Source organism: Salmo trutta, chromosome 17, assembly GCF_901001165.1.
Source record: "Salmo trutta chromosome 17, fSalTru1.1, whole genome shotgun sequence".
NCBI lineage: Eukaryota > Metazoa > Chordata > Actinopteri > Salmoniformes > Salmonidae > Salmo > Salmo trutta.
The window spans coordinates 22,060,476-22,130,832 of NC_042973.1; the positions used below are offsets into that span (position 1 = coordinate 22,060,476).

The 70,357-nt window shown below is 43.0% G+C and overlaps 1 protein-coding gene across 1 annotated transcript; it reads right to left on the reverse strand.

Moving 5' to 3' along the window:
* Window positions 1–35,922: 35,922 nt before the first annotated feature.
* LOC115151845 (large neutral amino acids transporter small subunit 1) lies at window positions 35,923–60,545 on the reverse strand. The gene is made up of 10 exons (XM_029696135.1): window positions 59,558–60,545; window positions 56,149–56,274; window positions 45,747–45,852; window positions 44,252–44,296; window positions 43,171–43,294; window positions 42,853–42,956; window positions 42,463–42,559; window positions 42,085–42,234; window positions 36,934–37,111; window positions 35,923–36,822 (listed from the first exon to the last, which is right to left on the reverse strand). The coding sequence occupies exons 1-10, from the start codon at window positions 60,117–60,119 to the stop codon at window positions 36,767–36,769; spliced, it is 1,548 nt and encodes a 515-aa protein (XP_029551995.1). The 5' UTR covers window positions 60,120–60,545; the 3' UTR covers window positions 35,923–36,766.
* Window positions 60,546–70,357: the final 9,812 nt, after the last annotated feature.

Consider the following 70,357-nt stretch of genomic DNA (forward strand, 5'->3'; position numbering starts at 1 on the left):
TACCAGACTGTAGCACCTGCCAATTCTGCCCACTGGGTGTTCCTCAGAGGAAATGTTGTGCTGGAGTTTACATACAGGAGAGGAGGAGAGAAATAACAAAATATGAAACGCCTCTCAGTCTCAGTCAGTTCCAGTTCAACCCCAGATCTCAGGAAGACTCCTGGTGCACTGGGACTGGAACTGAGACTGGCCTCCTCCTCTGTCTCCACTTCAAACCAGCCCAACAACAGAGATCAACAACAGGCTGTAACAAATCCTAGTAAACAGACAATGTTTGATCCCCAGAGCACCCTCTGTTTGTGTTGACACAGGGAAGTGAAAATCAGAGCAACTCTTTCTGCCCCTCACACCTGTGACAATCCCCTTCCTGCAGAGTCAATATTGGGTGGCTATTGTTGAACGCTATCTCATTTCCCCCTCACGTGCAGCAGGCAACGTTTCACCAGCAAGCTCACAGTGTGGGAAAGAGCTTGATCCTACCATTGTTTCCTCCCTCTCAACTGTCTTTGTGTTGTTGGGTTATGGAGAAGACAGTCCAATCAACTGATCAATGCAGGTCCCCACTCAATATACAGCTCTGAGAAAGGGTGTTATAACAATCAATTAAAGAGAGATTATCAGTATGGACACACTGTATAGTGCATACATGGACTAACCTCTATTACACTTCAATGAATTCACTCTATGCACTCTAATGAGAAATGCTTCAATGTCTTCTTTGCTCTCTTTGCTAATGTAACCCTCTCACCAGGCTCAAATATGACTCTCACAATATTAACTTATGCAGAGTATCTCAGCAGCATGGGATGTTAGGTGAGAAGGACATCTCCAATAAGAATTCCTATTGTAAACTATCTAGGGTTATGACAATAGGATATTAACTTCAGATGAAATGATTATAGGTTTCTGTTATTGAATCAGGATAAACCATCCCATGCATTAAATTAAATTGAAACAATCAATGACTCCACCAAGGCAATATACATAACGTTCCATATGTGTATTAAAACATTTTCAAACACAAATACATTTTCAGACACATCAAAAGAAATAAAAAATAATAAACCCCAATGAGTCGTGCACAACCCGTGTCCAAATTATTTCAAGTTTGCTTAAATAAATCGTTGGCGCGTGTTGGAGCTCAAAAAAATGACAACACCCAAAAATATCCTGAAGCACCTCACGTTGTGGTTACTCACTGCTTGGTAGATATTCCCTCAGCGAAGTATGACAGTTCCATGCAGGTTTCCTCACAAAGTCCAAGGCAAGCACAGCTACCCATGCAGACAGTACTCCTTAGCCGTAACCGATATCCCATGGGAACTCGTTAAGCTTCCCAAGCAATTATCTCCCAGTGTCACACGATGCTAGGCTAACCTCAATGCTGGCAAATACCTCCACGACGAGACGGTAGCTTCAGTCTTTACTAAGTTTTAACAAAATTATAACTTTTATAAAATAAAATATGTATTTCCCTTCATGTCTTAGTAGGTATGGATTTTGTTCTAGTTCTGTCGTCTTTTATAATTTTTCTTCACCAACCGTCTTAAGGTAAAACGTCCATCCTTTCATCAATGTCTTTTCCCAGGCCTCCCGTTAACCAGGTCAACTCCCATTGGCCACAACTTAACAAGCGACCTTATTGGTCAAAACTTACACTTCAAAGTAAAACAAACTATTCACTTATACATTAAATAAATATTTCTTCAAAAGCATAATGCATTAACAACATTACAGTTTAGGAGCAATTCAATCATCTTTTAAATATATAACCAATTAATTATAACAAATAAACTCAATACCTGGTTCAAACAAGGGTATTACACTAACCTGTGTGACTGGCATTGGCATGTCATAATTGCATGCAACATATTTAATCCAGTTTATCAAATTTTCTAGAAATATTAAGAATGCAAACTCATTGCTCCGATGTCACGTGAATGCTTAGCAAGATAACCTGCACTTGTAGGCCACATTTGCTTGAATGCAATACACATACACACTCATATTTTGGGCAATTTCTCTCTTACAGGCTTAGCATCATGTTCATCGTCACTTCAATGTGTGACAATGGTGGAGAGACCCTTGGTCAGTAGGGGCAGAGAGACAACTAGGGCCTGGATTTGAAATGTGGCGACAACCCCCAATGCCATGCTTTAGATTTCCAAGTATCTTCAAGATTGTGAATACATGGATCAACTTGATGCCTGCAAAACTCCACCATGTCATTTCCAACAAACCCATTACACTGGGTACACTGTCTTATTATACATTAAGTGTGGCAAAAGCCAATGTGGCCATCCTCTGAACATTCACACCAAAATCCATCAATGCCTAGTCATATAAGACATCCAGAGTATTGATTGTAAAGCCTGAAGCATCAAACACAACAGTATACTGCCCTACCAAGTAAGGGGCGGCATGGAAGAGCACCAGTAAGCCAGTGACTCAGCCCCTGTAATAGGGTTAGAGGCAGAGAATCCCAGTGGAGAGAGGGGAATTGGCCAGGCAGAGACAGTATGGGCGGTTCGTTGCTCCAGTGCCTTTCCGTTCACCTTCACACTCCCGGGCCAGACTACACTCAATCATAGGGCCTACTGAAGAGATGAGTCTTCAATAAAGACTTAAAGGTTGAGACCGAGTCTACGTCTCTCACATGGGTTGGCAGACCATTCCATAAAAATGGAGCTCTATAGGAGAAAGCCCTGCCTCCAGCTGTTTGCTTAGAAATTCTAGGGACAATAAGGAGGCCTACGTCTTGTGACCGTACCGTACGTGTAGGTGTGTACGGCAGGACCAAATTGGAAAGATAGGTAGGAGCAAGCCCATGTAATGCTTTGTAGGTTAGCAGTAAAACCTTGAAATCAGCCCTTGCCTTAACAGGAAGCCAGTGTAGAGAGGCTAGCGCTGGAGTAATATTATACAATTTTTGGGTTCAAGTCAAGATTCTAGCCGCCGTGTTTAGCACTAACTGAAGTTTATTTAGTGCTTTATCTGGGTAACCGGAAAGTAGAGCATTGCAGTAGTCTAACCTAGAAGTGACAAAAGCATGGATACATTTTTCTGCATCATTTTTGGACAGAAAGTCTCTGATTTTTGCAATGTTACGTCGATGGAAAAAAAATGTCCTTGAAACAGTCTTGATATGTTCGTCAAAAGGGGTCCAGAGTAACGCCGAGGTCCTTCACAGTTTTATTTGAGACGACTGTACAACCATCAAGATTAATTGTCAGATTCAACAGAAAATCTCTTTGTTTCTTTGGACCTAGAACAAGCATCTCTGTTTTGTCCGAGTTTAAAAGTAGAACATTTGCAGCCATCTACTTCCTTATGTCTGAAACACAGGCTTCCAGGGAGGGCAGTTTTGGGGCTTCACCATGTTTCATCGAAATGTACAGCTGTGTGTCATCCACATAGCAGTGAAAGTTAACATTATGTTTCCGAATGACCTCACCAAGAGGTAAAATATATAGTGAAAACAATAGTGGTCCTAAAACGGAGCCTTGAGGAACACCGATATTTACAGTTGATTTATCAAAAGACAAACCATCCACAGAGTCAAACTGATATCTTTCCGACAGATAAGATCTAAACCAGGCCAGAACTTGTCCGTGTAGACCAATTTGGGTTTCCAATCTCTCCAAAAGAATGTGGTGATCGATGGTATCAAAAGCAGCACAAATCAATCAAATGTATTTATATAGCCCTTCTTACATCAGCTGATATCTCAAAGTGCTGTACAGATACCCAGCCTAAAACCCCAAACAGCAAGCAATGCAGGTGTACAAGCACGGTGGCTAGGAAAAACTCCCTAGACAGGCCAAAACCTAGGAAGAAACCTAGAGAGGAACCAGGCTATGAGGGGTGGCCAGTCCTCTTCTGGCTGTGCTGGGTGGAGATTTTAACAGAACATGGCCAAGATGTTCAAATGTTCATAAATGACCAGCATGGTCAAATAATAATAATCACAGTAGTTGTTGAGGGTGCAACAGGTCAGCATTTTAGGAGTAAATGTCAGTTGGCTTTTCATAGCGATCACTGAGAGTATCTCTACTGCTCCTGCTGTCTCTAGAGAGTTGAAAACAGCAGGTCTGGGACAGGTAGCACGTCCGGTGAACCGGTCAGGGTTCCATAGCCGCAGGCAGAACAGTTGAAACTGGAGCAGCAGCACGGCCAGGTAGACTGGGGACAGCAATGAGTCATCATGCCAGGTAGTCCTGAGGCATGGTCCTAGGGCTCAGGTTCTGAGAGCGAGAGCGAGAGCGAGAGAAAGAGAGAGAGAAAATAAAAGACTTAAATTCACACAGGACACCGGATAAGACAGGAGAAATACTCCAGATATAACTGACTGACCCTAGCCCCCCGACACAAACTACTGCAGCATAAATACTGAAGGCTGAGACAGGAGGGGTCAGGAGACACTGTGGCCCCATCCGATGATATACCCGGACAGGGCCAAACAGGCAGGATATAACACCACACACTTTGCCAAAACACAGCCGCCACACCATTAGAGGAATATCTTCAACCATCAACTTAACATCCTGAGACAAGGCGAGTATAGCCCACAAAGATCCAGTGGAGAGAAGGGAATCGGCCAGGCAGAGACAGCAAGGGTGGTTTGTTGCTCCAATGCCTTTCCGTTCACTGTCACACTCCCGGGCCAGACTACACTCAATCATAGGACCTACTGAAGATATGAGATCAAACAGGACACCAGTAAAGACTGTGCTACCCTATCCCGGACCTGTTGTTTCAACCCTCTCTCACCCTCTCTCTCTCACTCTCTCTCTCTATCTCTACCGCACCTGCTGTCTTGACCTCTGAATGCTCGGTTATGAAAAGCCAACTGACATTTACTCCTGAGGTACTGACCTGATGCACCATCTATAACCAGTCTTCAATAAACACTTAAAGGTTGAGACCGAGTCTACGTCTCTCACATTGGTAGGCAGACCATTCCATAAAAATTGAGCTCTATAGGAGAAAGCACTGCCTCCAGCTGTTTGCTTAGAAATTCTAGGGACAGTACGTCTTATGACCGTAGCGTACGTGTAGGTATGTACGGCAGGACCCAATTGGAAAGATAGGTAGGAGCAAGCCCATGTAATGTCTAGGAGCACATGAGTACAGATGCAGAGCCTTGGTCTGACACCATCAAAAGGTCACTTATCACCTTCACAAGTGGAGTCTCAGTGCTATGATGGGGTCTAAAACCAGACTGGAGAGTTTCGTATACGTTGTTTGTTTACAGGAAGGCAGTGAGTTGCTGCGGAACAGCTTTTTCAAAAAGATTTGAGAGGAATGGGAGATTCGATACAGGCCGATAGTTTTTCATATTTTCTGGGTCAAGGTTTGGCTTTTTCAAGAGAGGCAGTTACTGCCTTCTTGCTTGGTACACCCACTGGAATACATTTCCATTATATATATTTTTTTACAAAACTTGTGTTCATAGATCTGTGTGTGGATGTCAGTGTTATATAGTTTCACACTTGAATCAGCAAACAACAATAAATAATAGAAAGGTAAACTGTAGTAACTGCAGCCCAAAGCTCAGTGAAACCAAGGTAAACGGCAGTAACTGAAGTGAGGGATGGCAGTTACTGCTTTTCTCCTTGGTTTCACTGTAACCTTTTGTCCAAAACAACACAGTGGAGGCAGGATATTTCTCCACTTGATAAAGCATGTATTTAAATGATCAAAAATGTCAATAACATTTTTTTTTACCAAAATGTGCAGTTACTGCTATTTTGCTTTGTAGGGCAGTATACACCACCCATGATTAATCTGTTACGGTTTAATTGCAAGAAAATAGAATCCCCTCTACTGAATTTCCAAAGATTCCAGAGCACTAAACAACTATTTTAATGCACAATGCTCCATTTACAACACATCTCTTGTCTTTTAAGTGAACTACATAATGGTTTATCATCTTTATTAGATTTCTTTATTAGATTCTTTATTAGATTTCTGGCCCCCCGTGGGAATCAAACCCACAACCCTGGCGTTGCACACACCATGCTCTACCAACTGAGCCACTATGAGAATAAAAAGGTTCAGAACTTTTGTGAAACATCACAGCACAGTTGAAAAATATATGTCAACTAGACATCAAAACGGGATGGTTTTCAGAGATAGATGGGAGGGGTTGAGTGGAGCTGAAGGCTGAGACTAAAATTAACAAGATAACTAATGTAAAATATACTGTGTCCATAAAAAGTATATGGATTCAGAACTTTTGTGAAACAGCACTGTTGAAAAATATATAGCAAATAGAAATTGAAACTGGATAGTCTTCAGTTAGATGGGAGGGGTTGAGGGTAGCTGGAGGATGGGACAAAAAACAAACAAAGGATAACTATTGTAAAATATACTGTGTCCGTAAAATGTATATTGTATGTATAAGCTGGAAGTAGAAGCCTAAGTGTTGTTGTTCATTAGTTTACTCCAATTAGGGGAGGGGTGGTAGGGTTAGGGGAAAATAATAAAGGAAAATATATTCACAAAAACAATATGTGTATTATATACAGTTGAAGTCTGAAATTTACATACACTTAGGTTGGAGTGATTAAAACTTGTTTTTCAACCCCTCCACAAATGTCTTGTTAACAAACTATAGTCGGTTAGGATATCTACTTCGTGCATGACACGTAATTTTCCCAACAATTGTTTACAGACAGATTATTTCACTGTATTACAATTCCAGTGGGTCAGAAGTTTACATACACTATGTTGACTGTGCCTTTAAACAGCTTGGAAAATTCCATAAAATGATGTCATGGCTTTAGAACCTTCTGATAGGCTAATTGACATCATTTGAGTCAATTGGAGGTGTACCTGTGGATGTATTTCAAGGCCTACCTTCAAACTCAGTGCGTCTTTGCTTGACATCATGGGAAAATCAAAAGAAATCAACCAAGACCTCAGATTTCTTTTTTTGGAGACCTCCACAAGTCTGGTTCATCCTTGGGAGCAATTTCCAAACGCCTGAATGTACCACATTCATCTGTACAAACAATAGTACGCAAGTATAAACACCACTCAGCCATCATACCACTCAGGAAGGAGATGTCTCCTAGAGATGAATGTACCTTGGTGCGAAAAGTGCAAATCAATCCCAGAACAACAGCAAAGGACCTTGTGAAGATGCTGGAGGAAACAGGTACAAAAGTATCTATATCCACAGTAAAACAAGTCCTATATCGACATAACCTGAAAGGCCGCTCAGCAAGGAAGAAGCCACTGCTCCAAAACTGCCATTAAAAAAAGCCAGACTACGATTTGCAACTGCACATGGGGACAAAGATTGTACTTTTTGGAGAAATGTCCTCTGGTCTGATGAAACAAAAATAGAACTGTTTGGTCATAATGACCATCGTTATGTTTGGAGGAAAAGGGGGGATGCTTACAAGCCGAAGAACACCATCCCAACCGTGAAGCACGGGGGTGGCAGCATCATGTTGTGGGGGTGCTTTGCTGCAGGAGGGACTGGTGCACTTCACAAAATAGATGGCATCATGACGGGAAAATTATGTGGATATATTGAAGCAAATTCAAGACATCAGTCAGTAAGTTAAAGCTTCGTCGACCTCCTCAAACGCGCGCGCTTTTTCAGTTCTGCCCACACAGTGGTAGGCCACACAAGGCTGAGACCTGCTGAACTGTATCAGACAACTTTTTTGCTATTGTACCTAACATTTTAAACATTTTAACAGTTTACAACAAAGGAGTTTTTTTTACCGGGAACGTGTCTCCGGTAAAACATGTACTTTGCCATGATTGTCAGTTATGTAGCTGCTCTACTGATAATCTCAGTGCGTCCTTGCTGGGATGACACAAATCTACTGCCGGAGAATATCAACACCAAACACATTGGTTCACCGTTCCACGGGAGCGGACAGTACACAGCATACCATAATGTTCTGAATAATGGCCAAGTCTACCTCGCTCCCTATTCCACTGAACCGCTTAGGCGTAACAAACACAAGTCCAACATATATCGGAAACTGTTAAACTACCTGTTCACGGGGATGTGCAACTCAATCCTGGGCCTAACATCACCGAGCCAGCGATACTCCACGGAGTGGAAAGCAGTGGATGGCCTCGTCCACTGATCGTTGCCGCTGTGGAAGTGGGTGAGTGGTATGGTCCCATGGTTTCTCTCGACTTACCCGGCTCCAGGATAGATTTTGACTCTTCAAACATACCCAAGCCGCTATATGCAATCCCTGACTTTGCTTCTGGTACGCAAGCTGTTTTAATTAGTTCTCTGCATCCAGTGCAAGCGGGAGGGATTGTTAATTTCGCTACCGAACTGCCCCTAATCAAAACAAAACAAAACGGCCTAAACCCAGTCGTCAGAAAACACAGAATGTAACTTTTTTCAATGTGTCAATAACTCTCGAGTCATCTGGGACCCACGAGCTAAGCCCAAGGGACTACTAGGGGGGCACATGAACATTCATAGTGTCATTCCAAAAAGTTATCAAATTCAACATCTACTCACAGACTCCAACCTTGACTTCCTCTGCCTCTCAGAGACATGGCTCCATAAAAACTCTCCATATGCTGCTTTGATTGTGCCTGGCTACAATGTTTTCAGGAGAGACAGGATTGAAGGAAGAGGAGGGGGTCTGATGATTTACATTAAAGAACATATCCGATGTAAACAAATTGAGTGGTCATGTGATAATGAACTAGAATGTATTGGCCTGAACGTTACACTGTCTCCCCAAATGTCTTTTACCCTTATTGGAATGTATAGACCACCTTCCACCAAAAGTGTGTTTTTTGATCAGTTTAATAACATGCTTAGTTAAGGAATGTGATTTTGGGAAAGAGGTCATCTTAATGGGAGATTTTAATATTAATTATGAAGACAAGGCTTGTAGGAAAACCCTCAAACGGATCACTAATACCTTTGACCTTACACAGCTCGTTAAAGGGCCAACCAGGGTGACTTGTTGCTCTAAAACACAGATTGATTTGGTGTTCAGTAATAAACCAGAGAGAGTGACTAAATCATTCAATATGGTTACTGGGCTGTCTGATCATAATTTGACACTTATAGCCAGAAAGTTGTCTAAGAGCAGGTTTAAGCTCTCTACTGTTAGAAAGCCGGATCAACTAAGAATACCTAAGAGTGAATTAAACTATTTTGAAAACGCAATTAATGGAATTAACTGGAATGATCTCTTGTCCTATACAGACGTGGAAGCTGATAGTGAGGTTTTTCTATCCACAATCCAGGCTACAATAAATGGTTTCCTAAAGAAAATCAAATCCAAACCTGGCCAAAAAGGCACTCTTCCTTGGCTAAATGGAGAAATCTGGAAATTGATGAAATAACGAGATTATGCTCTAAAAACAGCCCTAAAATCCAAATTAGAGCATGACAGATGTAGGTTTACCATGTTGAGAAATAAGGTGATGAAAGAAATCAGACAGGCCAAGGCAAAATGTTTTATTAACATAATTGGTGAGGCAAAGGGAAATTCTAAACTGATCTGGGAGAATCTAAAAAAGTTAACAGGGAAAGACCATAGTAAAACTGCAAAAAGACTAGAAATCATGGTGAATAACAATCTAACACAGGATGCAGTCGAAATAGCAATAGCCTTCAATTCCTACTTTATTGACTCTGTCAGGGTACTGACACAGAACCCTCCACTGGTTTCTTGGGCTCAGTGCTAGTGCATGACGCTCAACCTGTCTTCATCATAAGGGAGATTTCTGAGTCAAAGGTGAACAAGGTGATTAGCTCACTAAAGAAGTCTAAATCCAAAGATGTGTTTGGGCTGGACTCTACCTTTCTTAAAAACTACAAGGAGTCACTCATTGGCCCCATTACTAAGGTCACCAACACATCTATTGGTCTGGGGGCGTTTCCAAGGGTATGGAAGTCGGCCATAATAACGGCCATCTTTAAATTGGGCGGCCCTGCTGACGTGAGTAACTACAGGCCCATTAGTATACTACCTGTGGTGTCGAAGGTTGTTGAAAAGTGTATAGCAGAACAACTGATTGCCCACCTCAACAACAGCCCCTTCACATTACACTCCATGCAGTTTGGCTTCAGAGCGAAACACTCCACAGAATCGGCCAACTGCTTTCTTCTGGAAAATGTGAAGTCCAAGATGGACAAAGGGGGCGTTGTTGGGGCTGTGTTTCTGGACCTAAGGAAGGCTTTCGATACTGTTAACCATGAGATTCTCATCACAAAATTGTCCAAGTTCAACTTTTCCCCCGATGCCTTGAGATGGATGAAATCATACCTTGAAGGCAGAACTCAGTGTGTCAGAGTGAGCAATGAGCTGTCGCCCACTCTTAGCTATGATGTGGGCGTGCCCCAAGGGTCAATACTGGGGCCCCTCTTGTTCAGCCTGTACATTAATGATCTGCCTTCCGTCTGCACTGGGTCTGAAGTTCAAATGTATGCAGATGATACAGTGATATATGTGCATGCAAAGAGCAAACAACAAGCTGCACAAGAACTCACTACTGTAATGGTCCAGGTTACAAAGTGGCTCAGTGACTCGTGTTTGCATCTCAATGTGAAAAAAACTGTTTGCATGTTCTTCACAAAGAGGGCAACAGATGCTACTGAGCCAGATGTCTATGTGTCAGGGGAGAAGCTCCAGGTGGTATCTGATTTTAAGTACCTTGGAATCATACTTGATTCCAACCTCTCTTTTAAAAAGCATGTGAAAAAGGTAATTCAAATAACCAAATTCAACCTAGCTAATTTCCGATTTATACGAAATTGTTTGACCACAGAGGTAGCAAGACTGTACTTCAAATCGATGATACTCCCCCACTTAACATACTGCTTGACTAGTTGGACCCAAGCTTGCTATACAACATTAAAACCTATTCAGTCTGTCTACAAACAGGCTCTCAAAGTGCTCGATAGGAAGCCCAATAGCCATCATCACTGTTACATCCTCAGAAAGCATGAGCTCCTGAGTTGGGAAAATCTCAAAAAGTTATACAGCTGCACCATCGAGAGCATCCTGACTGGTTGCATCATCACCTGGTATGGCAACAGCTCGGCCTCTGACTGTAAGGCACTACAGAGCGTCTGCTAAATGACTTAAATGTAAATGTACAGAGGGTAGTGCGTCCGGCCCAGTACCATCCAGGACCTCTACACCAGGCGGTGTCAGAGAAAGGCCCTAAAAATTTCCAAAGACTCCAGCCACCCTAGTCATAGACTGTTATCTCTGCTACCGCACAGCAAGCGGTACCGGAGCGCCAAGACAAGGTCCAAAAGGCTTCTTAATAACAGCGACTACTCCTAAGCCATAAGACTGCTGAGTAGGGTAGCTAATCGAATGGCCACCCAGACTATTTGCATTGACCTCTCCCTTTTTTTTACACTGTTGCTACTCGCTGTTTATTAAATCAAATCAAAGTTTGTCACGTGTGCCGAATCCAACAGGTGTAGATCTTAGTGAAATGCTTACTTACAGGCTCTAACCAATAGTGCGAAAGAAAAGGTGTGTGTGTGTGTGTGAAGGTAAGTAAAGAAATAAAACAACAGTAAAAAGACATTTGAAAATAACAGTAGCAAGGCTATATACAGACACCGGTTAGTCAGGCTTATTGAGGTAGTATGTACATGTAGGTATGGTTAAAGTGACTATGCATATATGATGAACAGAGAGTAGCAGTAGCGTAAAAGAGGGGTTGGGGGGGGGCACACAATGCAAATAGTCCGGGTAACCATTTGGTTACCTGTTCAGGAGTCTCATGGCTTGGGTGTAAAAACTGTTAAGAAGCCTTTTTGACCTTGACTTGGCACTCCGGTACTGCTTGCCATGCGGTAGTAGAGAGAACAGTCTATGACTGGGGTGGCTGGGGTCTTTGACCATTTTTAGGGCCTTCCTCTGACACCGCCTGGTGTAGAGGTCCTGGATGGCAGGCAGCTTTGCCCCAGTGATGTACTGGGCCGTACGCACTACCCTCTGAAGTGCCTTGCGGTCGGAGGCCGAGCAATTGCCGTACCAGGCAGTGATGCAACCGGTCAGTATGCTCTCGATGTTGCAGCTGTAGAACCTTTTGAGGATCTCAGGACCCATGCCAAATCTTTTTAGTTTCCTGATTATTATCTAATCATCGTCACTTTACCCCTACCTACATGTACATATTACCTCAATTACCTCGACTAACCTGTACCCCCGCACATTGACTCGGTACTGGTACCCCCTGAATATAGCCTCGTTATTATTTTATTGTTGCTCCTTTAGTTTTTTACTTCCGTATATTTTTCTTAACTCTTATTTTTCTTAAATCTGCATTGTTGGTTAAGGGCTTATAAGTAAGCATTTCACAGTAAGGTCTACACCTGTGGCATTTGGCACATGTGACAAATACAATTTGATTTGATTGATTTCCATCATTAGATCAAGATGGTATCAACCCTGGGATTACCTGTGGATTTGATGGTAGTGGCACCGTGTAGCTACATGTAACAAGGTTACAATTTTGTTGCCGTTAGCGTGGTACTGTAATTCACAGGTGACTTTCAAATGTGTAATTACAAAACATTAGTTACATTGTCAACAAGAAAATGTGTAATAACATTAGTAATTATACATGTGGAAAAAACTTCAGCAAGTGGATGTGTAATTACACAGTACTTGTTCCAATTGTGTAATAACTGGTAACGCTAAACCCTTTTACCATGTAAACATAGTAATGCCTATTTAACTATTTTTTTTACTACAGTTATTACTGTGTAGTTACATAGTAATAGGGCAACTTAATGTAAAGTGTGACCCTGTGCATTACATAGTCCACACTGTAAGCTGTCTCTTTGATTGGGTGACAATATCAGCAAGCAACATATTACAGAGGCTCACAAGTTAGTGAGTAATTGTTGTTCCCTACATATATTGCTTGCTTTTATTGTCACCCAAACAAAAGACAGTCGACACAGTAGTAAGCGCTGTAATGCAGAATACTTTTCTTTACTCTCAGCGAGAGCTCAGTACTGAATAATGTGCAAACTACAGACTAAGGTACAACGCACAAGAGCTTTACAGAGACATAAGCACTCCAAGTAATAAAGAAAACTCACAACAAAGACCTTTACACAAAGTATCATGGCAGGAGAAAGGGAGGGAAACAGAAGAACAGAGGCTACAGTGGGAGATAGAAAACAGTCCCTGATCTAGAGAAATCCATATTGGGTGGCTGTTCTTGAACCCTATTTCATTTCCCCCTCACGTGCAGCAGGCAACGTTTCATCAGCAAACTCAGTGTGGCAAATAGCTTGATCCAATATTTGTTTCTTCTCTCCCAACTGTCTTTATGTTATTAGGTTATGGAGGAGACAGTCCAATCAACTGATGTGGTTAGAAATGAACACCTGCCCACTCACTATGCAGCCCTGAGAAAGGGTGTTATAACAATCAATTAAAGAGAGATTATCAGTGCCCATACATGAAATAACCTCTACTGCACTTCAGTGAATTCACTCAATACTTCAATGTTAATACCTTTTGCCCCGTCTTCTTTGCTCTAATTGACCTGTGTGACTGGCATTGGCATGTCATAATTGTGTGGAACATATTTAATGCAGTTCACCAAATTTTCTCTAACTATTAGGAATGTAAACTCATTGCTCCGATGTTACGTGAATGCTTAGCAAGATTACCTGCACTCCTAGGCCACAATTCCTTGAATGCAATACACGTGCACAACCTCCTATTTTTGCCTACTTCTCCTCTTACAGACTCAGCGTCATGTTCATCGTCACTTCATGGGTGACAACGATGGAAAATGTGTGAGCTGTCTTCAGGAGACTCCGAGACCCTTAGTTAAGGCAGAAAGACGGCCCTTGGTCAGTTAGGGCCTGCATGTGAAATGTGGAGGCAACACCCAATGCCATGTTTTAGATTACCAAGTAGTTTCATGCACCACATGAACGCAACTTTAAGTGTAAGGTTAGTAATACATGGCTCGGCATGATGCCTGCATAACTCTACTGTGCCATTTCCAACAAGCGCAGTTCACCAAGTGCACATTGTGTTAGCTAATTATAAATTAAGAATGACATACTTCCTTTAGGAAAGCGCAAAGGCCAATGTGGCCATCCTCTGAACATTCACAACATCCATCAATGCCAAGTCATATAAGGCATCCAGAGTATTGTATAGCCTGAAGCATCAAACACAATGACAGTATACACATTTAATTTGTTACAGATCAATTGCAAGTACATACATTTTACTCCACTCAATTTCTAAAGATTCCAGAGCACTAAACCAATATTTTTAATCCATAAAAGTAGCATAGCCAGAAATTTGTTGGTGGGTGGACATTTTTGGGGAAAAACATTTAACTTCCAGCAATTCTTCACATTTTGCCATGGGGCAATGAGAATAATTTGCAGTTTTATAGCTAATCTCATGCTACTCTACACATTTTGCCATGAGGCTGAGAGAAAATGTTGCTGTTTTAAAGCTAATGTCCTACAATTCTACACATTTTGCCATGGGGCAGAGAGAAAAATGTGCCGTTGTGTAGCTAATTAAAGCTAAAATACAGTGTTGACTGTGATAAAGGCACTGGATTATGAGCTGTCTTTGCTAAATTAACAAATGAAGTAGGCAGTGGCATGGTGCATTTGGCCATAGAAGCGTAGTGAGATATGTCTCAATGTGGTCATATTCATAGCTTATTGGGGGTGTGGCTTTCAGTTAGTTATTCTTGGCCACCCATCCCAAGAGAGTTAATGTCATTCCAGTTCATCTGAATGTCATTCCAGTGCACTGCTTGCTATGAATTCTTTCTGATGGTGTTTGCATGTTTAGGTAAAAATACAAATAATGTCCTGTTGGGAACACTGACAAGTATTTTTGCGCAATCTGATTGGGCCACTGGGGAGCCAGGTCCACCCACCCGTGCCTAAGAGGCTGTTACGACACACACCCCACTATGAGTCTTGTAAGAGAAATACACAATGGTCTATCATCTTTATTTGATTCTTCCAAATAGGAACAGGTAAAACGAATGTGACAATTACTCACTAATAAATACTGTACATATATTTCTTGCAGTAGAAAGCTCTGTAATGCAGGGTACTTTCTTTTACCGAAAACAGTGCAGAGTACAGACAAAATAGCTTTACAGAGACTTAAACACTCAGGGTAATAAAGAAAACTCACAAAGAGCTTTCCACATTTATTGTAGCTGGGGATTTTAACAAAGCAAATTTGAGGAAAACGCTGCCGAAGTTCTATCAACACATTGACTGTAGTACTCGCTTAGGAAAAACACTACACCACTGCTACTCACCTTTTCGAGATGCCTACAAGGCCCTCCCACTCCCTCCCGTCGGGCAAATCAGACCAGGACTCCATTTTTCAAACAGGAAGTACCCGTGCTAAGGTCTATTCAACGCTGGTCTGACCAATCAGAATCCATGCTTCAAGATTGTTATGATCCAGCGGACTGGGATGTATAATCCTGGGTAGCCTCAGAATAAAATTGACGTATACACAAACACGGTGATTGAGTTAACCTGTTGGGGGTAGGGGGCAGTATTTATACGGCTGGATAAAAAACGTACCCGATTTAATCTGGTTATTACTACTGCCCAGAAACTAGAATATGCATATAATTATTGGCTTTGGATAGAAAACACCCTAAAGTTTCTAAAACTGTTTGAATGGTGTCTGTGAGTATAACAGAACTCATATGGCAGGCAAAAACCTGAGAAGATTCCTTACAGGAAGTGGCCTGTCTGACCATTCCTTGAGCTTCTTGCCTCTGTTTATTGAAGACTGAGGATCTTTGCTGTAACGTAACACTTCCTACGGCTCCCACAGGCTCTCAGAAGGCGGGAAAAAGCTGAATGATGTCATTCCAGCCCCAGGCTGAAACACATTTGCGCTTTTGGCAAGTGGCCGATCAGAGGACAATGGGCTTAGGCGTGTGCACGAGTCCACCCCATGCTTTATTTTCTTTCGTCTTTTTACCTAAATGCAGATTCCCGGTCGGAATATTATCGCTTCTTTACGAGAAAAATGGCATAAAAATTGATTTTAAACAGCGGTTGACATGCTTCGAAGTACGGTAATGGAATATTTCGAATTTTTTTGTCACGAAATGCGTCGTGCTCGTCACCCTTCTTTACCCTTTCGGATAGTGTCTTGAACGCACGAACAAAACGCCGCTGTTTGGATATAACTATGGATTATTTGGGACCAAACCAACATTTGTTATTGAAGTAGAAGTCCTGGGAGTGCATTCTGACGAAGAACACCAAAGGTAATAACATTTTTCTTATAGTAAATCTGACTTTGGTGAGTGCTAAACTTGCTGGGTGTCTAAATAGCTAGCCCTGTGATGCCGGGCTATCTACTTAGAATATTGCAAAATGTGCTTTCACCGAAAAGCTATTTTAAAATCGGACATATCGAGTGCAAAGAGGAGTTCTGTATCTATAATTCTTAAAATAATTGTTATGCTTTTTGTGAACGTTTATCGTGAGTAATTTAGTAAATTTTTAGTAATTCACCGGAAGTTTGCAGGGGGTATGCTAGTTCTGAACGTCACATGCTAATGTAAAAAGCTGTTTTTTGATATAAATATGAACTTGATTGAACAAAACATGCATGTATTGTATAACATAATGTCCTAGGTGTGTCATCTGATGAAGATCATCAAAGATTAGTGCTGCATTTAGCTGTCTTCTGGGTTTTTGTGACATTATATGCTAGCTTGAAAAATGGGTGTCTGATTATTTCTGGCTGGGTACTCTGCTGACATAATCTAATGTTTTGCTTTCGTTGTAAAGCCTTTTTGAAATCGGACAGTGTGGTTAGATTAACGAGAGTCTTGTCTTTAAAATGGTGTAAAATAGTAATATGTTTGAGAAATTGAAGTAATAGCATTTCTAAGGTATTTGAATAACGCGCCACAGGATTCCACTGGCTGTTACGTAGGTGGGACGATTTCGTCCCGCCGACCCTAGAGAGGTTAATCAGGAAGAGTATAGGGAATATTGTTCCCATGGTGACTATTAAAACCTACCCAAACCAGAAACCGTGGATAGATGGCAGCATTCGCGCAAAACTGAAAGCGCAAACCAGTTATTCCCTTCGTAAGGCAATCAAACAGGCAAAACGTCAGTACAGAGACAAAGTGGAGTGGCAATTCAACGGCTCAGACACGAGACGTATGTGTCAGGGTCTACAGACAATGCTGGATTACAAACGGAAAACCAGTCACGTTGAGGACACCGCTGTCTTGCTCCCGGATAAGCTGAAAACCTTTTGCCTGCTTTGAGGATAACACAGTGCCACCGACGCGGCCCGCTACCAAGGACTGTGGGCTGTCTTTTTCCGTGGTCGACGTGAGAAAGACATTTTAAACTTGTTAACCCTCGCAAGTCTGCTGGCCCAGACGGCATCCCTAGCCGCGTCCTAAGCATGCACAGATCAGCTGGCTGGAGTGTTTACGGACATATTCAATCTCTCTCTATCCCAGTCTTCTGTCCCCACTTCAATATATCCACCATTGTTCCTGTACCCAAGAAAGCAAAGGTAACTGAAATAAATTACTATCGCCCTGTAGCACTCACATCTGTCATCATGAAGTGCTTTGAGAGTCTAGTTAAGGATCATATCACCTCTACCTTACCTGACACCCTAGACCCACTTCAATTTGCTTACCACTCCAATAGATCCACAGACGATGCAATCGCCATCGCACTGCACAATCCAATCTGGACAAGAGGAGTAACTATGTCCGAATGCTGTTCATTGACAATAGCTCAGCATTCAACACCATAGGACCCTCCAAACTCATCATTAAGCTCGGGCCCTGGGTCTGAACCCCGCCCTGTGCAACTGGGTCCTGGACTTCCTGACGGGCCGCCCTCAGGTGGTGAAGGTAGGAAAGAACACCACTTCGCTGATCCTTAACACAGGGGATCCACAAGGGTACGTGCTCAGCCCCCTTGTGTACTCCCTGTTCACTCCCTGACCATGCACACCTCCAACTCAATCATAAAGTTTGCAGATGACACAACAGTAATAGGCCTGATTACCAACAATGATGAGAGCCTACATGAAGGAGATGAGGGCCCTGGCGGGGTGGTGCCAGGAAAATAACCTCTCCCTCAACGTCAACAAAACAAAGGAGCTGATCGTGGACTTCAGGAAACAGCAGAGGGAGCACGCCCCCATCCACATTGATGGGACTGCAGTGGAGAAGGTGGAAAGCTTCAAGTTCCTTGGCGTACACATCACTAAAATTCTGAAATGGTCCACCCACACAGACAGTGTGGTGAAATAGGTACAACAGCACCTTTTCAACCTCAGGAGGCTGAAGAAATTTGGCTTGGCCCCCAAGACCCACAAACTTTTACAGATGAATAATTGAGAGCATTCTGTTGGGCTATATCACTGCCTTGTACGGCAACTGCACCGCCCGCAACTACAGGGCTCTCCAGAGGGTGGTGCGGTCTGCCTAACGCATCACCGGGGGCACACTGCTTGCTCTCCAGGACACCTACAGCACCCGATGTCACAGAAAGGCCAAAAAGATAATCAAGGACAATCACCCAAGCCACGGCCTGTTCACCCCAATATCATCCAGAAGGCAAGGTAAGTACAGGTGCATCAAAACTGGGACCGAGAGACTGAAAAACAGCTTCTATCTCAAGGCCATCAGACTGTTAAACAGCCATCACTAGCCAGCTACCACCAGGTTACTCAAACCTGCACCTTAGAGGCTGTTGCCCTATATACTTAGACTTGGAATCACTGGTCACTTTAAAACTTCTTAGAGGGACTCCTATCCCTAGTGTGACAACTTCCGGTGAAACTGGAGGGCGCGCAATTCAAATAAATATTATGGATTTTATGTACATATAAGTGTCTTATATCAGCTGAAAGCTTAAATTCTTGAGGCCCCCGTGTATAATCCGGAGGACAGAGTCTGGCTCTCGACCCGGAACCTGCCCCTCTGCCTGCCCTGCCGGAATCTTGGTCCGCGATTTGTGGGGCCTCACATTCTTGAATGGGCCAACGCGGTCTGGGAGGGCCCAGACTCGGCTCAGGGCGACTACCCAGAGTTCACCCGTCGCTTCCGGGCGGTATTCGATCATCCCCCGGAGGGCAAGGCGGCGGGTGAGCGGCTGTTTCATTTGAGACAGGGGACGAGGAGCGCTTAGGACTTCGCCCTGGAGTTCCGGACTCTCGCCGCGGGATCGGGGTGGAATGAGCGGGCCCTGTTGGATCACTATCGCTGAAGTCTTAATGAGGATGTCCGCCGGGAGCTGGCTTGTAGGGACCAACGCCATCACCCTCGACCAGCTGGTGGATTTGTCCATCAGGCTGGACCACCTGCTGGCTACCCAGGGACGTTCTAGTCGAGGTCTGTTCATTCCACCTCCCAGCCCTCCTGCTCCACTGCCCATGGAGCTAGGAGGAGCTGCTTCGAGGAAGACCGGAGGGGGGGGGGGCCTCTCCTGCACCCACTGTGGACGCAGAGGACACACTGCGGACCGGTGCTGGAGGGGTCCACCCGGGAGTCCGGAGGGCAGGCAGAGCACTACATCGACCCCCCCCAGGTGAGTCAGCACCAGACTCACCCAGAGCCCCCTGTCGACCACATGTACACTTCCGTTTGTTTTCCCGATTTCTTTTTTTTCCCCTCACTCCCAGTATAAGGCACTAGTCGATTCAGGTGCAGCTGGGAGTTTTATGGACCGTGGGGTCGCTAATAGGTTAGAGATTCCCCTGGTTCAGCTGGACCACTCCTTCCCTGTGCACGCCCTAGATAGTCGACCGCTAGGGTCCGGCCAAGTGGGGGAGGTTACTGTGCCACTGGTTATGGCGACGTGGGGGGGGTCATGTGGAACGTATCAGCCTATACATCATCGACTCCCCGGCGTTTCCGGTGGTACTGGGAATCCCCTGGCTAGCCACTCACAACCCTCAGATTTCGTGGAGACAGAGGGCTCTTAAGGGGTGGACGAGGGAGTGCTCAGGTAGGTGTGTAGGAGTTTCCATCGGTGCAACTATGGTGGAAAGTCCAGACCAAGTCTCTACCATGCAGATTCCTTCTGAATATGCCGATTTGGCTATCGCCTTCAGTAAAACAAAGGCGACTCAATTACCACCCCATCGACAGGGGGATTGTGCGATAAACCTCCAAGCTAACGCGGTCCTTCCGAAGAGTCACGTGTATCCTCTGTCTCAGGAGGAGACAGTGGCTATGGAGACATACGTCACTGAGTCCTTGAGACAGGGATACATTCGGCCATCTAAATCACCCGTCTCCACGAGCTTCTTTTTTGTGAAGAAGAAGGAGGGAGGCCTGCGCCCGTGCATTGACTATAGAGGTCTAAATTCTATCACAGTGGGGTTCAGTTACCCACTACCTCTCATTGCTACGGCAGTGGAGTTATTCCACGGGGCGCGCTTCTTCACCAAACTAGATCTCAGGAGCGCGTATAATCTGGTGCGTATCCGAGGGGGAGACGAGTGGAAAACCGCATTTAGTACCACATCTGGCCATTATGAGTACCTCGTCATCCCGTATGGGTTAAAAAATGCTCCCGCTGTCTTCCAATCCTTTGTGGACGAGGTTCTCCGAGACATGCTCGGACAGGGTGTGGTGGTGTACATCGATGACATCCTGATCTACTCCGCCACACGCGCCGCGCATGTGGCTCTGGTGCGCAAAGTGCTTGGGCGGCTGCTTGGGCATAACCTATACGTCAAGGCTGAGAAATGTGAGTTCTCCAAACGAGCCGTCTCTTTCCTAGGATATCGCATTTCCACCACAGGGGTAGTGATGGAATGTGACCGCGTTACGGCTGTGGGTAATTGGCCGACCCCTACCACGGTGAAGGAGGTGCAGCGGTTTTTGGGGTTCGCCAATTATTACCGGAGGTTTATCCGGGGTTTTGGTCAGGTGGCAGCTCCCATTACCTCACTGCTGAAGGGGGGTCCGGTGCGGCTGCGGTGGTCGGCGGAGGCGGACAGGGCCTTCCGTCATCTGAAGGTTCTGTTTACTGACGCTCCGGTGCTGGCGCATCCAGATCCCTCTTTGCCATTCGTAGTGGAGGTGGATGCGTCCGAGGCTGGGGTAGGAGCAGTTCTGTCGCAGCGTTCGGGCGCTCCTCCGAAGAGCGCAACTACGATGTGGGGGACAGGGAGTTGTTAGCCGTAGTCAAGGGTTTGACAGTGTGGAGACATTGGCTTGAGGGGGCACGTCACCCTTTTCTCATCTGGACCGACCACCGTAACCTGGAGTACATCCGGGCAGCGAGGAGACTGAATCCTCGTCAAGCCAGGTGGGCCATGTTCTTTACTCGGTTCCAGTTTACCCTTTCATACATTCCGGGTTCTCGGAACCGAAAGGCCGACGCACTGTCGCGTCTCTATGACACCGAGGAGAGGACCATCGAACCCACTCCCATACTCCCTGCGTCCTGTCTAGTGGCTGACGATGTCTGACGATGTAAGACACTATGTCTCTTCCTGTTCGGTGTGCGCCCAGTGCAAGGCTCCTAGGCACCTGCCTCGAGGGAAACTACAGCCCCTCCCCGTTCCACAGCGACCTTGGCCTCACCTCTCGGTGGATTTCCTCACGGATCTCCCGCCATCTCAGGGGAACACGACGATCCTGGTTGTTGTGGATCGGTTCTCGAAGTCCTGCCGTCTGCTCCCGTTGCCCGGTCTTCCTACGGCCCTACAGACCGCGGAGGCCCTATTCACCCATGTCTTCCGGCACTACGGGGTGCCCGAGGACATCGTATCTGATCGGGGTCCCCAGTTCACTTCCAGAGTGTGGAGGTCGTTTATGGAGAGGCTGGGGGCCTCGGTCAGCCTGACCTCGGGTTTCCACCCCGAAAGTAATGGGCAGGTAGAACGCATCAACCAGGATGTGGGCAGGTTTCTGCGGTTGTATTGCCAGGACCGGCCAGCGGAGTGGGCAAGGTTCGTGCCATGGGCCAAGATGGCCCAGAACTCTCAACGCCACTCCTCTACTAACCTGTCACCTTTTCAGGTTGTATTAGGTTATCAGTCGGTCCTGGTGCCCTGGCAGCAGAGCCAGATGGAGGCTCCTGCGGTGGAGGAATGGGTACAGCGCTCTCAGGAGACCTGGAGTGCTGTCCAGGAGTGCCTGAAGCAGGCTATCAGGCGACAGAAGGAGAGCGCTGACCGCCGCCGCAGTGAGGCCCCCGTGTATAATCCGGGGGACAGAGTCTGGCTCTCGACCCGGAACCTGCCCCTCCGCCTGCCCTGCCGGAAGCTGGGTCCGCGATTTGTGGGGCCGTTCAAAGTCCTGAGGAGAATAAACGAGGTGTGTTATAGGTTACAACTCCCTTCATATTACCGTATTAACCCCTCGTTTCATGTGTCTCTCCTCAGGCAGGTGGTAGCTGGTCCACTGCAGGACGCTTAGGTGCGAGAGGTCCCTCCGCCCCCCCTGGACATCGGGGGGGCCCCGGTGTACACAGTCGGGGCCATCCTGGACTCCCGACGTCGGGTAGGGGGCCTGCAGTACCTCGTGGACTGGGAGGGGTATGGCCCGGAGGAGAGGTGCTGGGTTCCGGTGGGGGACATTTTGGATCCCACTATGCTCCAGGAGTTCCATCGTCTCCGTCCGGACCGGCCGGCGCCTCGCCCTCCGGGCCGTCCCCGAGGCCGGCGTCGGCGCGCTGCGGGAGCCGCACGTCAGGGGAGGGGTACTGTCACAGTATCAACAGGAAATGGTGCCCCTCCTCGGCCGGGCGGCGCTCGGCGGTCGTCGTCGCCGGTCTACTAGCTGCCACCGATCTATGTTTCTGTGTTCCTTGTGTTTTGTCTGTCTAGGTCCGCACCCGTTTCCGTCATTAGTGGGGGGGTGGGGGGGGATTTAGTTTGTTCCTTTGGGGTTGTGTGTTGTGCGGGATTATTTGTTTGTCAGCGGGCAGTGGGGTTGTATGTTGTGTTTTTTCTCCAGCGTTCTTCTATTGGAATATTGATTCTAGCCGGGCTGCGCCCCATGCGTTTTTTTTCCCTCTTCATTGGATTACCTGTTTCCCTTTTGGGGTTTTGTGCGATCCCTGTGCTTTTGATACACCAAGTGTGTTGGGTGTCAATAAACTTCGGCCTACCGAACAATCGTATCCTGCATCTGACTCTGCTCCTTCCTCCTGCCCTACATATCCGTGACAAGTGGTTACACGTGGTCTGAGGTTGGGTGGCCGATTGAACGTGCTACCAAATTCTATAAAACAACGTTGGAGGTGGCTTATGGTCGAGAAATTAACATTCAATTATCTGGCAACAGTTCTGGTGGGCATTCCTGCAGTCAGCATGCCAATTGCATGCTCCCTCAAAACTTGAGACATCGGTGGCACTGTGCACAAAATTTGAGAGAAGTAAGCTTTTGTGCGTTTGGAATCTTTTATTTCAGCTCATGAAACCATCACGAGATATATATATATATATATATAGCGCGTTTATATTTCAGTATACATGTGTATTTGCTATTTAAAATAAATTTTTCTGTGTACACTAACCATTCAAGTACTCAAATAAAAGTGCTTGTTTTGGGCAATGACAGGCAGTGGCTGAGACAGCAGATTATCTGACTTTATACACACTGCACTCTGAGGTAGTTAGCAAGCCAGGCCAGAGACCCCTCAGACACCAATACTCCTTAGCAGGCCCTCAAGAATGGAATGGTCTACCGTATCAAAAGCTTTGGCCAAGTCAAATAAAATAGCAGCACAATATTGCTTAGAACCAAGGGCAATGGTGACATCATTTAGGACCTTTAAGGTTGTAGTGACAAATCCATAACCTGAGCGGAAACCAGATTGCATACCCGAGAGAATACTATAGACATCAAGAAAGCCAGTCAGTTGACTATTGACAAGTTTCTCCAACACTTTTGATAAACAGGGCAAAATAGACCTAAAACAGTTAGGATCAGCTTGATCTCCCCCTTTAAATAAAGGAAGAACCGTGGCTACCTTCCAAGCAATGGGAACCTCCCAAAAAGGAGACAGGCTTGGCGATGATAGGGGCAGCAACCTTAAAGGGTTGAAACCATCTGACACAGATGTTTTTTTGGGGTTCAAGTTTAAGGAGCTCTTTTAGCACCTCAGACTCAATGACTGCCTGCAGGGAGAAAATGTGTAACTGGGCAGGAGGGAAGAGGAAGAAGCATTGGGGATAGTCACATTAGAAGGGGTGGGAGATGAGGAAATGTTGGACGGGCAAGGAGGCATAGCTGAGTCAAATAGGAATACTGACTGGTGGTGATTAAAGAGCTCAGCCAGGTGCTTCTTGTCAGTAACAACCACATCAACATTAAGGGACATGGGCAGCTGTGAGGAGGGTTTACTCTCCAGGTCTTTAACCGTTTCCCAGAACTTCTTGGGGTTAGACCCACAGAGAGAGAACTCCTTAAACTAACCAACTTTGGCCTTCCGGATAGCCTGAGTGTACTCATTTCTCATTTGCCTGAACAAGAGCCAGTCAGCCTGAGTATGCATGTGCCGAGCCTTTTGCCAAATGGAATTCTTGAGGTGGAGTAACTCTGCAAGATCACAGTTGAACCAGGGCCTGAACCCGTTTTTAGTTATGGGGGCGTGTTTAACAATGCCACTGAAAATATATTTTTTTTAAAGGTCCAAGTGTCTTTGACAGAGGTGATCAAGCTGATTCTTTACAATTTTACAGAGGCCACTTCATGAAGGCGTGCTCATTAAAAAGATTTTGCAAGCTTATGACAAATCAGTTAAGGTTGTTTCACTGAGCAGCCATTACAAACACAGGCTGTAAAACAGTGATCACTAAGATAATTACATAAAACACCAGACTGATGCCCATCAGGATTATTTGTGAGGGTAACATTGAGGGGAGTAGCCTTTTCTGGGTGTTTGGAGTAATACCTTGTGGGATTGGTAAATCTGAGAAAGATTTAGAGAGTCCCATTGCTTTAGGACTTGGTCAAATGTTTTAAGCATGTCCCAGTTTAGGTCACCTAGCAGGACAAATTCAGACATACTGTAAGGGGCCAGGAGAGAGCGTCGGGCAGGTATGGTACAGGCCGGTGCCGATGGAGGACAATAGCACCCAGCAAGTCAACAAAGAGCTATTTGAAAGTTTAATACTTAAAAGCAGCAAATCAAATTGTTTGGGGACAGACTTGGAGACAACCAAGCACTGAAGGTGATCCTTGGTAAAGATTGCCACTACCCCACCTTTGGAAGATCTGTCTTGCTGAAAAAGGCCATAATCAGAAAGGTTAACATCAGTGTTCAAAACACTCCTTAACCACGTCTCAGTAATGACAAATACATCTGGATTGGAGCTGCGAACCTACACTTTCAATTGATCCATTTTAGATAATAAGCTTCTAATGTTAACGTGCAGAAAACCCAGGCTTTTACGAGAGCAGAAATCAGTGAAGCAGATATCTGTGCACAAGTCAGAATTGGGGCTAGCAACAGTAGATGGGCCAGGGTGTACATGCACATTTCCAGATATCAGCAACACGGGGCCCAAAGCATTGACACCTTTTACTTCACACCTCAGTGCTAATTTAAGTTGTATCAGGTCTGTCCTTGCAAGCCTGGCAGCACAGCTCCTATCAAGGCACAAGGTGAGACCCAAATGCAGACACAGTAAGCAGAGGGTTGGAGTCTTACAATGTTTATTATTCCAAAGGGGTAGGCAAGAGAACGTCATGGACAGGCAAAAAGGTCAAAACCAGATCAGAGTCCAGGAGGTACAGAGTGGCAGACAGGCTCGTGGTCAAGGCAGGCAGGCACAGAGTCTAGAAACAGGCAAGAGTCAAAACCAGGAGGACTAGAAATGGAGAATGCAAAAAGCAGGAGAACGGGAAAAAATTGCTGGTTGACTTGGAAACATACAAGGCGAACTGGCACAGAGACAGGAAACACAGGGATAAATACACTGGGGAAAACAAGCGACACCTGGAGGGGGTGGAAACAAGGGGGTGGAATCCGTTGCAACTGCTCACTGGACGTTGGTTGAGGCCAATCCACCACTGCTTTCACCTTTCCAGGATCCATCTGAACATTGCCCTCAGCAATGACATATCCCAGAAAGGTGACAGAGCGGGGAAACTTACTTCTCGGCTTTCACAAATAATTGGTTCTGCAGGAGGTGCTGAAGGACCTGTCTGACATGAAGTACATGTTCTTGTACAGATCGGGGGAAAAAAACAAGATGCCGTCAAGGTACACAAACCGGTTTAGCATGTCCTGAAGCACATCATTGACCAAAGCCTGGAAAACAGCAGGGGCGTTGGTGAGTCCAAATGGCATGACCTGATACTCAATGTCCACTGGCTGTGTTGAAGGCTGTCTTCCACTCATCCCCCTCGCGTATCCGAACCAGGTGGTAGGCATTTAAGGTCCAACTTGGAAAATATGGTGGCCCCCTGGAGAGGTTCAAATGCTGAGGAGAGGTGGGGGTCTAACGATTCTTGACAGTAATGTTATTAAGTCCCCGGTAGGCAAGGCACGGACGCAGGGTCCTTCTCCACAAAGAAAAACCCTGTGCTGGCAGGCGATGCAGACGGACGGCCCCAGAGACTCCTCCATAGCTTTGGTCTCTGGTCCAGACAAAGAATACAATCGACCACGAGGTGGTGTAGTGCCTGGGAGAAGAGCAATGGGACCATCATAAGGATGGTGTGGGGGAAGGGAAGTAGCACGTGTCTTACTGAACACTTCCAGGAGGTCATGGTATTCTGTGGAGATAGCAGAGACAGCCACAGTCTTGCTAACATCCTGAGGAAGATGACTTGAGGAAGGCTGTGCTGCTTGAAGGCAGTGGGAATGGCAAAATGGGCTCCAACCCAGGATGGAACTTCTGCACCAATCAATCGGATTGTGCTTTTGAAGCCAGGAAAATCCCCAAACCACCGGAACATGGGGAGAGGTAACGAGGAGGAACTATTGTCTCACTGTGGTTACCAGAAACCCGTATTTGAACGGGTACAGTACTATGGATGACTTCCCCTACAGAGTGGCCGTCCAGTGCCCTAGCATCCATGGCACAGAGAGAGGCTAGTGGGAATACCAAGCTCCGAAGCTATCGTGGCATCCATAAGATTTTCATCAGCCCCAGAGTCAATGAGCACTCAAAGAGATTTAGATTGGTCTCCCCACAGTACAAGAGCAAAAAGCAGTGTGCAGGTGATGGGAATTAGGGAACTCCCAGTCTGACTCACCATAGTACTGGTACCCACTAGAGACAAGGGTTTCCTAATGGGGCAGGTAGCTATAAAATGTCATCCCTCCACAGTACAGACAGTTATTATTCATCCTCCATGAGCGCTCCCAAACTGAGAGCCTATGCAGTTGGGAAGAACTAGGCTCAGGAGCATCCAACTCACCCGTCGTAGATTCACGAGAGAGCTCGGGTGGCTTCGACTCCTCTCAGAGGAGCTGCCTTCGGAAACTGTCAGATTCCATAGGTGAACACTCCATATCGGGTGCACGAGTGTACCCTAGACCAGACCTCTCACTCTTACGTTCCCTTAGGCGTCCATCACTTTTAATGGTTAAGGCGATAAGGGAGTTGAGGTCCACCGGCAGTTCCCGAGCAGCTAGCTCATCCTTACCTCCTCAGATAATCCGTGCAGAAAAGTATCGAAAAGAGACTCCGGATTCCAGGCACTCTCGGCGGCCAAAATGCGAAAGTCCGCCACGTAGTCTGCCACACTACAGGAGTTGACGTAGGTCAAGCAGTTTGCTGGCCGCCTTTCTCCCGGATACCGGAAACTCAAAAACATCTCACCTCTGCCATGAATTACTCCAAATGCCCGCAAATGGCAGATTGTTGTTCCCAAACTGCCGTAGCCCGACAATAGCATAATTATATACGCCATCTTCGATCGGTCTGAAGAAAACGAAGATGGCTGTAGCTCAAAAATAAGCGAGGACTGAGAAAGAAAACCCGGGCAGGCACCAGGATTCCCTGAATATTGCTCTGGAGGTAAGTGGAGTTCATGGGGAGTCAGGATAGGCTGTACCAACTCACCACAGATAGGGAAAATAATTACTGGGTGATTGAGGTTTTTCCAGAGGTGCCAGACAGTCTGAGCTAACTCCCAGATTTCCTCCATAATAGCCTGTAACCAATGATCATGGCGTTCCGTCAAGGAACCAAGCCCTTCCAAAAGGCCCTGTAGCAACTCTTGATGTCTCCCAATGGTGTCTCCCTGCAGGGAGACAGTGTGGCGGAGCTGGTCCAAGTCTGCTGGGTTTGTCACGGCCAGTTCGTACTATCAAGGCAAGACCCAAATGCAGACACAGTAAGCAGAGGGTTGGAGTCTTACAATGTTTATTATTCCAAAGGGGGTAGGCAAGAGAATGGTTGTGGACAGGCAAAAAAGTCAAAACCAGATCAGAGTCCAGGAGGTACAGAGTGGCAGACAGGCTCATGGTCAAGGCAGGCAGAATGGTCAGGCAGGCAGGTACAAAGTCCAGAAACAGGCAAGGGTCAAAACCGGCAGGACTAGAAAAAGGAGAATGTAAAAAGCAGGCGAATGGGAAAACTGCTGGTTGACTTGGAAACATACAAGACAAACTGGCACAGAGAGACAGGAAACACAGGGATAAATACACTGGGGAAAACAAGCGACACCTGGAGGAGGTGGAGACAATAACGAGGACAGGTGAAACTGATCAGGGTGTGACAGTTCCAGGTTGGATGGTGTCCTCAGATCTCTGCAGTTTGTTTGCTAGAGCACCCTTCGTATAGCTTGGAAAAAGGAAACCTTGGTTACTGTAATCTCTCTGGTTCATTTTGGTCCAAATTAGGTTTTAGGTTGTAGGTTTGGAGTTTTGATCTGGAGCGAAGGCCATGCTGTGGAGGGTAGCATCCTACATATGTCCCTGCTGAAAAATCCAAGTTTATCTAACTCCAAATCTATCCATTTGTAAAAAACATGTTGAAAAATGTGAGAGCTCACATGCAGCTGTCTCTCTCTTAAGGGGATTGGATATCAATGAAGATTCTCCAATGACTCCAAAATGAAACAAATTATTGTAATCACCTTTGAGTGTGGACTGTATGATTATGCATACTGGATGGAATGGTTACCTTATGCTAAGCTCCAAACAATCTATTTGTGAGTCTGGGAGAGAACGTGTAGGCCTAGGCGATGCAGTTTGGTCATTGATTGTCCAAGGTGCCTTACAGAGTTAGCCTACAATTATAATATCAGTGGAGGCTGCTGAAGAGAGGATGGCTCATAATAATGGATGGAACGAAGCAAATGGAATGGTATTTGATACCGTTCCACCTATTCTTCCACAGCCATTACCATGATCCTGTCCTCCCCATTTAAGGTGTCACCAACTTACTATGAATGAATTTGCATTGGATTTTTAATAGCCAAGTAATAGGGCATTTTTATATTTTCATAATGAATAGGCTAACACATTACCTTAAGATACACAATATCTTACCACCGTGCTTTTCCATCTCCTCTCTCTTTCATTCCTTTCTCAAGCGTGCAGAGAGAGGGGCTGTCAACAGTTTAAGGAAATATATATCGCTGTGAAAACATTTTACAATCGATGTTGCCAAACAGATTTCACTTGGTTTCCCAAATGAAGCACTGCAGGAACAGCTGCAGGAACAGGATTGGAGAGCCCCTGGCATACAGAGTTTGGGCGGAATATCACCTGTCGCGCAGCAATAGGCTGCATGGTCCTCAAGCAGTGGTTGATGCGTGGAGTGAAATAGGCTAAGTGTTCTTATAAGCCCAGACATTTCTATATGCCATCCCATATGAAAGCAGCTTGTCACGTCCTGGCCAGTATAAGGGATAATTGGTATTGTAGTTTGGTCAGGACGTGGCAGAGGGTATTTGTTTTATGGTATTCGGGGTGGTGTGTTTGTTGTAGGGGATTTGATTTGTGTATTCCGGGGTTTTTGGGCACTGTTCCTTGTTTTGTATGTCTATGATTGATCTAGCTGTTGTATGTCTATGTGTGGTTAATTGGGGTTGGGACTCTCAATTGAAGGCAGGTGTTGTCCATTTGCCTTTGATTGAGAGTCCCATATATTAGGGTGTGTTTGTATGTGTCTTTTGTGGGAGATTGTTTTTGCACTGCGTTAGGATAGCCTGCAAAACTGTTGCACTGTCATTGTTTATTGTTTTTTTGTATAGTGTTCACGTGAGCAATTAATTAAATTCAAAAATGAACACGAAATCCGCTGCGTATTGGTCTACATTTTCAGACGACGATTTCGCTATATCGTCAGAAGACAAAGACAGCCGTGACACAGCTACTATATTTCATTTTGAGCTGATAAATAAAACCGGAGTAGCCTACCCAGCACGATTGGAAAAACAAACTCCAGGGAAAGCAAACTCCATTCACTATTTGAATGTATGCAGATTATGTATTTTTGCCCCTGTTCCTGCCCATTTGATAATCAGGCATTCTAAATCTAAACAAATGAACATTATTTATTTTTGTACCCTTATTTTACCAGGTAAGTTGACTGAGAACACATTCTCTCTAACAGCAACAACCTGGGGAATAGTTACAGGGGAGAGGTGAGGGGATGAATGAGTCAATTGTAAACTGGGAATAATTAGGTGGCAATGATGGTATGAAGGCAAGATTAGGAATTTAGCCAGGACACCAGTGTTAACACCCCTACTCTTACAATAAGTTCCATGGGATCTTTAGTGACCACAGAGAGTCAGGACACCTGTTTAATGTCCCATCTGAAAGACAGCACCCTACACAGGGCAATGTCCCCAATCACTGCCCTGGGGCATTGGGATATTTTTTTTAGACAAGAGGAAAGGGTGCCTCCTACTGGCCCTCCAACACCACTTCAACAGCATCTGGTCTCTCATCTAGGGACTGTCCAGGACCAATCCTGCTTAGCTTCAGAAGCAGGCCAGCAGTGGGATGTAGGGTGGTATACTGCTGGCAAAAGGTATGGCATGCTGCTAGTAAAGACAAGATTAAATTGAGAATAGTCTTATGGGTGAAAATATGATCAGTTGATGAGAGAACAGAGTATGCAGCCTGAGGCAAGGAACAGAGCGCAAGGTTTTTTTGCAATTTTTCCAATCATCAATATCCTATAGTTGCATCATGCAGCCTATACAGTATATGTTTTGATTTCTAAGATATTCTAATGTTTGTATCATTCACAACTAAAGTTGCCAAATAACTCTAAATCTAGCATATAGGACCTGTTTGAAATGATCACTTTAACGCTCAACATAGCCACTTCATATGCGCACTCGCTCCAGAATGGGAAAAATATCCTTTCTATTAAATTTAGGTAAGTTCAATTATATTCTTCTTACTAGAAAATCATATAATATAAAATAACGGCACGGGATTTATAAGGATATCTTGTCTGCTAAATGAATTAGCCTACAGACTGGTGCAGAGCCTAATGTAGACCAACTCATATTTTGTTCTTCTGAAAAAATAATGTGGGAGGCAACTTGTCTGCCTAGGGAGAGTAGGTATAGAGTATAGGCTACATACAGTCAATGTGGCATACAAATCGTCTAATGTTCTCATCAATCGAAGCAATTCTGTTTTTGCAACCCCAAACATTTTGGTAAGGAAGTAACAATGGATTGCTCAAAGCAACAGATCAAAGCGAGACTCAGCTGAGAGGTGTTGAGACAGACATGTCAGAGACAGAGAATTAGTCAGGATGCCCTGGAGCCAGAGCCAGAATGACACCTGCTCGTTCACTCCTACTCACTGGGCAAATTGGTTGAATTCACCTATGTGAGAATGCTGTTCATTGACTATAGCTCAGCGTTCAACACCATAGTGCCCACAAAGCTCATCACTAAGCTAAGGACCCTGGGACTAAACACCTCCCTCTACAACTGGATCCTGGACTTCTTGACGGGCTGCCCCCAGGTGGTAAGGGTAAGTAACAACACATCTACCACGTTGATCCTCAACATGTGGGCCCCTCAGGGGTGCGTGCTTAGTCCCCTCCTGTACTCCCTGTTCACCCACAACTGCGTGGCCAAGCACGACTCCAGCACCATCATTAAGTTTGCTGATCATAGTCAACAATGAGAAAGCCTATAGGGAGGAGGTCAGAGACCTCGCCGTGTGGTGCCAGCACAACAACCTCTCCCTCAACGTGAGCAAGACAAAGGAGATGATCGTGGACTACAGGAAAAGGAGGGACGAACATGCCCAGATTCACATCAACGGGGCTGTAGTGGAGCGGGTCGAGAGTTTCAAGTTCCTTGGTGTCCACATCACCAACAAACTATCATGGTCCAAACACACCAAGAAAGTTGTGAAGAGAGACTGAAAAGATTTGGCACAGGTCCCCAGATCCTCAAAAAGTTCTACAGCTGCACCATCGAGAGCATCCAGAACAGTTGCATCACCGCCTGGTATGGCAACTGCTCGGCATCTAACCCATAAGGCGCTACACAGCGTAGTACATCAAGGGGCCAAGATTCCTGCCATCAAGGACCTATATACTAGATGGTGTCAGAAGAAGGCCCCAAAAAATGTAAACAACTCCAGTCACCCAAGTCATAGACTGTTCTCTCTGCAACCGCACGGCAAGTGGTACTGGAGCACCAAGTCTAGGTCCAAAAGGCTCCTTAAAGCTTCGAACCCCAAGCTATAAGACTGCTGAACAAGTAATCACATGGCCACCCAGACTATTTGCATTGACCCCCCCCCCTTGTTTTTTTTTACACCCCTTGTTTTTACACTGCTTATTATCTATGCATAGTCACTTTACCCTTACCTACATGTACAAATTACTTCGAATAACCTGTACCCCCACACAGACTCGGTACTGGTACTCCCTGTATATAGCTTCATGGTTATTTTGTGTTACTTTTAATTTTTTTTTTTTTTTAGTTTGTTTAGTAAATATTTTCTTAACTCTATATTCTTAAAACTGCATTGTTGGTTAAAAGGGCTTGTAAGTAATGTCACGCCCTGGCCATAGAGAGGGGTTTTATTCTCTATTTTGGTTAGGCCAGGGTGTGACTAGGGTGGGCATTCTATGTCCTTTTTTCTATGTTTTGTATTTCTTTGTTTTGGCCGGGTATGGTTCTCAATCAGGGACAGCAGTATATCGTTGTCTCTGATTGGGAGCCATACTTAGGCAACCTGTTTTCCTTTGGGTTTTGTTGGTGGTTATTTTCTGTTTAGTTGATGTTCCTGACAGAACTGTTTGTCTGTCGTTCATTTTCTTGTTTTGTTTAAAGTGTTCTATTAAAATGATATGATGAACACTCAACACGCTGCGCCTTGGTCTACTCCCTTCGATGGCCGTTACAAGTAAGTGTTTCACCTGTTGTATTTGGCGCATGTGACAAATACAATTTTAAATTGGATTTTAATCAATGCTGTTTCCATGTCACTTTAACAAAAAAATGCAATGTGATGACATTGAATCAAAGTTTTTTTTACCCAACTTTAAACTTAAATCCAATGACATGGTTTATGTTTTTGTTGATTTGAAGTTGAAGTCATGTTAGTTGGCAACTCTACAAAACTAGATGTTGAACAGATGTTTGTGCCCAGTGGGTTTGTCCAGAGAAGTAGTCAATGTGAAGCACGTCCTGTAATGTATTTACAAATCAGTTACAAAGAGGATTGCATTGAAACATATTTTATTAAAATGATAAGAACACAGAATAAAAGAGACAAAAAATTGGACAATACATACATGTATGGAAAAAAAAAAGATTTATTCATAAAGCACTTTCACAAATGCCCTGAAAAAAATGTGGGGACTAACAGTTCCTACAATAAATAAAACCTTCTACAGTACTATTTAAATTAGGTAACATCTTCTGATGGCTGGAGTGTTAGCAAGCTATTCTGCTGTTCTACATACAATGACACATCCTCCAGGAAACCAATGGGAAAGCAGACTCATGAGCTATATGGTTACCACAGTGACCATGTGGTCTATAGCACAACACGTCATTGGCTTTACCAAGCTTTACCGTGCTACAATGTGGAGGAACACATTCAAACAAACAGGTCTGGACAAGCTTCTGCAGGATGATTTTTGTTAATACAGTATGCTGAACAGTTTTTTTCAGCAAAAAAAATAAGAATAACAATGAATTAATAATCTCGTCAACCATCCACCTCCAGTCCTACATCTCCCCTGTCCCACCCTCTGAGGCATCTGTATCCAAAGACTGGATTTAACCTTTGCTCTGCTATGCCCTGCCTGCCTACCCACTTTTTGACGGGGAAACCACACGTCTCCAACAACCATGGTCCATACCTCATTAAACCTTTACCGCACAAATCTCATCATCACACTTAAGTGTAGAAATCCTTTTATGAAGTTGATAGTTGCTGACAGTAGTGACAACGTACAGTAGGCACACGCAAGCACAGAAACAGACACACTAAAACAATGAAATGATCTTTACAGCTGTGACCCTGTTCTAAGACATATACATACCCACAATAGCCCATTCTAACCCAAAATTCTGAGGTTATTAGCCAGCCTTGTCACAGGTAAAAAGTAGTCACTGTGACGTCAGTGCTCCTATTGTGGGCCTTTGTTACAAAGTGTCCCGTTTTAAGACTCTGACATAACAGTAGTTAATAGCAACAATACCCATGTGCATCTGACGATACCCACAAGATCATTGTGATCTAAGAACAGATGAAGTCCTTGCTTGTAATGTATGTAGTCTGGATTGAGGTCCAGCAGGCAACTATTATGTTCACAAGTTTGCATTACATCAGCATTAAAAACCATGATGTTATATTTGTAAGATTTACAACCAGCTATATTATATTCCTGTGATACTGTAGGTCCACTGAGGTAAGACATGGTACAGTCGGAAGGCTACTGGTGATTTAATGACAAATCTACACACAAGCACAAGGGTCTCTGTAATTTGTATACTCGGAATAGTTGTAAAAATAACTATAATTATGTCCCACGCATGGTCTATTTGTGAATCAGAAATCTCACGGGAAACTAAGACTTCCTTGGATTTACAAAAAAGTTAATTGACAGCATTAAAAAAAGCTCAACTGCATCTACCTCATGAAAGTAGATATTTATATCTACAAAGATTTCAAAAATAACGGCCAAAGCGGGGATTTACAACATGGTGCACAAGGTGCAGTGAGCCAGTCTGATCTGCCGTAGATGGGGAGGGTTGCTATCATATAAGAATTATAACACTGAAGCTCCAATCACTGTTACATGTCCATTTCCCTGTCTACCCTCAGTCTTCAGCTTCTCTGGGGTCAGATGAGTTCAAGTGTGTTTGTAGTCAGGGAACTGAATAGCCTTGGCTTTATCAGAGGCATTAGTATACCGTAAATTCCGGACTATAAACAGCAACTTTTTTCCCAGGCTTTGAACCTCGCGGCTTAAACAATGATGCGGCTAATATATGGATTTTTCCCGCTTAAAATTTTTTTTTCTACAAAAAAACACATTCTGTGACATGCTCAGTTTTGTGGCGGCATGAAGCTTTCATTAGACCAATGAAATTGCTGAACGGGTTAAGTTCAAACAACTTTTTTGTTTACTGTTTAGATTAAATCGAGCGCTCTCAAACTTCCCATCATTCTGATTACGGTAGTCATTTTGTCACCCTCATCATGGCAAAGACACGGAGAAATGCATATGATGCAGCTTTCAAGTTGAAGGCGATTGATCTGGCTGTTGGAAAAGGAAATAGAGCTGCTGCACGGGAGCTTGGTCTTAATGAGTCGATGATAAGACGTTGGAAACAGCAGCGTGAGGAATTGACTCAGTGCAAAAAGACAACTAAAGCTTACTGCAATTTTTTTTTTTTTTTACAAGCCGTGTTTTGTTAAAGCCTGTGTAAAGTTAATTTGTTTCAATGTACCGGTAGGCACCTGCGGCTTAGACATGTGCGGCTTATTTATGTTCAAAATAATAATATTTTTTAAATTCAGTGGGTGCGGCTTATATTCAGGTGCACTTAATAGTCCACAAATTACGGTAATCAAATATATATTTCACTATCCTTTACAGATACATTAAACCTTTCCCCAAAAAAGCTGAAAACAAAAGCATCCAGAAAAACAAACACCCAAACTACAACACATAATGTCTGCGTTCAACAGCCTGTAAGCTGCTGAAATAGAAGCCATGGTAACAAACAGACATGATGCCCTTCTGGGAAGCAGTTGACTCACTAACTGGGTAATGGCAGAACTACTGTGAAACAGTGAGTCTACCTTAGAAATCTGAACAAACAATTCTAGCTTTGGCCTACAAGGAATTGGCACCAAGCCAGGCCACACATGTCTATCACAACTGCCTGAAAGCACAGATTGCAACTACCTGAACACAAGGATGCCAAACCTTCAGTGAAAGAATAGTTTGAATGAGAGGACATTTCTCTGCAAACAGAAGTAACATAATCCTCATAAATATAACACTTGTGAGCTGTGGTTCGGTACAAAGACATTCAAAAATACAAAATCAACAAAATCTTGAAGACTGAAACAACCTGTCTGAAGGTATACCAACAGCTACAGTATGAGCAGGGTGGAGGGGGACCGTGCTGGGCACAGCAGTCTAGCAGCATGGCTCTCCTGCACTAGAACACTAGGAGATCAGAAGGAATGATTAGACCTAAAAACATTGATGGGGGCTGAGTGAGAGTGTAGACTGGGAGCAGGGGTAGGTGCCTCCAGGGGTGAGGGATAGATAAATGGTCACTGGGGTTGTATGTCGAGGGGCTTCGTCGCTTTAGCTCCTCTTCAGGATTCCTGTGGTACCACCCCAATCAGCTTCTGGCAAAGCGCCGTGGAAGAGACTGGAGAGAGAAACACACCATAAGTCACAATCACTGTGTAATCAGAAACAGACTACAATCATGCAGATAGGTCCAGAGAGTGCATTGAAGCAATTCATAACGGAAACTTACAGATAAACTGAAGGAGCCATTTGGGCTTGTTTTGCCACCAAACGCCAATGTAGTAGACTGGCACTCCAGTGGCAATGATGCCAAAGCCAATGGCACACTCCACAGGTGTTTTCCAGATGGACACCACGATAAGGAACATACAAGCCAGGACAAAACTGATAGGCAGCAGGATATTCACCTGGGGGAAATATTTAAATGTGACACTGAATAAATAAACCATGACAGACAAACACACGGACACTTCCGTTAACAAAATACACAGAGAATGACTGGATTCAAACTAAACCCATCTTGAGGGAATTAAAATAGGAAAATATTGTGAAATTGTATGACAGTAATTCGCAAAGCATCTTCATCTACTAAATGGAATATTTAAAATACAATATTTTGAAAGTAGAAGATAATATATAGCAAATGGACCTCTTTCATCAGTCTTACTATGGTAAATGCTTAAGGTTAAAACTCTGAGGAGGGTTAGATGTGAAATGCTGAGTAGAGAGGGAAGGGGAGTGTTTATGCACTATAGTCAAACTCTGATCAGAACACTGACTCACATCCAGCTGAATGTGGAGCATCGGACCAATAACTGACATTTTCAGAGGCTGCCAAACGCAGTCTGATGTTGATCCACACTAACTAAACGAGTACCAGCAAGCGGGTATATGAGAGCGAGATATTCAAAGGCAGAGAGTTGAATGGTCAATGTTGAAGAACCCTTCCAGCCCCTCCTTTATTGTGGCACAGAGCCACTGTAGGGTCATCTGTCCCAAACCCAGTCCCAACACAAACACACAGGACAGATTTATCTGTGATAGATAGAGATCTGAACTGTGCAGCGCTGGCCTCTTTCACTTCACTGCCTCTCTCGGCCACTCCCCTCATTAACACATCGCCATGTCAACCAGACAGATGGGTTCAGGCCATTATAGGTCCATTTTGGGGGCAGGCAGAGGACCCACAGTCACACAAAGGGTCTCTGTGTGTCCAACAGTCCTAGGGCGACTGTGTCAGTGCACATGCTGCTCTACCTTCTCTAGCCAGCAGCTCATGCCAATGGCAGGTCACACACTGCGGTCTATGCCGCCAAGTAACCAGTTCAAGCTCCTTCTTTTCTTTCTTCTTCTATCGTCCTCCCTCTCTCTCTCTGCGCTCTATTGGGCGACGATGACATGGACATCGATTAAGGCAGCCCCCGGCACTGCTCTGATTCGGAGGGGTTGGGTTAAGACACATTTTGCGGAAGACACATTTTGGTTGAATGAACTCAGATGTCCAACTGACTAGGCATCCCCCTTCCTTTGCAATGGTAAATCTTACTGTTGGCAGTAGCGCTGTAGGTTTTGATGAATAAACAAGTTGTGGGTGTGTCGACGCTTGGCCCCTCACTGGCCAATTGGAGCGTGCTCCATGGCTAAATATGTGGTTGCTTCAAGTAGTGTATTTACGAATATTATTCTGCTATAGCCTAGTCCGTTAAATAGCCTGCCCCATATTTGCTAAATATGTTGAACATTTTTGCAGTCTACATTTTTCTAATTGAATTGCTTCAATATGGAAATACATTGTTAAACATAGGCTAGAGCAGTGGTTCCCAAACTTTTTATATTCCCGTTCCCCTTCAAACATTCAACCTGCAGCTGCATACCCCCTCTAGCACCAGGGTCAGCACACTCTCAAATGTTGTTTTTTGCCATCATTGTAAGCCTGCCACACACACTATACGATACATTTATTAAACATAAGAATGAGTGTGAGTTTGTGTCACAACCCGGCTCGTGGGAAGTGACAAAGAGCTCTTATAGGACCAGGGCACAAATAATAACATAATAATCAATAGTTTTGCTCTTTATTTAATCATCTTACATATAAAACCTTATTCGTTCATCAAAAATTGTGAATAACTCACCACAAGTTAATGAGAAGGGTGTGCTTGAAAGGATGCACATAACTCTGCAATGTTGGGTTGTATTGGAGAGAGTCTCAGTCTTTTTCCACACACAGTCTGTGCCTGTATTTAGTTTTCATGCTATTGAAGGCCGATAATCCACTCTCACATAGCTACGTGGTTGCAAAGGGCATCAGTGTCTTAACAGCACAATTTGCCAAGGCAGGATACTCAGAGCGCAGCCCAATCCAGAAATCTGGCATTAAATTCAATTTTCACAGAACCGCTTGTTGCAAGTTCGATGAGGCTCTCTTGTTCAGATATCGGTAAATGGACTGGAGGCAGGGCATGAAAGGGATAATGAATCCATTTGTTTTGTGTCATCCATTTCTGGAAAGTACCTGCGTAATTGCGCACCAAACTCACACAGGCGCTTTGCTATTTCACATTGTCTGTAAACTTGAGTTAATTTCCACACAAAAAAGCATACAATGATGGAAAGACCTGTGTGTTGTCCTTGTTAATGCAGACAGAGAAGAGCTCCAACTTCTTAATCACAGCCTCAATTTTGTCCCGCACATTGAATATAGTTGCGGAGAGTCCCTGTAATCCTAGATTCAGATCATTCAGGTGAGAAAAAACATCACCCAGATAGGCCAGTCGTGTGAGAAACTCGTCATCATGAAAGAGGTCAGACAAGTGAAAATGATGGTCAGTAAAGAAAACTTTAAGCTCGTCTCTCAATTCAAAAAAACGTGTCAATACTTTGCCCCTTGATAACCACCACACTTCGGTATGTTGTAAAAGTGTTACATGGTCGCTGCCCATATCATTGCATGCTTTAACAATTTTCTGTACAGTTTTTTGTGCCTTTCCCCCCAGCATTGTCCCAGCCATATCCGCGGCAGCAGGAAGAACTAAGTCCTCCACAATAGCATGGGGCTTGCCTGTCCTAGCCACTCGGTAGCTCACCATTTAAGACGCTTCTAGACCCTTTTTATTAATGGTATCTGTTGCTTTTATACATGTCTTACTACTCGAAAGTCGTCTTAATTCTGGCTTATTTTTGAAATTGCCATGTTTTGTTTCAAAATGTCTGCGCAAGAGTGAAGGTTTCATCGAGTTGTGATATAGTACTTTTGCACATATAACACACTGTGGCTGAGGAAAGGTGAACCCCAAATCAATGTATTTCTCATCATATTTAAGCCGCTTCGATGGTCCAACGTTCCTGTCTGTTCGGTGCTTTCCCGGGTAAGGGGGCAGTAGCTCTTCGGCTGCATCAGATTCACAACTGTCAGTGTCCATGGTAGCTGGGTTAACAACAAATGTAGAATTACTGATGCTAGCATTGGATCTGCTCGTGGAAGCAGAACAACTTGTGTCGTCGACAGGTGCAGGTGTCGTACTGCTGGTAGTAGCAGTACTACCAGTAGAGCTGGTATGTGTCTCTATGGATCGGGCCTTACTTTTTTTAACCATTAATCAATTTTCGAGCAAATGGAATGAGCAGCAGCTACATTTTGCTACATTCACACCATTAGTAGAATTCCCGTGAGAGAGTAACGGTTAATGTGATTGGATGTTAATTATTCGACTAGGCTACTTGTATTTGACACTGTGTTATTTCCCTGAACACTAGATGGTTTCATTTTATTTTTGGCAGTGAAATGAGGCTACTAAGGTGAGAAAAAAATCTGACACAAATGTATAGCCCCGTTGGAAAATATAAATGGACTGTTTGAAAATGTGAAGAATTTTTATTTGGCTTACCCCCGACGGCATTGTGTGTGTATATAGGGACTAGAACTACTGTAAATTGCAGACATGGACATGCAAAATGTAGTCAATAATCAGATTAAATTCACTAGGCTATTGATAAGATATGAATAATTCTATTCAAATTCTATTAAAAATGTAAAACCGGTTTTAAATAAGCTATGTCTAAATACAGTTACAGGCACCATAATTGCTCCCCGTGGGATACAGGGGCAACTTAGAGATAAGATAAGGCAATTTAGAGGATTTTTCCCAGATCCAAATTTTTCAAAGAAGCTGGATAAAGATTCAGTACGAAGTTACCATATTTGCACTTGTCCAGATATAGCAGATGAAATTGCATTGCATTCGAGCCATGTACATACTCACCAAAAACCCATGGATGGTGAATCTTCCTAATAAATTAGTTTAAAAAAAATATATATATTTTTTAAACCAACAACAATATTTTCAAATAGGATCGGGTCAGATGCATGATATCACAAATGCTTATCTCGTTCCATGGCACTGTGCACACAAAGGCGTAAATGTTCAAATAAACCTACCATTAAAATGATAGACTGATAATTTCTTTGTCAGTGGGCAAACGTACAAAATCAGCAGGGGATCAAATACTTTTTTTCCCCTCATTGTATACAAAATACTAGGCTCCTGTCAATTGTATCGTTGCCTATGTTTGAGGCAGATAAAAAAAAAATCTAATTGCAATTGATATGGCATTATAGGAAGATTGAATAGTTTGGAGGAACGGGCGTGTCTTTGCTAATCAGACAAGTGGCGCGCTTGAAAATGAGGTTGGATAGCCTACTCGAACAAGAAAAATGAAGTACGCAAGTATTTGAATTGTGAATAATGAAAACACGAGGAAAAAATGTATATATTTATATATATATTTCAAAGCACTCTCAGTAGACCATTTAAAAGCCCTTTATTCATAGGCTACCTGGTTAATGGCCAGGATTAAAAGACACCTATGCGATGCTGCTAAACCAGGCTTGATTAAGGGGAGGGTAGGCATTCTTGTTTTTTAATCATATTAAACAAAATGAGAGGAAACTAACTGTTTATGTTTCTAAATACAAGATTCACTGGTACAAAATGCACATCTCTCTTCCATGGGCACTGTGCATCATGTCTGGATAGGCCTGTGTTCCGCTCTCACCATCCATGCCATTATCAACTGAGTTACCGTTAAGACCTGCATTTTGTGCGTCTTAAAACTTCCCACTAGCGCTGCATGAAATTGTCACTTTTGCACGTGTTTTTAAGGACATACTTCAAATATTGCCACCCCTCCCACCTCAGCGCAAGTGAACCGATGTTAGACAGGTAAACTGCTGAACCTGGCATTAGGGCTGGAAAATGCCAGTGTGACAGTTTTTACATGACTAAATTGAAAATGAATATGCGTCAGCCGCAAACAAAGAGCTCTCTCTCTGGTGCCTGATCAGTTGAAAACAGGTTAGAGACATTACACATATTCTCACCTTAATTGGTCGTTCCAGCTCAGGCTTCTTGTAGCGCAGCCACATCATGCCGATTATCGCCATGGCAATACAGAGCCAGTTGAAGAAACTGAAGAAGTTGATGACAGAGAAGATGTCGTTGGAGAAGGCGTACAGCAGCGTCATGAGGCACTGTGAGGGAAGTATGAGAGAGAGGTTTGTGAAAGTAGCACACAGCAGTGACTATTGTCGACAGCCATGAAAAATTGCTAATAATGACCATAATACTGAGCCTCAATCCTCAGGCTCAATGTTTGACTACAAGTTCCAATATTATGTTTTACTTAGCATATTGAATGATGAGAGCCCTCGATGGTGGGGCAGTTTTGAAAAGCACCTGGTCAGAGAGAGGTTACGTACTGTGAAGATGAGTGACGGCAGAGGGGTCAGCAGGTCGGGGTGGATCATGGACAGCAGACTGGGGAGGTGGCCTTCTCTTGAGCCCACAAAGAACAACCTGACAAAGAGAACTGGGGTTATAGTATTTATACATACACACAAACCAAAAGAGCATACTTGTACATAGCATTGGAGTTTGTGTGTGAATTAATAAGTGTAAGTCAAAGGAGTTTGGTGGGAGGAGCTATAGGAGGACGAGCTCATCGTAATGTCTGGAATGGAGTCAAACATGGCTTTATACGTTTTATACTGTTCCATTAATTCCATTCCAGACATTACACTGAGCCCATCCTCCTATAGCTCCTCCCACCAGCCTCCAATGGTGTAAGGGTGTGTGTGTTTGTGAGATACCTGGATGATGTGAAGAGAGAGCCATTAACAGAGCCGAAACAGGACAGTCCCACAAACACAGGGATGATCCAAGCCATGGGGCCCAGGTGGTAGTTTCCAAAGTCCTGAAGGACAGAAACACAAACAATATCAGCAAACAAAGTCTGTCTACCAGTCACTGGGCTGTGTGTACTGAGACACAGTGATGTACGTAACCTGATATTGAGTGTGTACAAGTGGAGACAGACGGTTCTGTACAGTATGTACAGGCTAATCTCGACACCATAAGGCCGTCATGAGAGACTAGTACAGGCTGGTTCAGTATGGGGGAGAACTCACCACAGCCACAGCCTCAGAGCTGAGCATCTCTTCTGGACTCAGAGTGGTGAAGTAGGCCAGGTTAGTCAGTACGTACACCACAGTGACGATGGGCAGGGAGATGATGATGGCACGAGGCAGGTTCCTGTGGGAGGGGGCAGTGAGTGGTTATAGAGTTTAACACGCCACCTCTGACATAATACTTCCTTTGATTACCTACGTCGGAAGAAAATCTGAAGTAATTCTAACTTTGAAACGGACTGACACAGGAATCGTGTTAACATAAAACATGCATGTACCAGCAATTCTTTTCAAATGCTAGGTAGTCATTCTTGACCAATAGTATGTTACAAGGAACATAGGGCGCGGTCCAAACACTTATAAGACACACCCTATCCCCTCAGCCCTCAAATTAAGTTGACACTTCTGATGACGTAACATGACGTCTGACGAGTATACACTTGCAGGGCAAGGGGCGAGGGAGGAAGGAATTATTTTTAAATGGACCACACAATCATCCCGCAATGACTGGGTTTTCAGCCACCGGTAGCTTGTGGGTGCTTTATATGCGCCACAGTCAATTATGAGTGCATGTCTACTTATATTAAATATATAATTATTAATATACGCCTACTGTATGATAGCTAGCAAATTAATTAGCAACTAACATTAGCCTGTCTAGCTGGAACTTCTGAAGAAGGAAAATGTTTTATTTCTACAATTTCCAAAAACATATTTACTTTTTACGTAGTAGCAAAATGTCTAACTTATTTGCATTCATTTTTACTTACACTTGTATGTTGACTTCTCCATTGTTGTTTTTAAGTTTTCGCAGACTTTTCTTAGCGGATGTACAATCGTCGTGGTTTGAATTATGTGGAGTTTCAGGCCCCGGAGTGAACATAATTGTACACTCGCAAAGCCGACTAAAAACGAGGGCTGAGGTTCTTACGTTGCAAACTTCCCTTGCTTGGCTGATCATTTGGACCACCCTCCAAAATGGCAATGGGGATTCCCCCAAGGGCATAAGGCAAGGATAAGTGGACGAGGGTGTGTCTTTTAAGTGTTTGGACCCCAGCCATAGAATAGTTTGGACACTCACTTGTAAGGTTCAATCATTTCTTCTGTAACGAAGTTCAAGTAATTCCTGCAAGGTAAAGAAGACATGGTTTAGATACACAGAGAGACAGTCAGAACAGAACACTGTGTGTAAATCTATTGTAACATAGACAGGCTGTGATTTCATTGAGGGTGAGAGGATATTAAACCATAGCTTTCATCTAACAAAACATAACACACAGTGGTAAAAAGACCAGGCGGGAGAGGATGGAGCGAGACTGTAACCAAAATTCCATCCACAGTTTTTATGCAAGTAAAGTCATCATATTTAAAGAAAATATGACAGCTGTGATGGAAACAGGAAGTTTTGGTACAATTTGGTAAATGCCGTCAGATAATTTGTTCATTTGACATAGTGGGATCTTTTGTGTCTGTAAAATTAATTATGCGAGAAATGGCGGTGGAAATGCCTTTATGCGCAAATATTGATGTAAACACCACCATTTGGAAGTCAACTTGAAACCACGTGATGACATGGTGTGTGTTCCTCACACTACGACTTGGGAAACCATGCAGTTTAAAATAGGATGCAGATGAAACAAGTTATGACCTTTACAGGGTGGTGAAAGTGCAAGATATGAGCTTGATGCTCCTTTCCAATAAAATATCAAGGGTCTTATTCTGGTGACATGATGATCAATGCTTGACTGCCATTTGGTAAATAAAAACATTCTCGCTCTTATCCATCATCGGGCGGCAGGTAGCCTAGTGGTTAGAGCATTGGGCCAGTAACCGAAAAGTTGCTAGATCGAATCCCCAAACTGACAAGGTAAAAATCTGTCGTTCTGCCCCTGAACAAGGCAGTTAACCTGCTGTTCCTAGGCTGTCATTGTAAATAATAATTTGTTCTTAACTGACTTGCCTAGTTAAATAAATTCATCATGTAGACTGGAGCTGTGTGCCAAGACCAGAGTAGGCACATTTGCTATTTAACTCAGCAGTTTGTGACAAAACTATCGGTAGAGTTGGAAATACAAATGGAAACACATTTTAATAATTTGTTCTTAACTGACTTGCCTAGTTAAATAAAAATGAATTCATCATGTAGACTGGAGCTGTGTGCCAAGACCAGAGTAGGCACATTTGCTATTTAACCCAGCAGTTTGTGACAAAACTATCGGTAGAGTTGGAAATACAAATGGAAACACATTGATTCAAGTTTGGTGGAAACACACCACTTGTGAGAAAATTCGCATATTTCATTTATGCAGATTTTTGAATATTTGCATGCAAATGTTGCCAATTGGATGGAAGCCTAGCTAGTGAGGAGAAAGCGGGAGAGGGACGGGGAAAGAGGGAGTGAACACCATGCATGGGGAGGATTAGTCTGAACAGACTTTTCAATTCACTTAGTAGAGTTCTTAATTAGTCAGTCCTCCTAAGAGGGGGTTTACAATGGGATTAGAAGGGAGGACAAAATGCTGGCCTAGTGTTCAATAGTCCTGGATGTCAGTCAAGTTCCAGTTCTCTGTACTTACCAGCCCCCATACGCAAACAGACCACTGTACAGGGCCAGACCAATGTTCCCAAAGTCGTAATTTGAATTCTTGAAAGAATTTTCTGGTAGGAGGTTGACTGTGTCACCTGGAAGGAGAGAAAGGGAGTTGGAAAGGTAATCCAAAGTTGACTGATTCATTGAAGACAAAGTGGACAGAATCAGTATCCCTATGAATTGTGTCAGAGCAGGGTCCTGGAATGATAAAACACTAGATAACAAATGCACCATGATCAACTTGAAACCGTTGAAATAGTGCAGGGCTAGACAAATGTACCCAGACAAAATATCACTAATATAATTTAGAGCTTGTTCAAAAGGCTGTGAGCATGCGTGGTTTAAAACCTGTTAGGGCTAGGGGGCAGTATTTACACGGCCGGATAAAAAACGTACCCGATTTAATCTGGTTATTACTACTGCTCAGAAACTAGAATATGCATATAATTATTGGCTTTGGATAGAAAACACCCTAAAGTTTCTAAAACTGTTTGAATGGTGTCTGTGAGTATAACAGAACTCATATGGCAGGCAAAAACCTGAGAAGATTCCAAACAGGAAGTACCCTCTCTGACCATTCCTTGGGCTTCTTGGCTCTGTTTATTGAAAATGTAGGATCTTTGCTGTAACGTGACACTTCCTATGGCTCCCATAGGCTCTCAGAACCCTGGAAAAAGCTGAATGATGTAATTCCAGCCGCTGGCTGAAAAACTTTAGCGCATTTGGATGGTGGTCGATCAGAGGACCATCAGACTGAGGCGCGTGCACGGGGCGACCTCATGTTTTTACTTTCTCTCTCTTTGAACTAAAACACAGATTCCCGGTCGGAATATTATCGCTTTTTTACGAGACAAATGGCATAAACATTTATTTTAAACAGCGGTTGACATGCTTCGAAGTACGGTAATGGAATATTTAGAATTTTTTTGTCACAAAACACGTCGGGCGCGTAACCCTTATTTACCCTTTCGGATAGTGTATTGAACGCACGAACAAAACGCCGCTATTTGGATATAACTATGGATTATTTGGGACCAAACCAACATTTGTTATTGAAGTAGAAGTCCTGGGAGTGCATTCTGACGAAGAACAGCAAAGGTAATACAATTTTTCTTATAGTAAATCTGACTTTGGTGAGGGCTAAACTTGGTGGTTGTGTAAATAGCTAGCCGTGATGGCTGGGCTATCTACTTAGAATATTGCAAAATGTGCTTTCACCGAAAAGCTATTTTAAAATCGGACATAGCGAGTGCATAGAGGAGTTCTGTATCTATAATTCTTAAAATAATTGTTATGTTTTTTGTGAACGTTTATCGTGAGTAATTTAGTAAATTCACCGGAAGTTTGCGGGGGGGGTATGCTAGTTCTGAACGTCACATGCTAATGTAAAAAGCTGGTTTTTGTTATAAATATGAACTTGATTGAACAAAACATGCATGTATTGTATAACATAATGTCCTAGGGGTGTCATCTGATGAAGATCATCAAAGGTTAGTGCTGCATTTAGCTGCGGTTTTGTTTTTTGTGACATTATATGCTAGCTTGAAAAATGGGTGTCTGATTATTTCTGGCTCGGTACTCTGCTGACATAATCTAATGTTTTGCTTTCGTTGTAAAGCCTTTTTGAAATCGGACAGTGTGGTTAGATTAACGAGAGTCTTTAAAATGGTGTAAAATAGTCATATGTTTGAGAAATTTAAGTAATAGCATTTCTAAGGTATTTGAATAACGCGCCACAGGATTCCACTGGCTGTTACGTTCGTCCCACATATCCTAGAGAGGTTAAACTTTAATCTAGAGGTTAACCGATTAATCGGCATGGCTGATTAATTAGGGCTGATTTCAAGTTTTCATAACAATTGGTAATCTGCGTTTTTTGGATGGCGATTATGGCCGATTACATTGTAATCCACGAGGAGACTGCGGGGCAGACTGACCAACTGTTACACAAGTGCAGCAAGGAGCCGAGGTAAATTGCTAGCTAGCATTAATCTTATCTTATAAAAAACAATAAATCTTAACATAATGACTAGTTAAACTACACATGGTTGATGATATTACTAGTTTAACTAGCTTGTCCTGCGTTGCATAATCAATGCGGTGCCTGTTAATTTATCATCGAATCACAGCCTACTTCGCCAAACGGGTGATGATTTAACAAGCGCATTTGCGAAAGAAGCACAATCATTGCACCGATTTACCTAACCATAAACATCAATGCCTTTCTTAAAATCAATACACAAGTATATTTTTTTTAAACCTGCATATTTAGTTAAAAGAAATTCATGTTAGCAGGCAATATTAACTAGGGAAATTGTGTTACTTCTCTTGTATTCAGTGCAAGCAGAGTCAGTGTATATGCAGCAGTTTGGGCCGCCTGGCTCATTGCTAACTGTGTGAAGACCATTTCTTCCTAACAAAGACCATAATTAATTTGCCAGAATTTTAAATAATTATGACATAACATTGAAGGTTGTGCAATGTAACAGCAATATTTAGACTTAGGGTTACCACCCATTCAATAAAATACAGAACTGTTCCGTATTTCACTGAAAGAATAAACGTTTTGTTTTCGAAATGATAGTTTCTGGATTTGACCATATTAAATGACCAAAGGCTCATATTTCTGTGTGTTATTATATTATAATTAAGTCTATGATTTGATATTTGATAGAGTAGTCTGACTGAGCGGCGGTAGGCAGCAGCAGGCTCGTAAGCATTCATTCAAACAGCACTTTCCTGCGTTTGCCAGCAGCTCTTCGCAATGCTTGAAGCACAGCGCTGTTTATGACTTCAAGCCTATCAACTCCCGAGATTAGGCTGGCAATACTATAGCGCCTATAAGAACATCCAATATTCAAAGGTATATGAAATACAAATGGTATAGAGAGAAATAGTCCTAAAATGCCTATAATAACTACAACCTAAAACTTCTTAACTGGGAATATTGAAGACTCATGTTAAAAGGAACCACCAGCTTTCATATGTTCTCATGTTCTGAGCCAGGAACTTAAACATTAGCTTTTTTTACATGGCACATATTGCACTTTTACTTTCTTCTCCAACACTGTGTTTTTGCATTATTTAAACCAAATTGAACATGTTTCATTATTTATTTGAGACTAAATTGATTTTACGTATTATATTAAGTTAAAATAAAAGTGTTCATTCAGTATTGTTGTAATTCTCATTATTACAAATATATATATATATATAAAAATCGTCCGATTAATCGATATCGGCCTTTTTTGTCCTCCAATAATCGGTATCGGTCGACCTCTACTTCAATCCCCTACCATCAACAGTAATGGGGAATTCACTGATTCCACAACTCAGGAGGCTACCTGTTTTTTTTTTTTTTTTAAATAAGAAAAACAAGGCAAATGTGAAGTGTATGCCTGAGGGAACACACCAAGGATGGACATTCCAACAGTGCCAGCTGGCCCAAAGAGCCAGACATTCTCTGAACAAACAATTCCCAGAGTGTTGTTTCAGACAGGGGCCAGCTGGTACTGTTGGAATGTCCATCCTTGGTGTGTTCCCTCAGGCATACACTTCACATTTGCCTTGTTTTTCTTATAAAAAAAAAAAAAAACAGGTAGCCCCCTGAGTTGTGGAATCAGTGAATTCCCCATTACTGTTGATGGTAGGGGATTAAAGTAGAGGTCGACCGACTCTAAGCCTAAAGCCTGCATGACATCCCAACATGGTAAGGATCTTCCCAAAGTTCTGCAACGTCAGCTAGTACACTGAAACTCTATGACACAAATATATTGGTTGCGCGCCCTCCACTTCTTACCAGCGTGAGTCAAGGTGCAACCAAAGAATGTAATCATAATTGAAAAGGAAAATGCTCAACGCTCGCTCACCATTAAGAATTCATTGTTTTATTTAAGCAAAGTTAAAATAAACTTTTCGGCCTTCAATGGCCTTCAGCAGAATAATCAGAACAAGGGAATGGGCAAGTTCATAAAGGGCATGGGGAAGACAATTAGGAAGAAAACGCTATTCAGCTGGTGGTGCAAATGAAAGAGAGTGTGGTAGACTATACAGGTTGGTCCTCAGGGTGATGGGTACTGTGGTCAATGTCTCCCATCTGTTTTGTGGACGTGTACATTCAAGAAGTCCAGACCTCCCTCGTCATGTTCCATAGTGAAATGCAGGTGTCCCGAGTTGCAGGTTAGCGAAGTTTGGTACAATCCTTATGCCCATGGCTTTCCTCTCTCCACTGCAGGAAGTAGGCATCGTCAAGGATGGCACCAAACTTCACAACTGAGTTCGTTGTCCGTAGCTTATGCCTGCCTGCCTGCCCATACCATAACCCCACCACGGGGAACTCTGTTCACATCAGCAAACCGCTCGCCACACGACGCTATACACGCCATCTGCCTGGTACAGTTGAAACCGGGATTCATACGTGAAGAGCACGGTTCTCAAGGGTGCCAGCAGCCATCGAAGATGAGTATTTTCCCACAGAAGTCGTTCACGATGCAGAACTGCAGTCAGATCAGGTCCCTGGTTTCTGACAGTTTGTGCAGAAATTCTTTGGTTGTGCAGTCTCGGACGATCCCAAAGGTGAAGAAGCTGGATGTGGTCCTGGGCTGGTGTGGTTACGCGTGGTCTGCGGTTGTGAATCTGGTTGGACGTACTGCCAAATGGTTTTTCACTATTAACCCCCATCTTTATCACTAGAAAAGGTACATCTACAAACCCCACTAAGATAAGGCTAACCTTTGAATCCTTTTCTTTGTTTTCTTTGTCAAGAGAGATACTGGCTTGGCCCACAGCACTAGGTTCTCCTAGTTTGGAGCCAGCTGTATTATTTGGGCAAGATAAAAGTGGCCTAGTAGTTTAAAACTTCTTAATACAATATCAGTGGATAGATAACAGCAACTTTTTATTGGTCACATACACATAAACTCAGCAAAAAAAGAAATGTCACTTCACTGTCAACTGCGTTTATTTTCAGCAAACTTAACGTGTAAATATTTATGAACATAACAAGATTCAACAACAGAGACATAAACTGAACAAGTTCCACAGACATGTGAATAACAGAAATTGAATAATGGACAAAGGGAGGGTCAAAATCAAAAGTAACAGTCAGTATCTGGTGTGGCCACCAGCTGCATTAAGTACTGCATTGCATCTCCTCCTCATGGACTGCACCAGATTTGCCAGTTCTTGGTGTGAGATGTTACCCCACCCTTCCACCAAGGCACCTGCAAGTTCCCATTCATTTCTGGGGGGAATGGCCCTAGCCCTCACACTCCGATTCAACAGGTCCCAGATGTGCTCAATGGGATTGAGATCCGGGCTCTTCGCTGAACATGGCAGAACACTGACATTCCTGTCTTGCAGGAAATCATGCACAGAACAGCACAACCTGATGAAGATATCCCAGAAGCCTTGTACATCTTCAGGTTCCACAGGAAGATATTATTCAGTCACAGGTGTAAGCCACATCCAAGTACTTATAAGTTCCGACACAGGGGTCGCCGAACACGGAGTTGGATACCTTGTGGCATTGTCATGCTGGAGGGTCATGTCAGGATGAGCCTGCAGGAAGGTTACCACGTGAGGGAGGAGGATGTCTTCCCTGTTACGCACAGCATTGAGATTGCCTGCAATGACAACAAGCTCAGTCCAATGATGCTGTGGCACACCGCCTCGGTGTAAAGCTCATTCCTTCGACGATAAACGCGAATCCGACCATCAACCCTGGTGAGACAAAACCGCGACTCGTCAGTGAAGAGCATTTTTTGCCAGTCCTGTCTGGTCCAGCAACAGTGGGTTTGTGCCCATAGGTGATGTTGTTGCCAGTGATCGTGAGGACCTGCCTTACAACAGGCCTACAAGCCCTCAGTCCAGCCTCTCTCAGCCTATTGCGGACAGTCTGAGCACTGATGGAGGGATTGTGCGTTCCTGGTGTAACTCGGGCTGTTGTTGTTGCCATCCTGTACCTGTCCCGCAGGTGTGAGGTTCGGATGTACCGATCATGTGCAGCTGTTGTTACACGTGGTCTGCCACTGCGAGGACAATCAGCTGTCCGTCCTGTCTCCCTGTAGCGCTGTCTTAGGCGTCTCACAGTACGGACATTGCAATTTATTGCCCTGGCCACATCTGCAGTCCTCATGCCTCCTTGCAGCATGCCTAAGGCACGTTCACACAGATGAGCAGGGACCCTGGGCATCTTTCTTTTAGTGTTTTTCAGAGTCAGAAGAAAGGCCTCTTTCGTTTCCTAAGTTTTCATAACTGACCTTAATTGCCTACCGTCTGTAAGCTGTTAGTGTCTTAACGACCGTTCCAGAGGTGCATGTTCATTAATTGTTTATGGTTCATTGAACAAGCACGGGAAAGAGTGTTTAAACCCTTTACAATGAAGATCTGTGAAGTTATTTAGATTTTTACGAATTATCTTTGAAAGACAGGGTCCTGAAAAGGGACGTTTCTTTTTTTACTGAGTTTATTTAGCAGATGTTATTGCGGGTGTAGTGAAATACTTGTGTTCCTAGCTACAACAGTGCAGTAGTATCTAACAACTCACAACAGTACACACAAATCTAAAAGTAAAATAATGGAATTAAGAAATATGTAAATATTAGGAAGAGCAATGTCGGAGTGGCTTGACAGGTAGATACTAGTGGCAGTTACATGATTAGCCACAGGGAGACTATGTGGGAATTTGATTTTGATTTGATACCTAGTCAGTTGTACAGAGAGGTGTGGGGGGCTGCCTTAATCAACATCCACGTCATCGGTGCCTGGTGAACAGTGGGTTAACTGCCTTGCTCAGGGGCAGAACAACAGATTTTTACCTTGTCAACTCTGAGATTCGATTCAGCAATCTTTCGGTTACTGGCCCAACGCTCCTACCCGCCAGGAAGTGGACGTATGTGTGTTGTATTTGGGGATGGGTTAAAGTTGGTCACAGCAGCACAATGAGCAGCTGGGTCAGGTTGTAAATAAACCATTAAGAGATCCCGTTACAATACTGACTACCGTTCCTTCAACTGAGCCAGCAGAAAGAAATGTGACGGCAAAACTATTGCAGGGCTGCCTATTTCATAAGCAGCCAAGGGGAGATGTACTGAGACAGAGATGTACACATGAAAAACACACATTAAAGACACGCAGACAAGGAATGTCCCTACAGAGCCTTCTGACTGGCTCCAAAAGACAAACAAAAACACTTTTGATTGAAAAGGAACTGGACTATTGCAGTAGCCTAATCAGATTCGTTTTTAACAATCCTGTTGCCATTAACCTGCTTGAGCCTATTGCCAAATGAAGGAATGACCCAGAATCTTATACATAATCCGTTTACCCTAGGTGACTGCCCAGTATAGACAACAGGTGGTTTAAAATGCACTGAAGTGAGCATGTCTCTCAGTCAGGAAAAGAGAAAAAGGACAAGAGGAGCATTCATTTGACCTCTGTCGTTAGATGTATCACTCCAACCCAGTGGCGTCCCACCCAGATAAGACAAGACCAGACCAGAGCAGTCCAACTCTGAAAGAGCCTCCTCCATACCACAGCCATGAGCTGGCAGCAGGAGGACCATGATAATTCGATGCATGCTATTTCACAACACTGAGTTTGTCAGAGAGCAATATAACTATCACACGCACACATTCCGACAGACAAAGAAATACAGATATAGACACACTTAAGTAATTTAGCAGATGCTCTGACACAGAGGGACTTACAACAAGTTCATTCAAGTAAAGACAACCATGATCATTGCAAGTAAAACCTTCATCAAAAATTGCCTCTATTAGAAAGATCAGTCCGTGTAAGAATGAACAAGAAACAATTAAGTGTTTAAAGTTGCTGTTTTTTGTGAAAACGTTTTGAAAAGCAGACGGTAACCAATGATCATTGGGGCCTACAAGAGATGAATTTACAAATCCATTGTGAGAAAACGCCCATCTGACATTACATTTACATTTAAGTCATTTAGCAGACGCTCTTACCCAGAGCCACTTACAAATTGACATAAGCCCCTCACCAACTTCCACTCCCACCCAGCACTAACATATTGACCCTACAGACACCCATAGCGCTTCTTTATTTAAATATATTTTTCCCCCTTAGAGCCTGCCATTCATCTGTCTGTGACCACTGGAAGAGTCAGACAGGACCATGCAGATGGAGGAGAGGAGAGTGGGGCTGCTGTTGAAGACAGAAGATAGAAAGCCGGGAAACCATATTTAACTCTGAATTATTGCTAGTATTAAATCTACCTAGCCGCATTATAGTGTCTGACAAAAATAGCTAAAAGTCCACCACCAATGTTACGATTGATTCAATCTAGTCTGGTGCTTTAAGCAAGAGCTCCCCCACTGGACAAGGATGTCAGTTCAACATCTAGTTTTGATTTACATTCGGTTGAGATGTCAACTAATGTGAATTCAATGTGAAATCAACAAAACATTTCACCATGCCATTGGATTTAGGTTCAAAGTTGGGTGAAATAAAACACAAAATGCCCTTACGTTGATGACTTTTTACAAATCCAATGAGTTTTCATCGTTGATTTAACGTCATCACATTGATTTCTTGAAAAATCAATGTTGAAATGACATGGAAACAATGCTGATTAAACCAGTTTTTGCCCAGTGCTCTGGCCTGCAAATAAATTCTCTCTCATACACTTCACCCTTAACTTCATGTGCCAGCTCAACTTCAAATGCATCCAAACATACAACCAGAAGAGGGTAAAGAGATGTGATAACAAGGAGGCCAACAGGAAAGAACAGGACCATCCATGGTTACACAGCAGGCCATGACTACACATATTCACCCAACAGAGGGTATCTGGACCCTAAGGGCACAGGGTTACCTGGGAAAGGTTAGCAGTCTCAGAAACGGTTCCCTGAGCAGCATTGCAAATGTATGCACCTTAGACATTGCAGTCTTGGTACACTGAAGGAGGGGGGGCTTGCCTCTGGTAAGTAGGGTGGCACCTCTGTAAGCTGTTTAGTTAAGCTTGAATCACTCATTTGCCCCCATGCACTAACCACACACTTCTGTAAAGGAATTCTCATTTGCTAACTTGCTACAGTAAAACATCAGGTTACAAAATCTCAGGCATCTCCAGGACAAAGGTTTTAAAAAGTGCAATTCCTTGCACTTCAACAGTACCTTTTATTCTAACATAATTACTTTTACATAACATTAAATTAGTCTGACTGGAAGACTTGTTTGTTTTCCTTCAAGGTGGCCCATAAGCCCAGTCTGGGCACTGAATCAGTCCACACTGATCTCTCAATCAGTACTGACTGGCCCTCAGCTCTCCTTCCTGCCGCAGGACAATGGAGTAGTGTTTTACTGTTGGAACATGATAACGTTGTTTTTTATGCCTCTCATTTGGGCTGAACATCTTAATTGGACCAAAACACTAGTGGATTGAATGGTGATGTCTGTTTGACTTATATCACTTAAAGTTAATGATCTTAATCGTATGAAAATAACTTTCCTTAGGATCCCAGTTGGGACCCTTGAGTTGGGAACAGGATGGGTATAATATTGATTATTTGTTTGCCATTTCTTTTATCCATTCTGTTCTTACTTTGTGAAACATGAGGTGTTTTTCCTGGTTCTGTGATTGCAGCAGCTTCCTGTGCTCTCAAAGACTGACTCATGTTTAAGCTGCTGAGATATGAAGCTGCCTTTGTGCGTCTAGAAATTATAGGGCGTATTTGATATTGCTCATAATTATTTTATTTTTTTTGTGCACATGATTCTTCAAGATATAGTGTCTTATAAGCTCATATGAAACTGAAATAAAATAAATCATGATAATGCTTGATCCTGCTAGTCAACAGGAAGAAGACTTCTATTTGCCAGCGCCCAGTTTTTTTAAGTTACCTATCGGATAGGATTAAATGCATAACAATGAAATGAATAGAACGGATGAATCATTGACTTGAATGGGGACTCATGTTCTTTACATTCTATTTCTATACATTTAATCCTATCCGATAGCCAAAATCCGGATAGATAACTTTAGAAAATCTGGGCCCTGGGCTAAGACAGTTACTTCACTCTCTTGGGGACACCCTCCATCTATGGGGAAACACCTTATTGGCAATGAAGGCCACACCAACTTCCTGCACTGGATCACCTGACACATCGTTATTGGGCCTGACTTAAAATATATATATAACAATATATGCCATTTAGCAGACACTTTTATCCGAAGCAGGAATCGGACCCACTACCCTTGCTTTACAAGCGCCAATCTCTACCAACTGAGCTACAAATGACCACTTTTCCTGTTGCATGGCACTTTATGGCTTGTCTGTTTAGTTTTTACTGTGTACCACCTCCTGTAAAGTGCATTATGATGAGTGTGTTAGTGGTTTTGTGCGGCTGTATCTTACCTTTGCCAATCTTCACAAAACCAATAATGATGATGAGGCCCAAGGCAAAGAGCTTGGCAGCTGCAAAGGCATCCTGGACCCGCGTGGCTGCCTTCACACTGTAGCAGTTTATAGCAGTCAACAGCACTGGGGAAAGACAGAGAAAGAGACAGTGTGTGAGAGTTATGCCTTTTTATTACTGTCTACATGAATGAGCTAAAAAAAACTACAAAAATTCTCCCACCTTTTATAAGCTCAGTAAGATCAATAAATCCTGCTGAAGGTACTAAATGTTCGCGTAGCATCCACTCAGCACGCACAGCGGGACCCTGAGGCTAGGGTTGGGAAACCCCAGCACCCAGCCCACATTATATATGTGATCGGGTGGCAGGTAGCCTAGCGTTTAAGAGTGTTGTGCCAGTAAACTGAAAGGTTGCTGGTTCGAACCCCCAGAGCCAACTAGATGAAAAATATGTTGATGTGTCCTTGAGCAAGGCACTTCACTCTAATTGCTCCTGTAAGTCGCTCTGTATAAGAGCGTCTGCTAAATAACTAAAATGTAAATGATCAGTGAGCTGGACCGCTGTGAGGTGTGTCATGTGGCACAGAGGGTGGAATAGTTCAGAGACCCAGTAAACAGATTCTAGTTGGAATAAAATCAAGGCCCTCCCCCTGTCCCTCTGACTCCCCATTAAAAAAGATTAACTAACAAACACTTCAAAGAACCATAAATAAAATCAGCCTGGGCAACCAAACAGAACAAAGAGGGCCTGTGTGGGAGTACAGTATAGATTGGGAGGAATGGCACACACACAGACACAAAAACACACACTCACACTGAGAGTGACAATGAGAGAGCAGACCTGCTGCCACTGGGATCAGAGTAAAGGGACTACCAAGGCAAAAAGGCTTCAGTCTCAGCCTCCTAAACAAATGACATGGACTGAACCTGAGGTTTCAACCCACAACCCGCTAAAGAAGCCGGGCAGAGCCAGCCAGGGGGCCACTGTGTTAAACCTCACTACTGTGGACCTATACATTAAACTAAAGCACGGCGACCTAATAACTACTAAACACCAAATCAATCACTGGAACAATAACACAGTCGGTCAGACAAACATCCTAGCCTAGCACAACTCAATGGATTAGCAAAACTGCACGGAACAGTATTGTGGATAATAGAAGCTTAGCTATCCTGACTGACCATGTCAACTCTAGAGTCTAGACCAACAACATCCTGGCTTCAACCCTATCTCTAATCTATATATGTGCCCTGGTTTGGCTGCCCCTCTATCTCAGTCTCTATCATGTGGTCACTGTTGGGGATTACACGCTCAGAAAAGGGATTAGAGACTAGCGCAGGCACTATACCATATGACATTCACACACACATTCCTGCACCTTAATCAGGCATTCATACCAGTGGAGGCTACGAAGGGGAGAACGGCTCATAATAATGGCTGGAATGGAGTCAATGGAGTGGTATCAACCACATGGTTTTCATGTTCGATACCATTCACTCCATTCCATCCACTCTACTCCATTCCAGCCTTCATTATGAGCCATCCTCCCCTCAGCAGCCTCCACTGATTCATACCCCCAACAGAGAAATGTATGCTGCAAGAGAGATGGGTCCAAAAGGGGCAAAAGTCTGTAACAGAGAACTGGAATTGGAGTGCAGAAAGAAAAGTCTGCTTGAGATAACTAGCAATCTCCACAATGTGAGAATGTTTTTGATTTGTTGGCTAATTAATGCAGAGCTCAAACTAATCCACCCATAATCCCAACTGGCTAACTACTATCCAACACTGCACAACAGTAGTGCTGAGCGATTAGTGCTTTTTGAGGTCTGTTCGGTTTTGGTTCGATTATAAAAAAAATAAGGTTTTCTATTTCGGTTTCTATTATATAGGTTGAATGCTGTAACACAGAATAAAACAATAAAAGTCCCATGATGGTAGTGACTGTCCATTACTGCTTATCACTTATTAACCATCATTTATTCACATACTTTCATCAAATATTCCAGTTGTGTATATTATTACATTTGTTTTATTTGATGACTTTTTTTATTTCATTCCAAGTCATCATCTCATCCCTATAGAGCTGCTGCATATGCGGATTGACAAAAATCACTATTTTGTAGTACTCCAAAGTAAATAAGGCATGCTTTTATGACTGCTGAATACCAACTATTAATCACTTAGATCATGTATTTTCAGGTAGATATACTTTACCTCGCGAAGCAACAGCTGCTCTCTATATCCCCTCACGATCGTGCATTCTTCTGCCTCTTCCGTAGCAGGCAGAAAATAAACACAGACTACAAATGCGTTTTATGCGCTAAACTATGTAGAATATTGGCTTGTTGGAAACTACAACATCATACAGTTCAGGCTGGATCTGATTTATCTCTAGAGAAACTGTGCCATGTGTGCATTAAGCTCACCGAAAAAAACGGAACAAATTTCAAATAATTGTACCGACTTTGGTCAATTTGTTGTTTAAAAAACGAAAAAGAATCATCGTTCAGCACAACACAACAGCCATGCCTGTTACAGACTAGACTAGCCAACATCTACGTGTAGAACTTCAGAGTGCCACCTGATTCACAAAAACATTTATAGACCAACTCTTACTGAATGTATAGGCCTATAAGCTGTCCAAATTGGTTCGTTGGAGAAGACAAGATTGTTCAATTGTATACCAGAGCATATGATATCAACAAAGTGATAAAGGATAGTGTCAAAACGTAATATATCTCTTCATCATACTGATATTAAACATAGTGAGTCACATCACACGCCTTTATTTTATTATTACTGTCGTTTATACCCCGCGCAATAAGGGTCCATGAGAATAATGTGCGCAAGATGTGTAACTGAATTAATGTTATTTGCATATTATGGGAAAACAATAATTTATTGTAGATGATGTTTTATATTTGTATTGTATTTACATTTTTTCCCTTATTTTAATTTTAATTGTTTATTATCTGGAGAGAAATAAAATGTCCATGTGAGTGTGATCAGATCATATGGCGCCTGGGTAATGCTGCCAAAACCCCGGCCTCTGCCGACCAAAGATGATGAAATAACGCGCTATTTTTTCAACAGTTCCATTCAACGACAGTAGACCGAGCCTACAGAGTTTCCGTTTGGGTGAGTGCGCTCTGCCAAGAGAACAGTGTCGCAGTGAGTAGGCATAGGCTACCTGTTTTCAAGATTTTGGCACCATATATCAACATAGTCCAGGAAATTACAACATTACGTTTCATTAAAATTACTTTTATAAAACAGTGTCTGTTGGAAGATACATTTGCATACTACGAAATCCTGACGTGGCGCCATGGATGCAACGTGTGTAACAACCACCTGATATAGTAGCACTGAGTTAGAGAATAGTACATTTAATCAGATTGGCTACTTACAGATGCAAAGACAGGCGATCAACTTCGCTCCATTCTCGGGTACAGGGCAGTCAGGGAAGATTGGCTTGAGAAGGTAGGTAGCGAAGACGTACGCGACAATGTACTGCGATGACGGGCGGATGATGAGCAACTCGATCCACAGTTTCAGGAAAGCCGGCAGGGAACCATACACTTCAAGGATGTAAGCATAGTCTCCACCTGATTTTGAAATAGTGGTGCCCAGCTCAGCATAACACAGTGCTCCTATGGTTGAGAACACACCACACACTGCCCAAACGACAAGGGACAGTCCGACGGACCCGGCTTCCTTCACCACTCCAGTCGGGGTCACAAAGATACCCGAGCCGATGATGGTACCCACTATTATAGCTACGCCATTCACCAGGGTAATGGTTCTTTCTAGGACAACCTTCTCTTCCCCGGGTACCTTATCCGGGCTTCCCATTCGGCTTGAGTTTCCATTCTCTCCTCCGACTGGAGAGAGCATCTTCTCCGTAACCTCCTTGTCTTCCACATCCCGTTCGGCTGACGAATTGGAATATCTTTTCTTTAAACTTGACATTGCTAGCTCCTGTGGGGACACGGATTTTGCTTGGTGTCTGTCTCTCCTTGTTTTTTTTTCTTCTCCAATTTAATGTTGATGATCCTGTCTGTCGCTCCTGAAGCGCAAAGACACGATGCTGACACAGAAACACATGCTCTGTGCTGTGTCAACGGAACTCTGTGTATAAAGGATTTTAGTAAAGCTTCATGGTCTGTCTAGGACAGCCTCTTCCTTTTCTCCTTTCATGACAGCGTCACAAATCCACCCCACATACTGCTCAATGCGAGACCCAAGCTTTTGCGCCATCTAGTGATGCTTTGGCCTCAAAGGATGTCTCAGACAGGGCCAAACTGCCAGACTAGCTGAACTGGTTTTATTGGTACTCTCAAGGCATTAGTGAATTGTAATACTAGAAAGGGCATTGTGGCGAAGAAACAGTATGTGCCTCTTTCTCCACAAATGCGCTCACTATCTCCCGCCAATCCGTGCGAATTAATTGTTCCATGGTGTGAATTGTTTTCCCTTTGTTTATTAATGTTTATCCACTATCCCGTTATTCCGTGCCATTTCCAGTAATTTCTCATAGTTCATATTATTACATTCATTTAGCCTACGGCTGTATTTCTTTAAGTGGACACGTTATTTGGATAGCTCACAAACTGTGCTACGGTTTATTTAATTATATTTACCAGTTTTCAGTCCATTTCTTAATTGTCTTTGGTTTGGAGTGCTTCATGTGTGCATGATAGCCTATTTATTTATTTTAACTTTTTGGATTATATAATTTTTTGTATTGCTAGGTAGACTATTATTACTGTACTGTTTGAGCCAGAAACACAAGCAATTCTGCACCTGCGATAACATCTGTAAATGTTTTTATTTTTCTGGCTTCTCAGTCCGGTAGGCCTAATGTTGTGTGAACTCGCGCCGTTGCGTGCATAGAAGTACCTGCTGAGCTTATAGCAGGGGTTCCCAAACTGTTTTGTCCCAAGACCACATTTTGATATCTGAAAATTTGCTCAACCCCAATCATGTGGAATTTAAAAAGATAATTAAGAGCCAATATTAACTTTTTTATTTGGGGCTATGACAGTCAATTGAAAAACATTCAAACAGTATTCAAACATCATTTTAATGTGGGGCTATGACAGTCAATTGCAAATTAGTCTGACATAATGTATATTTTCTCACCACCACTAATGGGATGGGTGTGCTTGATGCATGTCACCTCGGAGATTCTCAAAGTCAGGGGTCGTGGTCAACAGTGTGCACCTCATCTCTGCTGTCACATCCAACCTGCATTGATATCTGGTGTTAATGCAGATGAGAGCACTGAATCCAGCTTTACACAGATATGAGCTGGTGAAGGATACCATGAGTTTTATGGTGCTTTCAAGACAAATGGGAACTCAGAAAAATACGAAGTCACATCATGATTTCAGTGTTCTTCAGGTCGGAAAGTTGAAGCTCTAGGATGAGGTCGCACAAAATGGCGACGAGAGCAGCAGCATCCCTGTGAACTCTGAGACAGTTATGGAGTACCACATGTTTCATTGATTTATTGAACCACAAACATATTTACATTATGAAAGGAATTTAACAATGTGACTTTTGAACCAAAATCAATAAGATGTAAGTGCTGGTTGAGACCCAAAAGCAAACTTTCTCTGTGCATCTGTTGGCTAGCCAGTCTGGTTAGCCAAGTAGCTAGATAGCTATGTTACTGCCTGTACTATTCAAAAAACTATTTGTTTAGCTTGCTATTTGTTTAGTTAACGTTAGCTTTGCGAGGGATGATGCCAAAGAGGGATTCTAGTAAGGTCAGAGGGATTCTAGTAAGGTCAGAAAAGCTACTTTTGAAGGACTTTGTACTCCTTTAACTGACACACCTATCAAGGGCTGTACCCATTGTACAGTCCTCAAACGAAAGATATCAAAGAACAGAGGCTATTACCAACATATGTGATGAGCTGAAAGGGGTGGAAATTAAAGTTAATATAAATGAGGATAATGTGAAGAAAATGACAAGAAGAAAGAAGAAAATGACAAGCCGTGTTACTGAGTTGCAAGAAAGAAGTGAGGAGGCGGAAAGGTACAGTAGGAGGTGGAATTTACGGCTCTACCTGCCTGAGACCCGCAATGAAGATGTGAGGAAAGAGGTTTTCAATGTTTTGGCCAAGATCACTCCAAAGACGGAAAAACTTGGACTCCTGGTGGACACGGTGCACAGAGACGGATACCCCCGAAACGACAAGACAACCCGGCCTGTTATCATGCAATACACCATGCGCTCATTTAGAAACAAGATATGGAGAGTATTCCATGACGCGGAAGTCCTGAAAGAGAGAAAGCTTTGTGTGAAAGATGATCTGCCATCTCAGGAGGCAGCTAAGGCACAAACTATGGCCACTGGTCGATAAGTCACGTAAGGAAGGGAAAAGGGCTGGATACGCCTATAATCGCTGGGAAGAACGTGGTAATTTGACGACCTCAGCAATAGATCCAACCAACCTAGGATGACCTAGCAGGAGCAGACAGGCAAGATTCACATTGATAATGACCACTTTGTTACATGGTCAATTTTTGGTCTATATGTGGTACCTCGTTTTGTTCAGAGGTTTTTTCTATTCTCGCAAGTGCCTTTACTCTCAGATTATCTCAGAGTTACAATCCTTCATTTGTTGTACAGACATCTAGTTCAATCATATTTTGTTCATCTATGACAGACTTCCAAGTTCATTTCTTTGAAAGTAACTTCACTCAATGTTAGAGGAATACGTGACAGCATGAAAAAGGAAATCTATTTTAATTTACAGTAGACGTAGCAATGCAGATATGATTTTATTAGGGAAATTATTAGGGCAACTAGGGAAAAAGGCGGTTTGGAGTTATGTCATTTTGTCGATATGAATAATATCTTAAGGATTAAGTGTTTGAAAAAATGCACAGAATCTCCAGAATCTTTATGGTTCATTATTCCTCATTATATTTGTAAGAAAATTGGGGGTTCACAATTTGGTTGTCCTATAATTACAACATACCCAAACTGCCACTAATGTTATCAAAATGTAATCAGCAAGCCTTTATGGAATGGAAATTATTTTTCAATTACATTTTCATATTTATTTTTTAAATATCATCTTTGTAGGTGACATGTTTGATAGTGGTGGCCAAATGTTAAGTTACAAGGTCTTTTTAAGAGTCAAAGCCTTTCCTGTTCCATACAAAGAATATCGCTCTGTGGTTAATGCTATGCCCTCAGGTATTTCCCAGCTAATGAAAAGTCATACGTGTTTTCAAGATACACATAGACTAGAACCTAGTCTATTGATTAATGGTATTGAACTCAAAAGTCCCAAGTGTACAAATAAACACATAAGATAATATTTTTTCTAGCAAAAGAAAGATCACACATAAGAGGGAAACCCTTTTGGAATTTACAACTATCAGACATTTCATGGCAAAAAGCTTTGTATCTTAATTTCTTTTTATTTCTATTAAGAAAGGTGCACCGAAAGATTTTGCACAATATATACCCCTCCAACACAATGGTGTTAAGGTTTACAGACATGTACTTTCTACAATGATGGACCTGAAACGCTGATACATTTGTTATACCGTTGTTTGTACACTATTAGATTTTGGAGAGAAATGGAAGAGTACAGATTGAGTAAAACTGGTCACACTATTGATATTAAATGCAATGATGTTATAAACATATTTTTTTACTGTACTCTGAACTCTTTGAAATGTATAACTAATGTCATGATTTTGGTTGGTACATTTTTATATCCACAAAAAATAAAAATAAAACCCCTGCTTTAAAGTGTTTTTGAGAGTTTGTTTCTAATTGAGTCTCTGAAATTACTATATAATAAGAAAAGCTTGTCTACGGTCCAATTCTATAATTAATTATTTACTGAATAAGTCACATTGTTTCATTCTCTTATGGTGTCATAACACATTTTTCAGTTTTTGTTTGTCCTTTATGTTCTTGTTAATTATTGACTCAATGATGTCAGATTATCTGTTATCTGTTATATTTGATTCAATAAAAATAAATACAATTTTAAAAAAGCTCTAGAAAGAGGCCCGAATTCCCGAGTTGGAATACCGAGTTGGATGACCGTTCAAATATATTTTTCCCAGTTGGAGCTCGTTTTTTCCGAATTCCCAGTTGTCTTGAACGCACTGAAGTCGGAGATTTCCCAGTTCCAAGTTGTTCTGAACGCGGCATTAATGCTCAGAGGGAGACGGCAGGGTATTTATTCCCTTCCGAGTCATGAACCGAGTTACTGTCCAAACACTTAAAAGACACACCCTCGTCCACCCACCTTCGCCTTATGCCCTTGGGGGAATCCCCGTTGCCATCTTGGCTGGCGGTCCAAATGATCAGCCATGCAAGGGATGTTTGCAACGTAAGCCCCCCAGCCCTCGTTTTTAGTCGGATTTGTGAATGTACAATGATGGTCACTCCGGGGAATGAAAATCCCCATAATTCAATTCGCGACGGTTGTACATCCGCTAAGAAAAGTCCGAAAACTCTCTAAACAACATCAATGGAGAAGTCAATATACAATTGGAAAGTAAAAATGAATGCAAATAATTTGGAAATTGTGCTACTAATGCACATGACGGCACAAACACGTATCGTAAAAAGTAAATATGTTTTTGTTTGGTTATTTTTGGGGAAATTGTAGAAATAAAAAAAGTCATTCTTCAGAAGTTCCAGCTAGGCAGGCTAACGTCAGTTAGCTAATAAATGTGCCAGCTATAATACAGTAGACGTATATTAATAATTATATATTTAATATAAGTAGATATGCTCTCGTAATTGACGTAGCGCATATAAAGCACCCACAAGCTACCGGTGGCTGAAAACACAATCAGTGACGAATTTCCGGTGTTGTGCCGAAAATCTCCCCCCCCCCCCCCCCCCCCCCCCCTTGCGTCCTTCATTGCTGCGACTTGCTTGCTCGTTGAGATTTCTGCTCTTCACTCCGTTGTTAGTTTTGCCTACATTTCACTGATCTTAGTTGCAGCATTTTGTCTGCAGTTATTGGTCTGGCTATTTGTTTCAAGTGTATGTGGCGGTTCTAGCTTGTATGGCGCCCTGGGCGAACCCCACCTTCAGCGCCCGCACGCGGCAAGATGCTACTGATTTTGTATTAGTTTATAAATACATCTCTTGCCAAAATTCGTCATCTCTCCCATGTCTTATTCGACTACTGTTTTTGAAAGTGTAAAGATAATAATTCAGCCATAGTTGTTCTGAAATGTTTGTTGCATGCCATCATTTTATTTCCTCTATGTTTAATATAACACACATACATTAATTATTAATTTCGGTTGCCTATCCTGACGTGAAGTTTGTTCTATAGAAAGTATTTCACTCTGATGTGTGTCACTGAAAGTATTTGACTCTAGCCACAAAATGAAGGAAATTAGAAGGGGGGATTCTGTCAGGGGGGAGATTTTCGGTACAACACCTGTTATTAAGGTGTAGTGACCCGTGAATGCGTTGTCCGCAGCATTTGGTCACATGCCAGCTCGATCAGCTGTTCGATTTCTCTTACCGGCATGTTAACTGAGCCAGGATCACAGGGAAGTAGGTCCCAAAGTGCTCTTCCAAGCTTTGGAGGTAAGCAGTCATCACTCGTGTGGGACATTTACTGATGCTGTTTTCTTTTCGAAACATGTACTGCAGGAGGACGGGGGCATGGTTAGCTTTTGAAAAAAACTATCCAATAACATTTATTTCCGCTGAATCGGTCACATCTCTACATAGATGTGTGAACAGGCGTGTACGCAGTGGATGTGGATTAATGTAGTTTACAATCAAATTTACCTGCTCCCGTATATACCCGAGTTATGTGCTCAGCTCTTTTGCCGCCAGTTGCTCTCGTCATGTCATACAACGCGTCCATATGGCAGAGGGAGACACATTCATAACTAGAGTGCAAACGTCTGCATGTCGTCCCGCCATGGATGGAGCCCAATCTGTGCAAAAGGCCACCATTCGATCCCACGGAATCGTATTTTCGTCAAAATAGCCACGCAGCACACTGAACATCCCCTGTGCGGTTTCATGCTCGGGAATAATGAGACGGAACAATATGTCCTCGTGAATAGCACCCCCGTCATGTACAGCAAACAACAGCCAATGCATAGGGGTACAGCTAACATCCATTTGGAGAGCATGGATAATATTTGAGTCATTCAGTCATTTTCCTCATGATTGCTAGCAATAGCATTAATTATTTTTTTTAACAGTGTTATCTGACAAAGGTATTGATGTGAGTTTCTGTGCCTATGCCTCCCCACACATTTTGTCTGCAATAGTGTGTGGTTTCATAGCGTAGCGGACCTAGTCATTCACCGTGCGAATGAATCAAGTGTAATGGTCAAGTTCGGCCTTTTCCCATGATCTAAGATCTCTGGTTGAATTTTATCTTTTAGATTTTAATAATTGTAATTTAGATTTAAGGTTAACCACATTACAACGATTTTGAGATACAAATATGATATTATGACCCTTTTTGTGTGTGTGTATATATATTAAGGATTTTGGAAAATCTCCCTCCACCCCATTTTCATATCAGGCGACCCCACATGGGGCCACGATTCCCCTATTTTGGGAACCGCTGGCATATAGCCTATTACTAAGCACACTATTGCAGTGAGGTAACTTTGGTTAACTGAGGCCAACTCGGGGTAACTGGTCATACAAGTTTCTATGGCATCAAATCCTTCTGAACTAACCTGCTCCAGGGCAGGCTAACTCACATTCCACATTTAGTAATGGCAGGATGAATTTGAAAGTTCCCACACAGTAAAACTTTTGTGATGATTGCATTGTCAACCATGCCAAAGTAATAAAGTAATGGTCTGTCTGTGGCCTTGAGAGGGAGTGGAAAGGTATTGACTACTCTGGCATGTTGCCATAATGTTTCAGGGCAGTCGCAGCACTATGAGGGCAAGAGAATAGAACCCTACCTGCTGAAATCACTGCCATGGAATGAGAGGGAGTGGAGAAGTGACTAGGCTACTCTCTGTCTGTGGCCTTGAGTGGAAGTCGGCTACTGTAAAAGTCTATTTCACACGATAGCCAGGTTTAATTTGCAAGTAGAGGTCGACCGATTATGATTTTTCAATGCCGATACCGATTATTGGAGGACCCCCCCCCCCCAAAAAAAGGCGCTACCGATTAATCGGCCGATTAAAAAATATTAATATTTATTTATTTATTTGTAATAATGACAATTACAACAATACTAAATGAACACTTTTATTTTAACTTAATAAAATACATCAATCAAATCAATTTAGCCTCAAATAAATAATGAAACATGTTCAATTTGGTTTAAATAATGCAAAAAAAAAGTGTTGGAGAAGAATGTAAAAGTGCAATATGTGCCATGTAAAAAAGCTAACGTTTAAGTTCCTTGCTCAGAACATATGAAAGCTGGTGGTTCCTTTTAACATGAATCTTCAATATTCCCAGGTAAGAAGTTTTAGGTTGAGGTTATTATAGGACTATTTCTCTCTATACCATTTGTATTTCATCTACCTTTGACTATTGGATGCTCTTATAGGCACTATAGTATTGCCAGTGTAACAGTATAGCTTCCGTCCCTCTCCTTGCCCCTACCTGGGCTTGAACCAGGAACACTTCGAAACAGCCACCCTCGAAGCATTGTTACCCATCGCTCCACAAAAGACCCATCACTCCTTGCAGAGCAAGGGGAACAACTACTCCAAGTCTCAGAGCGAGTGACGTTTGAAATGCTATTAGCACGCACCCCGCTAACTAGCTAGCCATTTCACATTGGTTACACCAGCCTAATTTCGGGAGTTGATAGGCTTGAAGTCATAAACAGCGCAATGCTTGAAGCATTGCGAAGAGCTGCTGGCAAACGCACGAAAGTGCTGTTTGAATGAATGCTTACGAGCCTGCTGCTGCCTACCACCGCTCAGTCAGACTGCTCTATCAAATATCAATCATAGACTTAATTATAACATAATAACACACAGAAATACGAGCCTTAGGTCATTAATATGGTCAAATCCGGAAACTATAATTTCGAAAATAAAACGTTTATTCTTTCAGTGAAGTATGGAACCGTTCCGTATTTTATCTAATGGGTGGCATCCATAAGTCTAAATATTCCTGTTACATTGCACAACCTTCAATGTTATGTCATAATTACGTAAAATTCTGGCAAATTAGTTCGCAACGAGCCAGGCGGCCCAAACTGTTGCATATACCCTGACTCTGCGTACAATGAATGCAAGAGAAGTGACACAATTTCCCTAGTTTAATATTGCCTGGTAACATGAATTTCTTTTAACTAAATATGCAGATTTAAAAAATATACTTCTGTGTATTGATTTTAAGAAAGGCATTGATGTTTATGGTTAGGTACATTCCTGCAACGATTGTGCTTTTTTCGTAAATGCGCTTTTGTTAAATCATCCCCCGTTTGGCGAAGTAGGCTGTCTTTGTTAGGAAGAAATAGTCTTCACAGTTCGCAACGAGCCAGGCGGCCCAAACTGCTGTATATACCCTGACTCTGTTGCACAGAACGCAAGAGAAGTGACACAATTTCCCTAGTTCAAATAAATTCATGTTAGCAGGCAATATTAACTAAATATGCCGGTTTAAAAATATATACTTGTTTATTGATTTTAAAAAAGGTGTTTTTTTTCGCGAATGCGCTTGTTAAATCACCTGTTTGGCGAAGTAGGCTATGATTCAATGATAAATTAACAGGCACCGCATCGATTATATGCAACGCAGGACAAGCTAGATAAACTAGTAAAATCATCAACCATGTGTAGTTAACTTGTGATTATGTTAAGATTCATTGTTTTTATAAGATAAGTTTAATGCTAGCTAGCACCTTACCTTGGCTCCTTGCTGCACTCACATAACAGGTAGTCAGCCTGCCACGCAGTCTCCTCGTGGAGTGCAATGTAATCGGCCATGATCGGTGTCCAAAAACTTGAAATCGACCCTAATTAATTGGCCATTCTGATTAATCGGTCAACCTCTATTTGCAAGATAACTTTTCTTTCATTTTTGGCACAAATGAAAATGTGGCACTGACTTGCCCATGGGTTGATGTTTCAGCATTGTCTCAATGAAGAGTTTGGTGTTAGACTTGCCATGTGGGGCACACTAGCGGTTCTGGGGCGGGGGGGGGGGGGCAGTGCTCCTGTGACAACAATTTTGGACCCCCTTGTGGCCCCCCTAAATGTGGAGTATGAAATAATTTTTACATAACTAATTTTTGCTATCGTTCTTTTTTTACATCCGGTATTAGACAGTGGCAATGATGATGATTATGAACATGGTCTTTTGCCTGCTAATGACTGCAATGCAGTGAAGAAAACGATATGACAACAATAACTTCTAATGTAACTGGCCCCTCTAACAGTACAACTGGCCCCAGCTTGGCCCCCCCAGTTGAAATGGTCTAGAACCGCCACTGGTGTGACAGGCACATGTAGTTAAGCCTGCAGGCGGATGACCAATATCCACTGTTGTAAAACGGATGAAGCCTGAGCTGGAATGTGAAGCTAACTGATGTTCTCTAGCTTTAGAAAACCCTGAGTAGATCTATCTTGCTTTGCAGTATACCCCTCTGGTCTGCGCACCACATGTGCTGCCTAAATGCCCATTTGGGGATGTTCTCATCAGTTCTGTTTTAGTAAAGGGAGGGTGCATTTGACCCTGCTACACCCCACCTGTGTATTGTATGGTTAAGAACAGGTTTTGCCTGTTATAGGCTTTTTCTTTTGAAGACTGAAATATTGAACGGAAGTTTGTATGTCAATGAAAATATATCCACATTCTTGGAAACTCACCAGCGCTGTGTAAATAAAATCAACACGTTCACATACAGTAGACCTACTTGCATTTCTACCTGGCTGCCTCCCCCAAATCCTGGCCCTTACGACTGCTACAAAGAACCCTATTTTACAGGTAGGTTTTGTTCTCATCTTGCACTATTCAATGTGCAATAGCAAAATAGACAGACAGACTTGAACACAATAACAGTTATTAGTGCAATTCATAATACCCACATAATGTTTGTACAGTAAGGTCGAGGGCTTTCCTGAAGCAATGGCTGGCTTCTGGTCCCTATCTCTCTGTCCCTCACCACACTACCCCATAGGGTTAATTCACAGAAGGGTTAAGAAAATAAGATGAAACAAGCCCCACCTTGAGGGCTTTACAGGGATGTGCCCTG

Excerpts from the sequence above, each read along its gene's own strand:
- LOC115151845 (XM_029696135.1), bottom strand. The coding sequence starts at position 60,119 with ATGTCAAGTTTAAAGAAAAGATATTCCAATTCGTCAGCCGAACGGGAT. Across the intron at positions 42,235-42,462 it reads TGCCGTCACTCATCTTCACA|TGCCTCATGACGCTGCTGTA; the intron begins GTACGTAACCTC and ends CTTCCCTCACAG. Across the intron at positions 37,112-42,084 it reads AGCTGGAACGACCAATTAAG|GTGAATATCCTGCTGCCTAT; the intron begins GTGAGAATATGT and ends TATTTCCCCCAG.